This window comes from Arvicanthis niloticus, chromosome 9 (assembly GCF_011762505.2).
Source record: "Arvicanthis niloticus isolate mArvNil1 chromosome 9, mArvNil1.pat.X, whole genome shotgun sequence".
NCBI lineage: Eukaryota > Metazoa > Chordata > Mammalia > Rodentia > Muridae > Arvicanthis > Arvicanthis niloticus.
Window position 1 is genome coordinate 67,979,481 of NC_047666.1, and position 72,089 is coordinate 68,051,569.

Here is a 72,089-nt window from a genome sequence, read left to right on the forward strand (position 1 = left end):
TAGCTAACAAGTGAAACCATAACATGAAAAAAATGATTCATAATAGAATGATGATTCAGATTTTCTCAAAGAGTCTAAGGCTGCCAAAGTCAGTGTCATTTGAGTCACATAAAACACAATTTTAATAATTCACCATAATTTAACAGTTCAATCAATTAGCCCTGGAATAAGTAAGATCTAAAATTCTGGCTTTAAAACTCACACGACCCTTAAGAAGTGAGTAATAGCCCAGCGCATTTATCTAAAATGTGAAAAAAAATCATGTAAGGCAATTAATACTCACCTCTGGCATGCAGAGCTCTCAATAAATATTATCTATTTAAATTAATATTTTAGTCTCAATTTCCACTATTGTTCTTTACCACTCAGTGAGAGAATCCTTTTAAAGAATCTGTGTCCTGTGGGTTAAATTGAAATGTTTTTAACCAAAGAGCCACAGAGTACAGATTGCAATATGTAAAATTCACACTTCATCTTTAGGTTGTCTGTAGCTTCAGGTTTAATTATATTGGTAAAGAAACAAAAACACAAGAGGATAGCTAACTCTCCATAGACAACGAGGACAGAACTTTGAGATGGTCCCCAGTGTGTTCCATGCACTTGGATTTATCTGAGCTGTTTAAAGACATCCATGTTCAGTTTGTTTCCCTGCATCTGAACTGTGCCTCAGTTGCTCCACATGTAGCATTTGCAGTGTCCTCCTCAACTGACTGGGTGTGTGGAGAGATGGAAGCAGTGACAAGCTCCCTGTGTTGTCAGAAAGTCAGGCTTCCTGCAGTGAGGTGTGGTGGTTACAGGGGTTCTGTGGGAGGCAAGCACCAAACAGTGAGACTGTGGGAAGGAATCTAGGGCAGCAGTGTCTGTGAACTTTGCAGGTTGCCCCATGAGCCTCAGAGTGAGTCAAGAGTGGAGAAAGAGATTTCTCACTCATGGTTCACTGAAGGTTGAACAGGAAATTCTCATACTCTGAGAAGTTGGTTTTGCAATCAGTTTTCTCTTTACACACCTTTACAGCATAGAATTCTTTGGGCTCCTGTGGAACGGACAGAGTCTCTATGTGTGGTGTGCAGTGTGGTCTTTTCCCCATGGATCACTAACTAAGCAAATACCTTACAAGCTTTCCTACAGTCAGATTTTATGGAAATGATCTCTCAATTGAGCCTCTCTCCTTCTGATGACCTTAGCTTCTGTTAAGTTGACATAAAACTAACCAGCATGTATGGGCTGCCACACCCTGTTCCTGGTGCTTGGGGCTGAATCTCAGGTATCCTATGTTCTAGGCAAGGTCTCTAGCAACTGAGTTATATACCCAGTTCCTGCTGCTACATTTTCCCCTTTACTCTTAGAAGGCATTGCTATGTCTTATAGATAATTTTAATTTTATGTTTGCACATTAGAAATTACCATGAGTCCCTTCTTCATGCATATCAAATAAAGCATGTACGAACTTATCCTAATCTTAAAGAAAAATTATTTAAACATTAAATGCAGAAAACAAATGCACACATAGCATGAAACATGTAATTGATGATGTTTGGCATTAAAAAAAAACCATAGAGTACTTACTCAGTGGTGTTTTTCTCTCTTCTCTATGATGCTGTGATGTTATCAGGGAAGTTCTGGACACACCATGATGTCTAAATAGCTCAGCTACTGTAATTTGGAGTGCAATTTGTTATGTTACCATAACAAAATACCATAACAGTGCATAATGGGTAATTATGCACTGTTATGGTATTTTGTTATGGTAACATAAAATAAAATATTTCTTTTGACATATGAGGTTCCAAGGAGGAAGAAAAATATAACAAAATAAAAGCTGTATCTAAAGCCAAACTACTCTTTAAGTGATACTTCTAGGTCTCCTCATGGCATTACTTTAGAATTAAACAAAAACAACAAAAGATCTGTATCCAAGCAAAGTATTTAACAATTCTAGATTTCTAATGTGATAATTTTGGGGTATTGGGAAGATTATCTAGGGTTTTGTTCGTGGCACACACATGTGTTACCATCTCCAGCCCAGTTGTTGATTCACTTATAACATTATTTAGGCATAACTCTATTTAGCTCTAGCAACCTCTTTAACTAGGAAATCAGTTCAGATTACAAATAGCCACAGTTGTAATCAATGATATTCAAGAAATAGATCCAGAAAATGACCCAGTTCCTCTCTGTGTGTGCAGACCTAAGTACTTTGGAGATATTGTGAGGGCAAAGAGCTCTGTAACTCAGGGTATGTTCAGTTCTGACTTTTTTTTTTTTGCCATATACTGTGCTATGCACTGTAGTTATATTAGCTAGTAAAATACATGAATATATCTCATTCTCACAGTGAAGGTGGTAGAAGATGGTAAACAAGCCAAGCCAGGTGAGTTAAGGAGGTAATGCAGTGCCTAAATCAACAACCATAAATATATAGGCTATCGTGCAGCTCCTTACTTACAGCAGAATGATGGAGAACAGGTTTGTGATTCCACTTTTTAAACAGGAAAAGTAAGGGGAATAATATTTTACTATGACTTGACCTATGTGACCCATGCTCTATCTGAGCTTATGAAATGGAACAGAATCTAGAAGAAAACAAAACATCTAGTGTGAAATGCTGGTGTCAGAAGAACGTGGAGGTTTGAATGAGAATGACTCCCACAAACTCCATGAACTCGGATGTTTGAATCCTTGGTCCCTGTTTAGTGGAGCTGTTTAGGAAGGATTAGGAGGTGTGGCCTTGTTAGATGAGGTCTGTCATTAGGAGTTGGCTTTGCAATATCTAAAGGCTAGGTCTTTTCTAGTTAGCTTTCTGCCTAACCTTGTGGATCAGGAGCCTAAGCTCTCAGCTCCTGCTCCAGCACCATGCCTGCCTGCCTGCTGCCATCGTCCCTGCCAAGATGATCATGGATTCTAACCTCTTAGAAACATGAGCCCCAAATAAAATTCTTCCCTTATAAGTTCCCTTGGTTATGGTGTTTTGTCCCAATAAAGAAAGCTAGACAAGGAGTTAGCATGCTTGAAAGAACAGCCAAAAAATACTTTAGTCAAGTGAGTGATGCAGGTGGCAATGCAAAACCAGACCAGACCAGAGAGGAGACTGAGAGACACTGATTGCTTGTTTATTAATAAATCACTGGAGGATATTTAACAGGAGCATTAAAGTAGCTTCTTGTTTTAAGAAGTTGACATAAGAATGTTTAGGTGTGGGGACATTGGGAGTATTTTAGGGAGGAGAGGGAGTTCACTCAGGAGTTTCTTAAAGTCATCCAAGGAATATACAATCATGGTTTCATCAGGATTCAATACATTGGTGCTGGTGACATGTAGCTAGAATCTGGACATAATTTGATAACATGAAAGAGAAGTTAGACAGTTATTATTTTTATCCAGGTACTGTAAAGATGTCATTACTATTGTCTCTGGTCAAGAATATCAAACCTTTCATCTCAGATATGAAGTTGATGAGCTTATTGTGATTTATAGTTATTACATAGGCAACTGGATAAATAATTAGGAACTTCTGATCAGGTGATGCAAATTTAACATGCAGCATTGCTTTAGTGATATTGATTATACAATCAGGTAATAATACTATGAATGGTGTGACCATTGAGTTATGTTAGGTTTGACTTTTTGGACACCCAAGTAAGATATTGTAGTGGTAGCATAACCTCAAATGATTTCTTAGAAAGATAAAGAGATAGGAGATAATCACAAGAATGTAGTATACAGTGATAAAAAAAACATCAAATTTCAAAGGAGCAAAATAACAAGGCAAAGTGTGGAAACCTAGCAATAGTAACCTGTCAGTTGATTTTCATAATTATATCCATTAGCTTACGTACACTGGGAAGTGAATTAGAATTTTGGAACTCTTCCTTCTGTTTATCTATGATTTATTATATGTTATATGTTATATACTTGGTATATCATGCAATATTTGGTTTCTTTAATTTTACTGCTCACTCTCACAAAACATTAACTCTGTATTTCCTATGTAAGATGATAGATTCAGAGGGAAAAATAATTCATAATAGCAACACCAGTAGTCTTCTATGTTGAAAGTAAGACTAACAGTACTGCCTTATGCCCTTGGCATATTGGTCTGAGTCATAAGAAATTGGAGATATTGTTATGTCTTGGTACAGTGTGTTATACCATAGACTGGGTACATTTAGTCATTTTTTCCCAGAAACTTTATATTAAAAGTACTTTTGTTTAAGTTTTCTTAAATCACATGTTAATGGCATATGTCAGTTCTTTTCTAAAAGTCATCACACTCTGAACTACACCTCAAAAAATCTTTGAATGCACAAATACAAACTCTGTTTCACCAAGCAATATAAATGTTGGTTACAAGGCATTGTGAAATCAAGTACAATTTATGTAAGTTTAAAGTAAAATGGTATAGGCTAAACAAGTCCAAGGAAATAAATAGAAGAAAAATAAGAAAGGAACAGACTAAAATAAGATCAGAACTCAGTGGGGAAAACATTATGTCCCATATTTCCACATTCAACATCTGGTCTTTGGCCCTATGATGTGGAACTCACCTGATTCGGCAGCCCCATCCGTTGATGGGCCATACACTGTTGGGTGGGCTTTACTTGCTACCTATAATTTCTTCAGCAAATGTTTCACATCCTTGGCATTTCTAACTTCTTGGAGTCTCCACTGTATGCTCAACTTCACCCTCAGATCTTCATTCTTCAATCACTTATGAGATATCTGTATAAATCTTGACATTGTGTTACCTTGTATGACTGTACTATGAAACCTAGTTGAAAGCCTCCATGACCCTGTAACTGTTTCATTCTGTATGACAAGCTGCAGTGACAGTTAAAACAGTAGACTGTCCCACTAGGACTACAGGTACACCAATGTCTAAGTATAAGGATTACTTTACATAGACAAGGATTTTGCTAAAGAGTCCATCCAAAGGTAGACAAGCTAGAACTTTCCTCAAAGGGGTCCTTCAAATGAGCCATAAACTTTATAGCTTTGAGCCTATGATGGATAGGATCCAGCTAATTACCCAGATACACTCAAGGATATTTTCTATTGTTTATATGCAAAGTTCTTATTTCTAATGGCATTACACCATCTAGAAACCATGCCTTACTCACTCCCTGCTTTGCTTAGACTTTTGTGAATATTTTTATTTAAAAATATTCTTCTTTCAAATATTAAATCCGGACAGCAGTTTCACCTTCTTTTTATCTCCCCAGTCCCTCCCTTTCCATGCCTTTCCTCTCCACCGGAACCACTCTTTCCTCCCCCAAGAGAAGAAAAGGCCTCCTAGGGACATTAATCAAACATGGCATAAAAACATACAATAAGGCCAGGCACATAGCATCACATCAAGGCTGGACAATGCAACCCAGTGGAGGATTGTGACAGGGTTCTACACACAGGGCAAAGAGTAAGCTCCTGCTCTCACTGTTGTGAGAACACAACCTGCTCACCCATAACATATATACAGAGGACCTAAGTCAAACCCTTACAGGCTCCCTGATCTGTTGAAGTCCCTATGAGTCCTGGTCAGTTGACTCTGTGGGCTGTGTTCTGGTATGACCTCTGGTTCTTCCCATCATTCCTCCCCTCCTCTGCAGAACTTCCTGAACTACACCCAATGTTTGGCTGTGGGACTCTGAATCTGTTCCCATGAGTTACTGGATGAAGTCTTTCTTTTCTATTTGATGATGATTCTGCTTAAGGATCTGGTCCCAGCACATTCTGTAGGCAAGACAATATATTAGGTAGAAGGCCCTGTGGCTTGGTTGGTGTCCCAATCCCTTTACCTGAGACCCTGCCCAGCCAGAGAAGATGGCCAGCATAGACCTTGCATCCCCTACCACAATGAGTCCCCACCAGGGCTGCTCTCACAGACTCCATTGCACTGTGTTTCTACCTTGCCCCCCAAATGGTCCTTAATTCCAGTAATTTCCCCTGGTATTTTCTCCCTCCCTTCCTCCTCCTCCATGTGATCTCTACTATTCCCAACCCCACTCTGTACAGTTCCTTTGAGAAATCTATTTCCCCTTCTCCAGAAGATCCTCATGTTCCAATTCCCCTGACTCCAAGTTCTCTTTGTTACTTAGCCTTGCTGGATCTGCGGATTGTAACATGATTATCTTTTATCATATCTATTATCCATATATAATTGAGTAATGCCATGTTGGTTCTTCTAGATCTGGATTACCTCACTCAGGATGATTTCTTTTTAGTTCCATGTGTGGATGTGTAAATGTCCATTTGCCTAAAATTTCATAATGTTGATATTTTAAATTTATTTATTTATTTATTTATTTATTTATTTATGTTTCTATTCTTGACCCTCTCTCAGTTTCCCCCTCCTACAGGTGCTATCCTACACAGGCCTCTTCCTTCCCTGAGGTCTTAAGTCCTTTAAGAATTAAGCACATCTTCACCCACTAAGGCCTGACCAGGAAGACCTATATTATATTTGTGCTAGGGGCTTCAGACTGGCCCTTGTATGTACCTGGTTAGTGGCTCATTCTCTGGGAGCTCCCTGGGGTCTGGGTAAGTTTAGACTGCTGGTCTTCCTATGCATATTATTGTTTTTAATATCTGAGTAATACTTCATTGTATAAATGTTCTGCATTTTCGTTATCTATTCTTCCGTTGAGGGACATCTAGGTTATTTCCAGTTTCTGGCTTGTATTAGAGTTGTACTGCTGTGAACAGACACCATGACCAAGACAAATCTTATAAAAGACAACATTTAATTGGACTGGATTACAAGTTCAGAAATTCAGTCCATAATCATCAAGGTGGGAACAGGGCAACATCTAGGCAGGCACAGTGCAGGCAGAGCTGAGAGTCCTACATCTTCATCTGAAGGTTCTTAAGTGGAAGACTGACTTTCAGGCAGCTAGAATGAGGTCTTATAGCCCACATTCACAATGACAAGCTACTCCAACAAGGCCACACCTTCTAGTAGTGCCACTCTCTGGACCAAGCATATACAAACCATCACATAGCTACTATGAATAAAGCTGCTATGAACATAGTTAAGCAAGTGTCCTTGTGATTGGATGGAGCCTCCTTTGGGTATAATTCCAGGAGTGCTATAGATTTGTCTTGAGGTTAATCCATTCCAAATTTTCTGAGAAATTAGCATATTGATTTCCAAAGTGGATGAACAAGTTTGCACTCCAACCAGAAGTGGAGGAGTGTTTCCCTTGGTCCACATCCTAGCCAGCAAGAGCCATGAGCTGTCACTTGTGTTTTTGATCTTAGCCATTCTGACAGGTGTGAGCAAAGTCTTGAAGCTGTTTTGATTTGTTTTTCTTTGATGGCTAAAGATGTTGAACATTTCTTTAAGTGTTTCATGGTCACTTGAGATTTCTCTGTTGAGAATTCTCTGCTTAGGTCTGTACCCCACTTTTTAAAAATTGGATTATTTAAGCTTGTTGATGTCTAGTTTCTTGAGTTGTTTATATATTTTGGATATTAGCTCTTTCTCAGAAACTTAAAATGAGAGAAGCTATGTCTGATCAACAGAGACTTAGAAAATAGGGAAGCTATGTTTGATCAGTAGAGACTTAAAAATGATTCTGGAAAAGATGGTATCAGGAATTGATAGGTACCTATGAGGAAAAGTTACTTGCTATTTTGAACATGTCTCTGTTTGCAATTTAAAAAGTATTATGACAGAGGAGTGCTATCTGATGACTGGATTTATACCTACAAGTGTTTAATCTGTCTCTTACCTTGGATAACTATGTAACTATATTTGCTACCAGCTAGGTATGAGCTCATGTCTATAGGTCATCCCTGGTTAAACATTTATATTTGGATTGTTGAAATTGTGCTTTGTAGTGAAAAATAAGGTTGGGGTAATTGGCTCAGCAAGATGAGGAAGAAAGAAGAAAAACTATTGGGAGCTTTTTGTAATGATGGAGCTTTTATAATTCTGATGTTATAATTTATTTTAATAAAATAACCAAAGATGTCATGCTCAGTTGAGCAGGATTGTGATTGTATAAATAAAGACAAGCTATTTGGGGCTACTGGTTTGAAAGTCAATAGGTGGTCAGTGTCTTCACTTTGGGCCAATGCAACTTGCCCATCTCAGGACCTGAAACTTATAGTTTGAGCTGGTCTCCAGCAGTTAAATATGTTTTCTGGGTTCGTGATCTGGGATTCTTCTCCTTCTATTCCTATTATTCTTAGGTTAGTCTTTTCTTTTTTCTTTTTGTATTGTTTAATCCTTTCCTACAGTCCAGTCTTCATCCCTCTTCCCAGTCTGCTCCCAACCGTTTCCCATCCCATACCCCCCCCCAGGTCTCTAAGTGGATGTCCTAACCCTCACACCCCTACCACATCAGACCTCTCCACTCTCTGGGGCCTCAAGTCTCTCGAGGCTTAGGTGTATCTTCTATCAGGCCAGATCAGGCAGTCCTTTGTTGTATATGTGTCAGGGGCTTTATATCAGCTCCTGCATGCTGCCTGGCTAGTGGTTCAGTGTCTGAGAAATCTCAGGGGTCTAGGTCGGTGGAGATGAATGGTTTTCCCATGGGGCCACACTCCTCCTCAGCTCCTTCTAGCCTTTACCGAATTTAACCACAGGAGTCTTGGCTTCCATATATTGGTTGGGTGCTAGTATCTGCATCTGACTTTCTCAGCTGCTTGTTGAGTCTCTTGGAGCCATGCTAGGCTATCTGCAAGCACACCACAGCATCAGTAATAGTGTCAGACCTCAGGACTACCCCTTGATCTGAAACCCAATCTGGGCCTGTACATTAGACCTCCTTTCCCTCATGCTCTTTTCTATTTTTGTCCATGTTGTTTCTTCAGGCAGGAACGATTCTGGGCTAGAGCTTTTGAGTGTGGGATGGCAACCCCATCCCTTCACTTGATGTCCTGTCCCTCCATTGGAAGTGGGCCCTACAAATTCCCTATTTTCATTGTATAACACTTCATCCAAAGTCTCTCCCTTTGAGTCCTAAGAGTCTCTCACCTCCCAGGCCTCCAGTACATTCTAGAGGGTCCCCCCACCTCCTTTCTCCCTCCTGAGATTGCCAGTTTCCATTTTTTCTGCTGGCCCTGAGGGCTTCATTTCTGTTCATTCTCCAATACCTAATTATGTTCCCCCTTCCCCTCCTCTCTGTTCCCTCTCTCACCCAGATCCCTTTCTCCCTCTGCCTCCTCCCCCCTTGATAGCTGTCTTCTTTCTCCCAAGTGGGATCGAGGCATCATCACTTGGGCCTTCTTAAATTCTGTAGATTGCATCCTGGATATTTTGTACATTTTTGGCTAATATTTACTTATTAATGAGTATATAACATGCATATCCTTTTGGGTCTGAGTTACGTCACTCAGGGTGATATTTTCTAGTTCCATACATTTGCCTGCTAAGCTCATGATATCCTTGTTCTTAATAGCAAAGTAGTATTCCATTGTGTAAATGAACATTTTCTGTATCTGTTCTTCTGTTGTGGGACATCTGGGTTGTTTCCAGCTTCTGGATATCACAAATAAGGCTGCTATAAACATAGTGGAACATGTGCCCCTGTGACATTGGGTATCTTTTGAATATATGCCCAAGAGTGTTATAGTTGTGTCTTCAGGAAGATCTATTTTCAATTTTCTGAGGAACCTCTGGATTGATTTCCAGAGTAGTTGTACCAGTTTGCATTCCTACCAGCAATGGAGGAGTGTTTCTCTTTCTCCACATCCTTGCCAGCATGTGCTGTCACCTTAGTTTTTGATCTTAGCCATTCTGATTGGTGTAATGTGCAATCTTAGGGTCATTTTGATTTGCATTTCCCTGATCACTAAGAATTTTGAACATTTCTTTAAGTGCTTCTCAGCCATTCACGATTCCTCTGTTGTGAATTCTGTTTAGTACTATGCCCCATTTTTTTGATTGTGTCATTTGTTTTTTTGGTGGTCAATGAAATACAAAGTTGTCCCATGTTCATGGATTGGTAGAATTAACATAGTAAAATTGGCCATCCTACCAAAAACAATCTACACATTCAACAAAATTCCAATCGAAATCCCAACATAATTCTTCAAAGATGTGGAAAGAGCAATTCTCAAATTCATCTGGAAAAAACAAAATATCCCAGAGTAGGGAAAACAATTCTTAACAATAATCTGGGAGAAATCACCATCCCTGACCTCAAGATACACTGCAGAGCAATAGTGATGAAAACTGCATGACATTGGTACAGAGACAGACAGGTTGATCAATGGAATAGAATTGAAGACCCAGAAATTAAACCACACACTTACAAACACTTGACCTTTGACAAAGAAGCCAAAAATATACAATGGAAAAAGAAAGAATATTCAATGGTGGTGGTCTAACTAGCAATCTGTCTGTAGAAAAATGAAAATTGATACATATTTGTCACCTTTCAGTAAGCCTAAGTATAAGTGGACCGATGACCTCAACATAAAACCAGATACACTGAATCTAATAGAAGAGAAAGTGGGAAGAATGCTCATTTCATTGGCACAGTGGGGAAATTTCCTAAACAAAACTCCAGTGGCTCTGGCACTAAGATCAAGAATTGATAAATGGGACCTCATGAAACTGAAACACTTCTGAAAGGCAAAAGACATAGTCAACAGGAAAAACTGGCAACCTACAGATTAGGAAAAGTTCTTCACTAACCTCACATCTGATAGAGGGCTAATATCCAAAATATATAAAGAACTCAAGAAGGTTAGTCTTTTCAGAGTGTCCCATATATCTTGAAAGCTTTGTGTTAGAAAAATTTTTAGAGTCAGCTTTTTTTTTTTTGACAAATGAATCTATTTCTTCTATTGTGTCTTCAATCCCTGAGATGCTTTCTTCTGTCTCTTGTATTCTGTTGGTAATGTTTACATTTGTAGTTCCTGTTTGATTACCTAGAATTTCCATTTCTAGATTTCTCTCAGTTAGTGCTTTCTTTATTGCTTCTATTTCCATTTTTGGATTCAGACAGTTTTCTTCACCTGTTTGCTTTGTTTTGTTTGTTTGTTTGTTTTTCTTGGCTTTCTTGGCATTTTTTCCATGATTTCTTCAAGGGATTTTTTTTTCATTTCTTCTGTAAGGACCTCTATCATCTTCATAAACTTAGTTTTAAGGTCATTTTTTTGTGCTTCAGCAGCACTGAAATATTCATTCCTTGCTGTCACAGGTTAGCTGCTCTCTGGTGGTACCATATTGCCACAGCTGTTGTTGATTGTGCTCTTACACTGGTATTTAATTATGTGGGTTTGAGATGACTATAGTGATTATAATTCTAGGTACTGATTTCTGAAACTGTTTTTGTTGGACATTTTGTTTCTTGGTTTGTGTTTCCTTTTTGGTATTCTTGGCTTTGTTAAAGGCCTCGATTCTTGTTGCCTGCTTGATCTCTGTTATACTATGTAGTCTCTGACCAGGTTTGGGGCTTGACTTCTGATAGCTAGGTTGGCCTCTGGTGCAATGGGGGTCTTTGTTCTTTTGAGTGGTATGCCTTTCACCTGAGCAGCTGAGGTCTGCAGCATTTGGAGGCAGGGGTCCTCTAACAGGGCAGCTGGTAGGGTAAGAGGTAGGAGGCCTTAGAATGGGATTTGGGGAACCTAGTCTCAGGAGTGCAGGGGCTCATTCACCTGTCCTTTAGAATGGTTTGTTCTGCACCTAAGCAGATAGAATTTGCCTGACTTTTGTGAATTTTTTAAAAATATTTTTCTTTCAAGAAGCTAACCACCAAAATAATCATACAACTGAATCAATAAAAATGGGATATAGAACTAAACCGAAAATTCTTAACAGAGGAATCTCGAATGGCTGAAAAGAAATGTTCAAAGTCCTTAGTGATCAGAAAAATACAAATCAAAATGACACTGAGATTCCACCTTATACCAATAAGAATGGCTAAAATCAGAACCTCAAGTGACAACACATGTTGGCGAGGATGTGGAGAAAGGGGAACACTCCTCCATTGCTGGTGGGAGTGCAAACTGGCAGACCACTCTGGAAATCAATCTGGAGGTTCCTCAGAGAATTGGAAATAGATCTACCTGAAGACCCAGCAATACCACTCTTGGGTATATACCCAAAAGATGTCCCACCATGCCACAGGGCCATGTTCATAGTGGCCTTGTTTGTGATAGCCAGAAGTTGGAAACAACCTAGATGTCCCACAAGGGAAGAATGGATTCAGAAAATGTGGTTCATTTACACAATGGAATACTACTTAGCTACTAAGAATGAGGACATCCTGAGTTTTTCAGGCAAATGTATGGAACTAGAAAATATCATTCTAAGTAAGGTAACCCAAAAGTACATGCATGGTATGTACTCATTAGTAGGTGGATATTAGCCAAAAAAGAGTACAGAATACCCAAGATATAGTCCACAGAACTAAAAAAGCTCAAAAAGCTGAAGGGTCCAAGTGAGGACAACTCAGTTCCACTGGGGAGGAAGAAGAAAGCAATCACAAGTGGGGAAGGAGGGAGTGTCTTGGGAAAGAAAGTGAACAGGGTCAGGGGAAGAGGGGAACTTGATCAGGTATTGGGTGTGGGAAAAGGACTGAAGCCCTGACGGCCAGCAGAAAGAATAGAAATAGACTATCTAGGGACATAGGAGGCAGGGGGACCCTCCAGAATGTAACAGAGGCCTGGGAGGTGAGAGACTGTCAGGACTCAAAGGGAGAGACCTTAGATGAAATGCCCAACAGTAGGGAGAGGGAACTTATAGAGCCCACCTCCAGCAGGAAGACAGAGCAACAAATGGGGGAGGGGGTTACCATCTCACAGTCAAAACTCTGACCCATATTCAATCCTGTCTGAAAGAACTGCAGGGATGGAAATGGAGAGGAGCCTGAGGAAAAGAAGGTCCAGGGACAGGCCCAAAGTGGGGTCCAGCTCAAGAGAAAGTCCCAAGGCCTGACACTATTTCTGAGACTATGGAGCACTCACAAAAAGGGACCCACCATGACTGCCCTCCAGAAGACCAACAAGCAGCTGAAAGAGTCAAATGCAGATATTTGTACCCAACCAATGGACAGAAGCTGCTGACCCTTGTGGTTGAATTAGGGAAAGGTTGAAAGAAGCTGAGGAGGAGGGCAACCCTGTAGGAGGACCAGCAGACTCAATTAATCTTGACCTCCAATATCTCTCAAACACTGGACGACCAAAAAGGCAGCATACACCAGCTGGTATGAGACCCCAACACATAAACAGCAAAGGACTGCTAGGTCTGTGTTCAATCAGAGATGATGCACTTAACACTCAAGAGACTGGAGGCCCCGGGGGAGTTTAGAGGTCATGTGGGGTGGGGGATGGGAGGTAGGAACAGCCTCATGGAGAGAGGTGGGTGAGTTGGAGGTATGGGATGTGGAATAGTCCGATGGTGAAAGGGGGAGATAGAATCTGGAGTATAAAAATAATTAATTTTAAAAAAGAATACTGAAAACAAACAAAAAATGAATAAAAATTTTTTAAAAATGAAAAAAAAATGATCAGTTGACGAACAAATGAACTTTTGGATTTGTAGGTCGGGGAACACATCCAATCTATAATAATCACAACTTATGTTTTCATTCATTTGTTATTGTTATGATGCTAAGAGGGAAATGATTATGTAATTCTTATCTTTAAAAGTTTCTCCACATGTTCATCAAACCTTCTCAAACTGTTATTATTGGAATCATTCTAAATAAAGCAAATTTAAACATTTAAAATATAGTTTCTATTCTTTTCTAAATGAAGAATGAGAGAGACGTGGGGTCATGGGAATTCCCACCTAAATTTTCAAAAGGCTTTTGAGGCCAGTCACTATGAGTTAATAGGATGTCTTTGGAGACATCCTATTCAGAAACAATACCCAGGGCATAATTCAGTTCATAGTGTAATGTCTATCTGTGGTGGGTTAAGAAGTTATAACTTATTTATTGTTTTCTGAACTTAATTGTGTTAGAGGTTGGTTTTCTTTTTGTGTTTATTTTGTCTACTTTTGGTACAAAGAGAATATCTTATGCCTGTATGTATGTCACCTGTCAATAAAAAAAAAATGATGGCCTATAGCTTAGGCATGAAATAGGAGGTGGGACATCAGAGAGGTAGAAAGGATTCTTGAATAGTTCTAGGTGGGTAATTTGCCTGGGAAGATGTGATGAGGTGGATACATGATACCTGAGCAAAGGTGACAGAATGTAGATTAGGATAAATGGGTTATTCTAAGTTTTGTGCTAACCAGAGAAGAACCTAGCTATATGATCAAGGTATTTGTAAATATATTCTCAGTCAGAATCTTATTTCTGGGAGCAAAGCTTGGGAGGAAGAACCAGGTCAACCTTCTACTATTGGGGTCCAATGTAAAGAGAGAACTTACTTAGAACCTAAGTTTAGATTATGAGACCTGGGTAAAACATCAGAAAAAGTTAGGCCAGCCAGACAAGAGGCCTGGTGTCTTGAAGAAGACAAAATAGGGAGGTTGGATTCGGGGATTACTTTTTGTCTTTTGTTTTCTTTTCTTTCCTTTTCTTTTCTCTATTCTTTGTTTCCTAGGTAAGGAGAAGGGGATTAATAAGAAAGAGAGGGAATATAAGATTATTATATGTATAATAAGAAAAAAGGGGTGGATTATTGAGTCTACTCTTAAACAAAAATATTTTATTGCCATAATCTTACATTGGTATAAATGTTTGTATTTTGATGCAAAATCAGGGTTATATTTTTGATATATTGCTACACAATTTTCTATATTGATACAGAAATAAGATTATTTGTGATACATTGGTATAGGTTATTATATATTGATACATATTTAAGGTTAATTTTGATACATATAATGTATATATGTTTTCAATTTTTATGAGAGATTGTGCCTACATAATTCTTGAAGATATGATGTAAAGTTCTAGTCTTTTAAAAACGACTATTACAAACACCTATTTTAATAAGCTGTTTTCAAGATTATTCAGGTGGTAGTAAATACCTAAGAATAAACAATGTTTGACAATTCAGATATACAATAGATAGATAATTGGTCTTTGAAAAACCTCAGAAATTCAGAGAATATGGCATTTAAAATTGTTTCATTATTAAAGTATCTTTTTGACCATAGATCTGATTCTGGCAGTACCCCAATTTACTTCAAAGAAGATGATAGACATCAAAAAAAAAAAAAAAAAAAAAAAAAAAAAAAAAAAAAACTCTTGTTGCTGTAGGTAATTAATCTTGTTCAAATTGCGCTTCAGGCAGTGCATTACTTGCCTAATGTTCTGGGTTCCTGAATGAAAGATACATACACGCAGCCTTATATTTAATATGCCTTAATCAGCTCAATGTCTGGGCCACTTCTAAACCCCTGTGTGGCTAGTACACTCTCCCCTCTGATATTCCTTACTAAAACCTATATTTCATCCTGGCTGCTCTGGGCCCAGGCCTGCAGCTCTCCTGAGCCTTGATTCCTGACTCTTACATATTGGCTGTCTCTCTGTCCTGCATCTCAGGCCTGATACTTCTCCTTTCCTGGCCTCCTTCTGCTCTTGGTCCTTTTACCCACAAATCTTAAAGTTCTACTTCTGTCTCTCTGCTCAGTCATTGGCTGCCAGCAACTTTATTTACTAATCAGAATCAACTGAGGGCAGACACCCTCAGCATCTTATTTTGGGAACTCAATTACCATGATATAAGTGTTAGGTCAAATCCACAATAAACTCCATTTGAAGATGGCTTCAAAAGGTGTTAAGCTGCCACCAGGCAAAAATGCCCCAGCTTCAAACTGCAGACAAAATATTCAGAATGGGTAAACTTAAAGACAGGCAAAATTGAGTGCTGAGCTCCACCAAGACAGGGTAAGTAAATCCTTCATAATTCTTGTTTCACAAATATATCAGTTAGATATACTGAGCCAGAAGACTGAAGATAGGTGCCCCAGCTTTATATAAACTACTGGGTAGCTGTCCAGGCATCCAGCTGTCTTTCAATTCTTAGTCTTAGAAGCTATTTGCTGCACTTCTTAATCAAGTAATGTTTATTCCTTCTCAGGTCTCTATTGGGGTCTGAAGACTAGATAGTTGTAGTCTCACAATCAAGCTTAAGTTGTTTAGGATTTAATAAGATATTTTAGATCTAAGATGTTTTCAGATTGGTAATGCAAGTTAGGGTAGAAAATGATTTAGATACAAAACTCTAACGCACTAAGATAGAACAGAATACAGAATATTGTCTACAAGTTGCCAAATACTGTAAACTAAACAATATAATGTAAGCCATATCTGATAGTCTTCATAATAATTATTATTGTGTATAAAGAAAAAGAGTCTTTTATTGGGCTAGAAAGGAGAATTACAGAGAGAATATCTTATGTCTGTATGGATATGGCACCTGACAATACAAAACAAATCTGATGCCCTATAGCTTAGCAAGAAATAGGAGGTAGAAAATCCAAGAAGCAGAAAGGATTCTGGTATAGTTCCAGGCAGAAGATTTATCCAGGAAGATGTGACAAGACAGATGCAAGGTACCTGAGCACAAAATGTATGGAAGAATGTAGATTAGAATAAATTATAATTTTAATTATAATATGGTCATAGAGGAGCCTAGCTATAAGTCAAGTTATTTGCAAATATATTTTGAGTCTGAGTCTTTTTTTGTGGAAGCATGAGACTGAGAGGAAGAACCAGGTCCAACTTCTGCATTTGGAGTTTTGATTTCCATAAAGAGTTTCTAAATATATCTGGAGATGTGCAGGAGCTCTGGCATGTATAGGTGTTATGTAAATCTCTAACTAGGGAGATATGAATAAGTATAGGCTCAATCCAGATAGTAAGGTGATAAAAGACCAAAAGTACAGGTATCACCAAACTTCAATTTGGTGAACCAATGAGTTTATTGGGGTTACTTGCTGCAGTAGATTACTCAATTACTCAAATTACTCAAAGCTAGATCACCAAAGATTTCCTCAGCATGGGTGACAGATCACATGAACCAGAAACCTGAAGCACACTGCAGAGTCAGCAAGCAGTGCAACAGCCTGAATAGTGTTTTTTCAGAGTGACTCATTTGGTCAGATAATGATACTCAGCAATCCTTACTGCATATATACTGTTGCAGGGAAAATAGAATGTGTGTTAGTGAATCTGGTCAGTTTTAGAAACTTCCTGAAGTTATTTTGATTTGTTTCCTTCCTGTATTAATGAGCTTCCCTCCAGAGTGGATGTTTCAATCTTAGGAGACATTGTTACACAATAACAGGAAAGGTGTAAAGATGGATTGAAATAGATATGATAGATATAGGTGAAAAGAGAAGAAATGAAGGAAAGAATAAAGAAAAGAGAAGAGTAGAGAGAAGAAGATAAAGAAAGTGAAAAGAGGGAGATAGTGAATATTAAGGTGGAATGCTTTCCATTCTAGAAGAACCATGAAATTTCTTTCCCAGATTTCAGTGCATAACCTGTGAACATAAGGCAGCCATTGAGACTAAGCACCACTCTTGAACTTTTACTCTCATTCTTGTTGGTATCAGCTATGTATCAAGCTTCAGTTATTGTTTGTTTTATCATTGCAGTCTGCTTCATGTAATAGAGCACTGTAATCTGGATGATTTGTAAAATGAATAAAAAAATTATTTAATTCTTATGGTTTAAAATGCTATGTAACCCTAAAAGCAGGTGGCAACTCTGGTTGGCTCTGGTTTGCTCTGGTGAGAGACTTAGACCTGTCATCACGAATCATCACAAATGGGAAAGGCATTCATGAGGCCTCATTTCTCACTGAAGGACTATGGATAATTAATGTGTGCTAGGGTATGATATATCGTTTTCTTCAGTGGTGTGGCTATGGGAAAGTAGCCCATATTCCATTAAATAACCCCATGCTTGCTTATGTAAGCAGGAAAAATCAAACTCATTGTATCTCATATATATACAAACACATTAAACCAAGAGTGAGCCTTGATAACCACAGCTTCAGTGAGTTCATAATTTCCATAGCTATCTACAGATGAGACTGTTTAAGAACAGTTCTTCATTCTAGCCATGAGCTCTAGTGTTTCTTTGCCATATACCTTTGCTTCAAAGCATCCAATGTTTTTGAATCAAATAAAAAGTCTGAAGAGGTTTTTAAACTTATTAATTTCTGATAAAATATCTATATTATTATTCTATTGACTAAGACAGTTATCTTTGGATGTATTCCATATAGAGTCATCATCTTTATTATTACTATTTTTGCCATATACAGTCATCACCAGCATCGTCATTGTTATTTTATGGGTCTGGGCCTTTGGCTGTGTCTGTACCATGTGTGTGCCCTCTAAGAACATAGAGAGTATTGGATTCACTGGAACTGAATTTACAAATGATTGTAAGCCACACTGTGTATACTGGAGATTGAATCTGAGTCCTCTAGATGAGGATCCAGTGCTGTCAACCATTGAGCCATCACTAAAACCCCACAGTCATTATCTCTAAATGTCAGCAGTAGGAAAATGGTGCTCATAGCTGTAGTTTTCCTCTCTGAAATTCCTCTTCATGGTATTCCATCTTATTGTATTTTAATCCAAACAATAATTTTTAGAAATTCATTTGGAGAACTGTTTGCCATTGTTTCTTTAAAGAATTGAAATATGAGAATTTTAAATGTTCAGTTATAGTCCTTTTAACACAAGAATTATGTTTTCCCATCATGGCTTTTGTTCCTCTCTTGGCTCTCTCATCTGTTCTCTCATCATCACTGGGCCACTTTTCAAATGACTGAAAGTATAGTATTATCTGCTCTCTAGAAAAGTGACTGGGCTGAGATCCTTTTATAAAAATTGATTTACTTAATATTTTATACTACAATAATTCATACAAGAAATATACAGAAAACCTTTCTTAATAAGCCAAGGAAAAGTATATGGGTCTTTTATTAGCTGGTAACCAAGAGCAGGTTCATGTCTCAACATCTCATGATACTAAAACTCAGGGGCACAATAATTTTAAATGCAAAAATCACAAAGACCATAATTTATATCAATGTTAGACAAGGGTCAAAATAACTTTGAAACATTAATTTCTGGCAGAACATACTAATAATCTTAGACACAGCATGACAATTTTTGAATCATACCTTCTTCAATTATTTAGCTTCTGTTAAATAGGTAGAAATATTAATTATTCTTGTTAATACATCTGGACCTTGGAAATTCAATTGTGTTTCTAGGGTAAATGGTGTAGGTGGATAGAAAGGTAAGCAAGCACAAAATGAAGTCAGGAGAAGATGACATGATGGTAGTCACTGCAATGTATCTGTGAGTACATGTGCATGCAGGAGCCCAGGAAGATGAGAAGAGCATGTCAGATCTACTGGAACTAGAGTTACAGGCTGCTTTGAGACGGTGTGTCGATGCTGAGAATTGAACCTGTACCTCTGCAGGAGCGGTATGCACGCTTAACCTCAGAGCCATCACTGGGGCTCAGCTAAGCTTCTTAACTATTTCAATCAAAGTTGTATTTGTTATTTATTGTTTTTCTATTAAACCTGTTTTTGCCATTTCAAGCAGAACCATCAATATGTCTTTTGAACAATCTCCAAAGATATCTAACCCTTAAGGGTATTACACTGGGTCAGTTAGGCTGCATCTCTGGTCTACCTACTAGGTCTGCTGAGTCTCAAACTAGTTTGAGCCCTGGGAATATAGATCAGGGTTGGGCAACAACATAGGATAAGCATACTCCAAAAACAAAAATCAGGCTAGTAACATGGCTCAGTGGCCACCAAAATTTATGCAAGCCTGGGGACCTCTGGAGTCCACATAAAAGTGGAGGGAGAAAATCACTTCCACCAACTTGTCCTGTGACCTCCACATGCTCTGTGGAGTCCGTATTCCTTATACATGAAAAATGCACAAATAACTTTTTAAAAACCCACTATATTGATATGGGATCCTTTGATCACTTTAAGTCTATTGCTAAGTTACCAAATATAAATGGTTTTAGATATGTAATTTATTAATAACAGAAATCTTGATAGAATTGTGATCACCATTAAGAAGAATATTACTCTCACTTAATACAATATAGATGGTAAAAAATGTAATTACCCTCTCAGCTCAGTAAAACATCTTCAAAATTAAAAACCATCATCATTGGCCTTTTGACAAAGATCAAGTATAAAAATTATAAACTCAACAAAAAACAGACATTTTATGTCCATCATTAAATAAAATTATATTAGCAAAATAGATGTCACCTTGTATTAAATTCACAGGTGTATGGTTTCCTAGCTGAGCAGTCATCAGTAATGAATTGGTTTCCACGCAGATAATGACAGCTATTATTCTTCTTTTCTGAATCATAAATTCTGTAGAAAAACAATTTTAAAAAAATCAGAAATCATAAGGTAGTCATTAGAGGTCACAGTTTTTAATTTTAGAGTTTGAATTAGCTAAAACTAGTACAGGCCAAAGAGATGAAAACATATTGTTACAGAAAGAAAACAATGAGCCACAAGTGGATGGTGACCTTTCACTGAAAAACAGTAAGCTTAATGGAAAACATCAGACACAAGCTAATCCTCCACTGTCTGAGAAAGTAGGATTGGGATTCAAATCAATAGGAAATGGTACAAAGTTTCATAACAGTTCTCCATCTACCTAATGCTGGGAACCTCTAGGATAGTTCCTAAGGATGTGGTGACCACCAATCATAAAATTATTTTGTGGCTATTTAATAAAACTGTAAATTCACTACTGTTATGAATTGTAATGTAAATATCTGATTTGTAGTATATCTTCTATGGGACCTCTGTGAAAGTGTCATTCAGCCCTTAATGGGTTCACAACCTACAGATAGGGAATCATTGCTTCCTAAAATTATGTATAAATGTCTCCAGGGAGTCAGAGAGTAAATGTTTTAAATGTGAGATTCTACTACGCTAACATGGTTTCTCTGTTATGACCTACAGACTGCTGCTTCCACATCAGAGTGCTTTTCTTTCTTCTCAATGCTTCCTCTGTGCCACACAGAGACAGGACACACATGTACAATAATCCTACTACCCTCAGCAAAGCCCATTTTATCCAAAGATTTTACTTACAAGGTGTGTTGTGTTTTAGTGTCATTTTCCCATAACCAGGAACTGTTGGTTCCATTCTTTGTGAGACGAATCCACCCATGTATTTCAAACAATAACAAATTTTCCTGTTGAACACATAAAATCACAACCCATAAGTGAGTGTACAATCCCAATTTTTTTCTTTTCTTTTTGTTTCCTAAAATTTTTTTTGAATTTGTATATATCTTTAAGATTTGAGACAGAATTTCACCCCACAGCCCAAGCTGACTTGGAGACTCACTATGTAACCCAAACTGGCCTCAAGCTCATGGTGATCCTCTTGTCTCAGCCTCTCAAGTGCTAGGGTTACAGGAAGGAGTAACCATGCTGGGTGAAATGTCCCTTCCTTACTAAATAGCAGCTTTGGGTCTTGTTGCATAGAAAATGCTAGCTGGAGGTCATTTCCTGCTTTGTTTTTCTTGTAGCATTAAGCCTTGGAATGCTGAAGAGCCCTCCCTATGTTCTCACTAAGGATAATAGTAAATCTCCATGAGCAGGTGTCACATGACTTCCAGAACATTCAGTCTGGTCTTCATGGCCAGTGTTTTCAGTGCCATCAGTTACAAAGAGAAGAAAAACAAGAATGTGTGACTTACCAGTTCTTCTTTGGAGTCTATGATCACAAGATGAGAATTCAGTTTCTCACAAGCAGACTGACTCTCTGCCCAGGTTTTCATTCCACGAAAAACTTGATAGAAATTGTTTCCAAAGGCAATCCAGTCACATGAACAAAGATCATCGGAGGAGCCTAGGAAATGCACATGTGTGAAATGAGACAGAATTTCACCCCACAGCCCAAGCTGACTTGGAGACTCACTATGTAACCCAAACTGGCCTCAAGCTCATGGTGGTCCTCCTGTCTCAGCCTTTCATTTGTGTAACATTTATAACCATCCGAAGTTAAGTTAGTTACATTTGTTCTCATAAAAATGAGGGCACTTACTTGTCTGTCTCTCATTTCACAGATTATTGTGATAACAGCATGTATGCGTTTATAAAGTATAGATTATGTTTCTTAATTTTGTTAGTTTATTGAAATATTCTTACCATTCAAAATATTTTACAGCTAATATATGCCTAGAAAGGTGTATAAAGACTAATAAAGGTACTGCTTTCTAAGATAGCACAGATAAATCATAAATCTCTCATTTTAAATTTATGTCTGCTATAAAGATACACATTGCCCATTTTAATGAGTACTATATCTGTGAAAATCACTGCAAGTATATTTTGAAGTATAAAAAGGTACATTTTAATATTATCATGGGTTAAGTGTGTGCATCTCAGTTAGAACAAGAGCTCTTTTTTTCCTTATTTGTTTCGATTTAAAAGTTCTCCTACTTTAGACACAGTGTGAGTTTTCCAGGTTTGAAATGATATATCATTAAAAAAAAAATTCATGTGTATTTGCTAGGGGGCTTAAACACTGTAGGTAACACAGTTATTATTGCAAAGGGAAAAAGAGATAAGTTTTTCTACTCCAGGTTCAGTGACATTTGCTCAGAAACATGGATTCAGGTGGTACCAAGTACTACATGTTAGTGCAGATGCAGTTTTGGGAAATATTAATACCCTCTAAAGGTTCACAAGGTAGCTGAATAGATTTTAAATCAGAGATATGGGCAATGAAGAGTATAAAATCAACTAAAGAGAGCCCTACATAATTTTGTTCTGGATCTGTAACATTCTAACTCTGCTGAACCATAATGCTTTCAACATTTTATTCCACCTTTTAGAATGTTTCACATACATATTTTTTTTCTGGGAACCTTAGTTTACCAGATGTTTCCATGTAAATTTGTAGTTTGACTTCCTCTTTTATAGCTGATTTATTTGTATCCTGTATTTTCATTTCACACAGTTTTTCCACAATTTTCTTCCTTTTAACCCTGAACTACTCACATGCATTCATTTCCCATGTAGCCTTTAAGAATTCTCAATATTTGCTCCCCTTTGTGAGTAACCAGCACATTTTTACTTCTGTGTCCCACTAGCCTTATTCTGCCTATCATTACTGTGATAATCTCCATGATCAAAACCAACTTGGGTAAGAAAAGGTTTATTTGGCTCTCAGGTTAAAGGCCATTGTCAAGAAACCAGAGCAGGAGCTCAAGACAGGAACCTGGAGGCAGGAACTGAAGCAGAGACCATAGAGGAAAGTTGCTTACTGGCCTGCTTCTAGACACAAGGACAGTTATCTTTCTTATGCCACCAAGCCATCTACTTAAGAGGAGCTACACTACATTATAGGAGCCAGAAACACTTAAACCATTTAGCAATTAAGATGCCTCACAGACAGGCCAACAGACCAATCTAATGGAGGCTGATTCTCAGTTATGATTCCCTCTTTACTGGTATGTCTAGGTTTGTTTCAACATCACTGACTTGGATGCTAGTCTCTCTAAACTGAAGTTTTTCATAGTTTTCATTGCCTCCAGTTCAATTACTTCCAGGAGTGAGTCAAAGATCAGGTTTACATTTTGTCAGTTTCAAAATATCTGAGACAAAGGGAAGCTGAGTTTCATTTTCAAATGCAGAGTTGTCTGACTTGGGACTGGTCAGCATCAGGTCTGGCTCCCAGGTCCTCCCAGCAGCCTTGGTTCTCCTAGGCTAGGTCAGTCTGGCTTGTGTCCATTGATGTCAAGGTTTTCTACACAACTATCATTGTAAAGGAATACAAAGTAAAAGGAAAAACAAAAGGAAGAGAATAAAAGAAGAGGATTGCAGAAATACTAGTGAGGAAAGTGGCAAGACACATTTCTAAAAAACATTTAAATAAACTTGAGGCCAGCTCAGTAAAAGAGAATTTATGCCCATAGGCGAACCAATTATCTGTGGCTAGAGAGCTCATGAACTTTAGAGCAGAATCTACTACTGCCATGTTCCTAACACTGTATAATTTCAAGCTGTGTTCTAAAGGCTTATCCTTATACCCACATTCTTGCAGCAGATAGAGTTCCACAACTGATCAAATTGCAGAGTACAAGTAATTGATTGTGTGGTGTCCCACAAAATCTGATGTATCTATGATGTAACCCCTATACCTAAGGCTAAGGGAAATTTGCAGAAGAGAGGTCATAAAGATTGAAACAGGCAGAGGACCAGGACATCTGGTGTAACACCCTGTCTTCTAGTTATAGCGAACAAGCTGTAACCATAAAATCTCAACAACTTGGTTACCTAAACAAGGCCCACACAAGGACAACACCAATCAACATGTACATAGATGTAGCATGAAACAGCAATAACAGTTAAAGAAAAGTTGTGAACTTTGGGGGATCCGGAAACACTGAGAAGTTGAAAGAGGGAAATGGAGGAATGAAAATGATGTAAACACTGTATAAAATTCTCAAAAAAATGTAGTGAAAAAGACATTCATCTAAAAATTTATGCAAAGAGGTAGAATCTGATAAATGAGATTATTTAGTGTTTGAAAACATTACTACCTGATGGCTCTAATGCCAATGAAGGAATGGACTTGCCACTGAGAGTACAAACAAGCATAGAAAGAGCAAACATTCCATTTTTTCATGTCCATGATGCAGGCTACCATCAGAAGTCATGGCCAGATTGAAGGTGGATAATCCCACCTCAAAATATTTGTAATAAAGTTATGTCCTCCTACTTCAAATGATTTAATTAAGAAATAAAACCTCAGAGGTATAACTAGCTGCTTGGGTTTTAGTTAACTTTGGATGAAGTCAAATTGACATAGCCACATTTGTCAATCATCATCTCAGTGACAGCTGTTATTAAATGTTTAGAAATATCTGCATACAGCCATTTGTGTCCATGGCTTTTTTTTTCTCTTGTTCACATGTGCAGTGTAGAATTCCTGAGAATATATACCAGGACTGCTTCCTATATACAGGTCATCCTGCTCTGTACTGGGAATATGCACACATAAGTATATACTTCCTAGGATTACTTTTTATTTCACTTACCTTTATTTTCAAACAGCAGTAAATGGGCAATTCATATTTACTAGTCTACATATTTGAATCACATTTTATTCTAATCAACACAAAACAATACAGATAAACACACATAGTTGTAATCTCTGGGGATTTTACTTTTCAGATTCTCTTTTCTTAGTTTTAAGCCATGTGAGTTCTTTTCTCATAAGGATCTAAATGAACAACACTGTTTCTGGCTATCATGATTGATTGAAGTTTGTGGAAATAGGAAGTAATGAAAAGTCTTGGAATTGAACTCTATAAAAAATCACCAACATTCTCAGAGTTAACACTCACTTCATCCTGAGTTTAACACTCACCAACATCCTCAGAGTTAACATGCACAGACATCCTGAGAGTTAACACAAACATCGTTAGGGTTAGTACTCACCATCTTCCTTAGGACACAGAAAAGGATGAAGTGAGGTTTGTCTGCGTTGCTCTTCTTGTCTTGAAAATACTAGGGCATAATTCATGACAGGAATTAGTAGTGTTTGAGCTATGGTCATGTAGATGCTATGAAATCAGTCAAGCTATAATCACATTACTGAAAGCACAACTGCTACAAAGTGAAGTAGTTGCTTAAATGCTTACATTTTGGAAGTAAGATCCCCATGGTTGTCATCAGCACCACACACAAGGCTCCAAGCATGCTGGTTACCACCCTCCATACTGTCAATTTGGGGCCTGAAAAGAGAAAGAAACAGTAGCAATGACTGAGTTTCTAACTTCCAGGAAGGACCAGAGTGTCTCCAACTTAGGTTTAAAAGCCATCCTAGAGTAAAGAAATACTAGATTCATTCCTATTTACCATTAAACCTCTGTTTCCTAAGGACTTTGCTCTGCCTCACCTGTAATTTAATTGTAAATTTTTCAGTACTGCCTGTTCCAGGAATGAAAATTCTGTCTTTATTTCAAAAAATTGTTTATACCCATCTTGCAATCCTAACATTGTTTCAAAAGGTGATTTGGCCACTGATGGCTACCTTGTTATGACTCCCTGTTGTTATGATTTCCTTGTTATGTCCAGCTTGTAACCATGCCTTTATTTCAGGAGACCTTTAGGACTAATGTGTATGCTTATCTTATGCTCTTGTAACCCCAATTATTTTCCTTGCCAAATCCCCCATCTGGAGGCCCTCTACCCCTAAGGTATAAAAACCTTATTTTTCTCACATCTAAGGTTGATCTCCCAAACCCTTTCTTAGGGTGAGGCAGCCTGCTTACATGTATACATAAGCTTGCTTTAATTGCTTGCTTTAATTAATTTGTCCAAGACAATTTGCGTTGGTGGTCGTCTTCCTCTGAATTAACATTAGAATTAACATCAGCAGTTCCTCAGATCATGACTCCAATCCTAATTCAGAAGCCAGATCCTTCCCTCTTGCTCTCCAGGACTGAAGAATTTCTCCAAAAGGTATTCACCTTGGAGATAGTCCAAGACCCAGAAGCACATCTTCAGTTCCTCAGACTTCCTGAGCAAATGACTTCACCAAAGGAGAGAAAAACAAACACCTTTCATATCTTTTTATTATGGAGACCTCCTTTGGTAAATCATGGAAGCTTTTATTTGTTTTTTTAAAAATGTTTTATTTGTTTACATTTCAGTCACTGCCTTTCTCCTCAAGCTTTTGAATTTTCCTGTGACATTTGGTTTCTGGTCCTGTTCTGGTTCCATGAAATTCCAATCTTGGGTCATAGAGGGTCTCATGAGGCTCAAAATTCTTCCAGCCGGGACAAAGGGAGATGTCCAAATGTCCACTGGTTATTTCTGATTAATTGGGAATTCAGACAGAGCCACCAGCTCCTTTTCTGACTGAATTTGTGACCCTAACAGCTCTCTAGTGATACTGGGTTCCCAGAAAATTTGAGTTGCCAGGCACCTGAGTGTCCATTGGTACAGTTTCAATGCCTAGGCTGTACAACAAGGCCAAGGAAACATAAGGACATCCCATAACACTGGGGCTTAGCCCATGGTTTGGAGAGGTCCAACCCAGGAGGATGCCAGGCATACCTGGAGCAGAGATGGACTTCACTAATGCCCAGCCTAACTGAATAAGTGAAACCTGTCACTTAGCCACCAGTGGGTACCTGACATGTGAGTTGTAGAGAGAGGCAACTGAAATATTCTTTCTATTTGTTAAGAAAATTACTGTAGTCAAACCAGTTAACCTCTTAATGGACCTGATTGTTGTCATTGTCTCTGTTATTATGTTGCTGTGTTTTGTTTTGCGTTTTGCTTGGCTGTATGCATTCTACCTGGGGCAAGTTCTTTTTTTTCCCCTTTTCTTTTTTCCCTTTTTTTCCTTTTTAAATGTTTTTTATTGAATATTTTATTTACATTTCAGATGCCATCCCCTTTCCCCATTTCCCCTCCCTAGAAAACCCCTATCCCACGCCCCCTTCTCCTTTTTGCATTTTATAAAATTTTTTAAAATGTTAATCGAAGGCCTTATAAGTTTGGTAATGCTCAATCAGAAGTGTAACCCAATACCCAACCTAGTATATCAACTATCTTTGACTGGTGGAGATGCGTGAACATCTGCCTCCCTGTCCCCCCCTCTCTTTCTCTCTCTTTCTCTCTCTCATCACCTAGCTTCTCCTCTCCTTCTTCTCCTCCACTCCTTACTCCTTCTCTTCCTCTCAGTACTCCTTCCCACCTTAGCTCCTCCTACATATCACCCTTCCTGTTAAAATAAAACTTTTCTCTCAAAATACAATTAGAGCATAATTATGCCAATTTGTACCAGTGAGGTACAAGATAGTCTTAATATCCAGTCCATCATTTTGTTGGCTAACCAGAACCTCTGTCATCTCTCCTAACTAAAAAACTTAGTTCTGAACCTGGCTTTTTCCTTGGCTTTAGAATGAATGTCAGCTGAAAACCAACCACTCAAATCTCTTCTCTCAAGGTAAATAGCCAGGATTGGCTATGAGACTATAAGTTTTCAACTCTGTCAGAAATCCAGAATGGCCGAGTTAACTAATATTATGGGAAGCACAAAGCATAGCTTCTAAAACTTAGCCAATTTATAGACACCGCTGAACACCTGGACACTCCCTATACTATAAAATGTTGGAGCATCTGATCTTCAGCCTTCTGGCCCATGATCATCTGACAGACCTTAGTGCTGCAGAATTATTAAGGGCTGATTACTCTGTCTAGGCAGATATAGTCAGTTGACTATTCTGCAAGTGTGTCCTTTTCTAGACAGTAATTTGTCTGTAGGTGGAAAGAGGCAATTCTTGCCTAGTGGCTGTCACTGCACAACTGGAGTAACTCCAAAGATGCTCAATTTCTTCTTAGAATCCAATACAGGACGTTGTTAGGAGCAGACAGGTCTCTAATCAAAATGAACATTACTACAGAAATATTTGTAACGTCAATTCTGTGGACTTCTGACATTTTGAAAACCAACTATCCATGTAAGGTAATTTGGACGGTTGTCTGTTAACTCCACACAGCTATTTCTAGATAAAGCATAGAAAACACCCTAATGATAAACTCCAAGCCATCCTGGGGCAAGTTCTATGTATTGGTTTTATTTTCACTCTCTACATTTCGTGTGTGTGTGTGTGTGTGTGTGTGTGTGTGTGTGTGTGTGCGTGTGTGCGTGTTTCTGTGCCAGGTACAGGTGGAAATGGGAGGCAGAATAAGCTCTAACTTCATCTACTCCCGTGCTGTCCAGCTGGGACAATGTGGACATACCCAGCATGCTATGCTGTGTGCACACTTTGTGTACTTGCTGGTCCCAGACCCAAATCCACCACTTTCTTGCCATTGCTTCCTTGACAGCCAACACTCAGAATTCATTTCTGAGCTTTCTGGTCACTGGATTCAGAAAGAATTAAAAAATCTTTTGGGTATGGGTAACATTGAAATATTGTTTTATGCTATTTTGCCATATTGAGAAGCTGGCACTGGAGTTGAAAAGTGTCTGTCATATGTCAGGAGACTTTTGGCACTTTGTGGCAGAAAAAAAAAGAGCAAGGCAGAACAGTTAATGGATTTAGAACATTGGTGTCATTTCACTATATAAAACTTATGCTAAGATATAAATGTTTCTCAAGATTTATAAGGCTATTAAATAAACATTCTGTACCTCAGGATTTATGAGGTTATTGGATATGCTTAAAAATCTATAGCATTTATAGGAAAACTTGACTTGAAACTTATAACACAGGGTTAATAATCAAAGGGTACACAAGCAATCTTAAAACATAGACCTAATCCATTGATACGATATGTATAGTTCTGTGCAAATATTCAAAAGTTTTAAACTTGCTTTTTTAACTACCATAGTTCTGCTTCTGACTATTCTGTTACTTGAAATTTGTCAACCCAAAACATGGCTTTTATGCTTAAAGGCTCACCCTGAGAAAGGCTCAAGTCTACATTGAAATCTCAAACACGAAGCATAGTCACTGGCCAACTAAGTTAGGGCCACAATTACTAAGCACCAGCAACTGGAATATTCCTATTTTTTGATGCAGCAAGTCAATGACCTAAGCAGTTTGACAAAGAGCCTATAGAATGTCTCTCCTTAACTAAGATCTATTCAGGCTAACAGAGGCTGGTTTAAGAATGTATGTCTAGCCTACTTGTCTTTGCTAATTTTGTTAAGTTTTCATTATTTTGGTAAGCTGAGTCACACAGGAAACTATGCTAGTACTACAGAGAAATAGTAATACAAACTATATGGTATTTATACAGAAAAAGACTGTTGATCAATGGAATGGAATCAAAGACCCAGAAATAAACCAACATATCTATGGACACTTGTTTTTTGATAAGGAAGTCAAAACCATACAGTGAAAAAAAAAAAAAAGAAAGCATCTCCAACAAATGGTGCTGGATTAACTGAATGTCTATGTGCAGAAGAATGAAAATAGTCGCATATTTAAATTTTAAGTTCAAATGAATCAAGGACCTCAACATAAAACTGGGTACATTAAATCTTATAGATCAGAAAGTAAAATATAGCCTTGAACACATTGGTATGGGAGACAATTTCCTGAACAAAACACAAATGGCTCAGGCTAAGATCAACAATTGATAAGTGAGACCTGATGAAACTGCAAAGCTTCTGTAAGGCAAAGGACACTCTCAATAAGACACAATGACAGCTTACAGATTGGGAAAGGTTCTTTATTAACTCTATATCTAACAGAGGGCTAATATTTAAAATCTATAAAGAACTCGATAAGTTAAGCACCAACAACCCATGCAATCTAGTTAAAAATCAGTCACAGAGCTAACCAGAAAATTCTCAACAGAGGAATCTGGAATGCCTGAGAAGCACTTAAATAAATGTTCAAAGTCCTTAGTCATGAGGAAAATGCAAATCAAAACAACTCTGAGGTTCCTTCTTACATCTTTCAGAATTTCTAAGATAAAAAACTTGAGTGATAGCATGTGCTAGAGAGAATTTGCAGCAAAGGGAACCCTCCTCCACTGCTGGTGGGAATGAAACTTTTACAACCACTTTGGATATCAATTTGGCAAATTTTCACAGAAAACTGGGAATAGTTCTACCTCAAGACCCAACTATACCACTTCAGGGCATTTACCCAAAAGATGCTCAACCATCCCACAAAGACATTTGCTCAACTATGTTCATAGTAGCTGTGTTTGTTATAGTCAGAAACTGGAAATGACCTAGATGTCCTTCAGCTGAAGAATGGATAAAAATGTGGTTCATCTACACAATGGAATACTATTCAGCTATTATAAACAAAGATATAATGAGTTTTGCAGGCAAATGAATATAACTTGAGAGTATCATCCTGAGTGAGGTAACTGAGTCCCAAAATGACATGCACCATGCACAGTGTGTATTCACTTATAAATGGATATTAGCCATAAAATAGAGGATTCTCATGTTACAGTCCACAGACCTAAGGAGGTTGGACAGGAAGGAGTCTCACTTGGAAGGGAAAATGAAATGGTCATGTAAGTCAGATGGAGGGACCTGGGTGGGAGAAGGGTTTGGGATGGGAGTGCCTGGTTCAGGTTGGCTTTGGGGAGGGGCAGTGTGGAAGACTGGATGGCCATGTGAATGAATGGCAATCTGAAACCAATAATGGGGGAAAGGTAGGAGGCAGCTCCAGAAAGAGACAGAGATCTGAGATAAGAGAAGCACCCAAGAATCAATGAGGTGACCTTTGCTGTGACCCACAGCCCTGGACCTATGGAACCTAGAATGGGTAGGTAGGAACCCTGGAGGGAGTAATAGAGATACCAAACCACCCACAAAACTTTTGACCCCTAATTTTTCCTATCTACAAGAAATGCAGGGACATGGGATGGAGCAAAAACTGAGTGAACAACCAGTAAATAACCAGCCCAACTTAAGACCCATCCCATGGAAAAGCACCAATCCCTGACACTATTAATGATACTGTGTTATGCTTGCAGACAAGAAAATAGTAGCATGACTGTCGTCTGAGAATCTCCACTTACCAGCTGACCCAGACAGATTCAGATACCCACAGCCAAACAGTGGGTAAAGCTTGGGGACTCTTGTAGAAGAACAGAAGGAAGAATCACAGCCCCTAAGGGGATAGGAATTCCATAGGAAGACCAACAGAAACAACTAACCTTGGAGCCCTTGGAACTCTCAAAGATTAAACCACAAACCAAAGAATGTGCACAGGCTGGACCTAGGTCACCCCACACATATATAGCAGCTTGCTCTTCACATGGGTCCTGAACAACAGGAGTGGAGGCTATCCCCAAAGCTGTTGCCTGTATGTGGGATATGTTGTTCTAGCTGGCCTGACTTGTCTGGCCTCAATGGGAGAGGAAGTGCCTAGCCTTGTAGAAACTTGAAGTGCCTTTGGTGGGGAGATATCCAGGGTGCTAAGAGGAGAAGGGGAGGGGTAATGGGGAAAGTATTGTGGGAGGGGCTGACCAGGGGTGGGGGACAGTGAGCAGAATATAAAGTGAATAAGTAAAAAAAATAAAAAATAAAATACAAAACAACAAACAAATGAACAAACAAACAATGATATTCTCTAATAGTGGACTATGAAAGTCTAGGAAAGCAAAGTTGTTGGTTTCCATATGGACTGTGTTTATAATTTAGTTTTATTTTGATTCCAAAAAGTCTTCAATCCTTGATCTATATTTTTTAAAGCAAAATCTAATAAGAAGAAAACTATAGAATATTAATCTTGTAAAAGCTACTAAGTTGTAAACTGTTAAAGATAATGAAGGCATACAGATGAATAGTCTTCTTATAAGTTATCATATTCCTTGCCAATGTAATTTCTTTACAAGGAGTAGCTTACATAACCTCCTGTATGTTTCAAGAACCTAGAACAAGTAACAAAAAGCCAGGGATTTTTATTTGACATCAAGTATACTTAATAGACAGCACTCAAAACATTTCTGAGATCTGTTAAATATGGCAACTAAAATGTTTAATGGAACAAGCTTACTATGACATACGATCACCACTCTTAGAGTCAACTGTAAGATTTTCAAGCAGACAGATGGGATTTAATGACTCCACCAAGATTGTAATATTCCTAACTACTGGGCTAAACTGCTCATGCCTTGCCTGCTGTCAGGGCCATTCATGAACAGTGGACACTGTTGGGTTGACTCTTTTCTTCTGCTCCATGATAATAAGGTCAGAAGCTTTATCAGTTTAGCATCAGCTGTTGATTCCATGTGTTTCACATATAAAGCCCAGGCCTTATTTTCTAGAGAAATTAGGTTACCTGATGAAAAAGAGTAAACTCACAGACAAGTTGACCTTACTTACAGGCTTCATTAAAGGACAAGAAACTTGCTTTGTAAAGAGTGTTCTTAGTAATCAACCCCTTACGTATATCCAATGATAAGAAACAGAATAAAAATGGTTAAATTTTATGCAATTTACAAAGGTCTATAATTAATTTAAATTATAAACATCTGAACAAATAAAAAGTTGAAGTAATTTCTGAGAATATAAGAAAATGACCCAGGTCTAAAAAACCGAATTAGTCTATGCTACTGCTATTATAAGATTTCAAAACTCAAAGTTTTAACACTGATCAATGAAGTTCAGATAAGCTGGTAATTCATCAACTATTATTATTAGTCACAAGTTCAAGATTTTAAATTTCCTCTGCTTGTCTTCTAAATACAAACTTAAAGATGCTTCTGAGCATGCTAAAAATATCTCTGTCCTATCTATATGTCCAGCCATCTGGACAAAGAAATTTTTTTTTCATACGTTTGAACCCAATTCTATAGCTTTTGCTATGACTCAAAGACACGAGTATATCCCAGCTGTTTTATAGACACCCAGAGGGTAGCTTTTTCTGCAATATAGATTAAAAAACAATGGTAAAGTAACCTTCAGAGAGTCAAAGATACCATCATACTTGGATCAACCTCTCACAGATCAAATGGGCTCCATATTAGTACTCCTTTGGATCAAAAGACTAAGCTTCCTTGCCTACTGCCTATTTTGAAAGGGGAAGTTCCAAATATAAACGTTTCATTTAAGTTCTTTAACTTCTGTGGTGGTTACCAAGCCTCTTCTGGGAAAGGTGCATAAGTGTAACGTAGTCTGCTTTCCTTATGTCAAGGCCTGAGGATTTGGATCCCCACATGGCAAGGACCTGTGGGGATATTCATGCAGAATCCCCTGGCCTTTCTTGAGAAACTGCTTGGTTCACTTTTGACTTGCATTTGCATTCTTGGCTTTGCTCTTGAAAGTTTTTACCTTCACTTTGTCCATAGCAGATACTTCCCCAGAATCAGAAAAGGAAAGCTCAGACTATGATCCATTATTGTTTGTCTCTGAGCATCATGGGAACAGAATAGATCACTACTCCTCTGTTTGTTAATAATGGTGATGTGGTTGAGCCAACACAAGGCCCTGGCCTGGGTGAATCAGCTAACATCTGATGTTCTCTTCCTATGGCAACTAAGTTATAACAATGATTTGTCCACCAAGCTGGTCCAAATAGCAGTTAGTTGGTTATCAAAAAGTTAGAAAGGTTTTGCTGGATCATTGGGTCCAAGATTTAGTTCAATATTCAGAGGTGATCCAAGAAAGGATGAGACACTGACTCAGGTTACTAATTTGCTGAGAGGTCTGGGCATTAAAGGAATTACATCTCCTGATTAAAAAAAACACTTCTTAGGTTAGCAGAAAACCACAGGGATGGAGCAGAAGAAGGAAGGGAAAAGAGTACAGTGGGCAAATTATTATTAAATGTCGGAAGTTCTTCAAAGAGATTGTAAATGAGAAAATGTATGTAAAACCATTTCAGCTGTAAAAAAAAAAAAAAAAAGATGTATAAATAAAAGTGGCCTGATTTGTCTCAGTGCCAGAGTGTGCCACTTTGGTCAAAGTCTTTGCCTCTTCCACACATCCTTCTTCAGGTTCTGAACCCTGCCCAGGCTGGACTCCAGTGCTTCTGACCCTAGTCTGTATCTGTCTTGGCAGAATTCCACTCAGCTGGTAGACACTATCCAGAAATCAGTTACAGACTGCAAAGTATCCCAAAGGTGATCTACACTGTACCAGCCCCAGTCATCCTACAAAACTGGAAATCCTTGGACTTAAAGGTGATGTAAACTGGTCCAGTTGATGTCACTGCTCCCTGTCTCTTCAGCTGGGTTAGCAACCAACTGCTTCTTACAAACACCCCATTACTGTAATCTCCTCCTGGCCTTTGGGTAATATTCAAGTCTTTCTGTGTCCTCACAAAGGAATCCTAATTTGAGCAGGAAGTACTTTCAGAGGAAAATATGTTACCCCTTGTCCTCAACAAAGGGCTGGAATATTAGGTCCATGAAAACACTATTGGGGATACCTATTGGCATTCCAAGATTATACTGACTTAAAAAATATTTGTTCTATGTATCCTAGCCAACTAGACATAATTTATAAATGAGCAATATACTTTTGCATTGTAAAATTTACTTTTCCCCAGATAAAAATTGCTAAGACCTTATCACAGATTTCACAGAGACACATAAGACAAGGGGGGAGTGGAGAACCAGCCTGCCTCCATCTTAGTCTTAAAAACCATTTTATAGTAAAGACAAACTACTTTTATTCCTGTCTATGATTAAACCCCTGTTTCTCAAGAATTGCACTATGCCTCTCCTGTAACCTTAACCACAGATGGTTCTGTACTGCCTCTTCCTGGAATGGCAATTCTATACCTGTTTTAAAGATTTGTTTATAAACAACTTGTAGTCCTAGATATCTTTTTATCAAAAGATAATATGACCAAATATGATGACTTTGTTTTGAGTACCTGTTGTTATGATTAGCTTGTTACGTTCACCTTGCATTCATGTTTTACTTTCAGGAGTACACTAGGACTAACTTGTAGACTTAGGTTCTGCTCTTGTAACTCTGCCTACTTTGAATGCCAAATCCTTGATTTGAACCCCACCCCCAACTCTGAGTTATAAAAACCTTGTTTTCTTCACATCCAATGCTGACATCTCTAACACCACCTTAGGGTGACACAGCCTGTGTAATTTAGCAAAAAAAAATGCTTTAATTAATTTGGCCATGATTATTTGTGTTGGTGTTCTTTATCCTCTCAGTTTTGAAATCATCAGTTTCTTAACTCCAGTTTCTTTGAGGACAACTTCTCCTTTTCTACTACTAAAAGACATTCAAATATTATGTGTCATCTGGCTTTTATTGGGTAAATCATGTGTGATGAATATATTTCTAAAGGTCAGAGCAGTTAATAATAACTAATCCCTTGGGAGAACATTGAAATATTTTGTAATGGACCCTGGGGGATCACCTTAAGTGCAAGCCTGGTAACCTGAGTTCTATCCTCAGCACCCAAGGGTAAAGCCTGTGGTATGCATATGCATTGATACCTGCATTAATACCTCTTATCCCAGTGGTGTTCATTATGTGCCTGTACCTGTTAACCCAGCAAATGGACACAGACTTGGCAACTGGACGCTCACAGGCCAGCTAGCTGTGGGAAGGCTGCAGAAACTAAGAAGAACCTACTTCAAAACGAGGTGTAAGTGAACAGATTAAGCTGTGCGCATATGTTCTTCCCCCTCTTCTTCTCCCCTCTCTCTTTCTACCCTCACATGTCTATAAAACAGAAAAAAAGAAATAAAAAAAAATTTTTAAATTACATTTAACTTTTTAATTTTAGTCTGTTGTCTGGTAAAATATGACGAAACTGCTACCTCCAAAATATTATGAAAATTATTTTTCTACAATCTGTCATTGCCATGAGACTAAAGTATGATATTTCTTTAAACACAGTGGATATTTCTCCTTATTTGGTCCACTGCATGTTCAGGGTAGTTCTAGTGTGACTGAAATAGATTGAACTGAATAAAGTTGGCATCAATTGTTATTTTCAAGATAGCAAGGAATGAACTCATCCATGGTGGTTCACACCTGTAATTCAACCATTTTGGAAGGCTGAAGCAAGAAGCTAAAGAAAGCTTTGCAATCAAGGCCTATCTGGGCTATATTATAAAACAGTGTTTATAGACATGGGAACAAAGGGGAAAAGGAAATAAAATGGAAATTTTAATAACAGCATTCAAATGTGTATATAATTCTTAAACAATAAAATTCTGTTAGATACTGCTTCTGTGATATTTGAGAGAAATGTATTAAAAGATAATTTATTCTACTACAGTGTTGTAGACTAGCTAAAGGAGGGAGGGTGTATTAAAAAGACATATAATTACCATATTGTGAACAATTTAGGAGAATTATGTTTCCTTTCCTTTAATTCTGTTTCTGTTGCTGTGATAAAATACCCTGAAAAGACACCTTAGGTCTCAAAGGGGCCTGTTCAACTTACAACTCCCATTGGCAGTCCATCAGAGCAGCAACAGCATCAAGAGCCAGAAGCAGCTGGTCACGTGTAGTCAAGAACAGAGAGGAATGAACACCCTCATGCTTAGTGGTCAACTAGCTTCTACTGTTCTTACAAAGTCCAGAGCATGAAGATACCCACTAAAGACATGCTCACAGGCCAAATTGATTTAGATAGTCCCTTAGACTCTTCCAAGGGGATTCTGTTTTGTGTCATATTGACAACTAAAATAGTTGTGACAGGTATTGAGAGCCATAATCTAAACCCTAGTGTCAAGATCGATCAGTTGCAGAAAGGACACAACACTGTACCTTGTCTTTTTCTTCTGACAGTTTGTTTCCTGAGCCGGGCCTGAGGTGTTCTGTGGAATGTCAGCTCTGCATATTTTACCTGCTCTTCATTCAGCACTGCAAGGCTCTGCCTGGCTGTAGGTGTTCTGTGCTTCCGTGAAGACTTACAGGTCTTTATGTCTGTGTATGTAACATCCTGCTTGTTTGCTGTATATTCACGACGTTTACTGTGAGGCATTTCTTTCTGGTTCATGTCAGTCTTGGTAGCTTGCTGCTCTTGTTCTGGAGTATTTCTGCCACAAAGAATCACATGTCCATTGCATTGCTGAGCCATCTCTGAGCCTTGGCCCTCATGTAGAAATATTTGATTATGAAATCAGTGGGGAAAGTGGAGGAAATGAAAGGACAAATCCCTCTCTGAATGTGATACTTCTACTGATTCAGAAGTATGATTCCGTCATCCCTGAAAAAGCTCAAACCCACTTTTCCTCCTTGAGTCCATTTTAAAAGTTTTGGACCTGGGATTTCATACTAGATTTCTTCTCAGCATTCTATGTATAATGCTTAGTACATAATAATTAAAATAGCTAAAATGTCACTCTATTAAAGAACAATTCAAAATTTAAACTGAAGCCAGTTTAAAATCAGGTGTCTATAAAATGTATTAATGAAATAAAGTATTATTTGGTGGAGTAAAATATTCAGAGTGCAAAAGTGGATTTAGCTCAGAAATTTAACAAATTCTGCATTAGGATAGAAGCATGCAAGTCTCCTTATATAAGATTAATTTCTATCTAAGCAGGTCACAATTATTTCAATTATTTATATACACATACACATGCAAACACACATGAGAGAGACAGAAAGACAGACAGACAAATACGTGCGCACACACACACACACACACACACACAGAGAGAGAGAGAGAGAGAGAGAGAGAGAGAGAGAGAGAGAGAGGTATCTAAACATATGGGTCATCAAATTATCAAATTAATGAAACGGGACCTATGAAGCACAAACAAGGAAGGGAAATAAACAGGCATCCACAAAACCCAATAGAAACCCAAAATCACAAATTAGAAATAAATTCATGCAAATTAAAGGAAGAGTGGCCACCCTTGAGAACAAGAAATATTTTACTCAAATATTATTTTCTTTTTTAGATAGAATCTCTCTGCTTAGCCCTGGCTATCCTGGTTCTTATTGTGTGAACCAGCAGATGGGGTCTCGGCATTTAGCCTTGGCTATCTATCCTAGTACTTACCTTATAAACGAGTGGACAGGGGCTCTTTATTTAGCCATGGCTGTCTATTCTAGTTCCTTCTATATAAACCAGCAGACAGAGTCTATCAATCTAGCCCTGGCTGACTATCCTGGTACTTATTTTGTGAACCAGCAGGTGACCTTCCCACACTTAGGTTTGACTGTGTATCCTAGCATTTACTATGTAGACTGCTTCACTTAGTCCTGTCTATTGCAGTAGTCACTAAGCAAACCAGGCTGGACTCTTAACTCACAACGACCACCCTACCTCTGCTCAAATGCTGGAATTAAAACAGTGTGCCACTACACCCAGCTCAGTTGATGATTTTTAAACTAGTAAGTGATAAAAAAATGTATAAAGTTGCTGATCCATATATTACTTAAACGAACTGCCAACTGTTGAATTTCAATGTGAATGTTTTAGCCTACATAAATGTTAAACATGTGTTTAAATTATGTAAACAAGATTTTGTCATCATTGTTTTTACCTAATAAATATAGAGGGAAGCTGAATGAGAATATAGTGATTGAAGAAAAAAAAAGACATTGAGAGCTTGTTTAGAGTTTCTAGCAGGGGAGCACAGCTAGTCATATACGTGAACCTTGAGGGCTCTCAGAGACTGTGCCACCAACCAACAAACATACATGGGTTGGACTTATGTGGCAGATGCACTGCTCAGGCTTCATATGGATCCTCCAACAACTGGAGCGGGGGCTGTACCTAAGGCTGTTGCCTGTCTGTGGAATTACCCTACCTGGACTGCCTTATTTGGCCTCAGTGGGAAGAGGATGTACCTATCCCTGAAGACACTTAATGTGTCGGGATACCTAGGGGGGGCCCCATCCTCTCAGAGGAGAAGGGGAGGGAGGAAGGGAGGTGGAATAGTGCATTGGGAGGGGGCTGGTAGGAGGAGCAGCAATCAGGATGTACAATGCATAAAGAAACAAACAAATAAATAAACAAAAGATCCTGAGTAAGAAGATGAGCAAGTTACAGTATCTGAGACACTAGAGCTCCAGGTGGACCACTAATGCTAACAGATGTTCTTGACAAGCACAAAAAATCATGGAGTTGCAGTACTGTGTGTGCACGTTTACGGTGTGTGTGCAGATTTACTGTGTATGTGTTCAGGTTTCTGTGGGAATTCTGGAAGGTTTATACCTCACTTGAAATTAAAGCACATCTTTAAAAGCTGCTTAAAGATGGAATCTGAATATTTTAGAACAGTGGAAAATGTCTTGATATGTACATTTTTTGATATTGATGATTTTTTTCTAGCAATAATTTTATGAAAAGACAAACTGAAGTAAACATTTATAAGATAAATTTTAAGTTTTCAGTTTTTTTTCTAAAAATTGGTTGTGTTTATGTATCCATCAACACATGTAACAGTCATGTTAGAGACCTGGTAAAGTATTAAGAATGCCGTTTCACAGTCAAACTAAGTGCACAGGTCCACTAGGTACATCAACAAAACACTCCCATAGCTAAGACTCAGGGAACAGTGTGAAGAAGCCTGTTTGTTTTTTTCTGAGAAACAGACAGGGAGTGGATCTAGATGGAGGCGGAGGTGGTTAGGAGTGGGGGAACTGTAATTTGGATGTATTATGTTAGAAAAAAATCTTACTTTCAATAAAAGGAAAAAAAAAGAAAATTATCACTCAGATCAGATGATTGAATGTCTGAGAACTGTATATGTAACTCAGTAAATGATTACAATAAGAAAAGTAAAAACACTAAACTAATTCCAGCAAAAAAAAAATGATGATTTTAAACACACACATAAGGAAAACATTAGATAAGTAGATGGAGCCATAACTACCTAGACTCACATGGAAAGACTTTCACCATTAGTCACAGATATACAAACAAACGGTTAATTACATGTAGTTTTCCCTTATCAAACTAGCAAATACTTACAAACTAGATACAAAGGTACAAATCACACAAAAGGGCAAAGACTAATACATACATACATATACAAAACACATGCTGTATTTTGATTCTGAGCTAATAATATTTCAGTAGTTTTGTTGAACTATAAATTACCATCCAAGAGTGACACATGCTCAGAACTTGGAAGAAATGCATGAGTTAAGGCAATGTACTCACCCAGAGCAATGCATCCTAGAAGAGTCTGTCTGACAGCTTTATCAAAAAATCCAGGAACTAAACAATGCCCCGCTGTGTCACTAGATGAATAAAATTGGAAAACCGACGATGTGGTCCCAAATGTCCAGGAGAATACTAAGTTGCAACACCTTCTAAATGCTCAATATTTGTGAATTAGCCTGTGGGAAGGAAGAAAGGAAGTGTTCTTTCACTGCTGATTTATTATTATAGCACTGCCCCCACCAGATACCTTCCAGGAAGAGAATACGTGAGTTTAGCATGCTACTGAGTTTACTTTGAAAAATGTTTCATGTATTGTAGTTCACTTCTTTTTAGAATGTCTCAGGAAATGTTACATATAAATGATCTTGTAGGAATACATCAAGGAAAAATTATAAGCTGGGATTACATGGACATTGAGTTCCACAGAATAAATAATTGGTAGTTATTACAGTGAATATTACTTTTTTATTCTTTTAAATAAGTAATAATGCCTACTTTTCAGTGGAAAAATTATAAAGTGACTCTTGTGCTTTATATTACAATGTGGTGATAGCACGATCTGATATAATATTTTTATAATTTAAAATAATGTAAAGAATTTGAGTAAATAAATATGTGAATAAATCCAAACTCAGTGTCACAACCCTTGAAAACTCACATATTTTGGAAGCTATGTTCCCATGGATTGCAAGTTCAAAACTGTCCTGGGTTACCAAGTGAACCCAAGACCAGACTGAGCAACTCAGTGAGACCATCTCAAAGTTTTTAAAAAGTAAAGAAAGCTGTGGATGTAGCTCTGCTGTGTGTGTGTCAAGAGTGTTTGTCTTCCACGAGCTAGGCCCTTACTTCCAGATCATCCTAGCTAAAGTATAACGTGTTCTCATTCTTTAAGGATAGACACATACAATTGCCCACCTCTTCTCCCTCTGCTTCTTCACTCATGTTGTGACACAGACTCAGAGACTCTTGCTGAATGTGATGGTTGTATTTTTCAGCCATCAAATGGTGAATGACATGTTTCACTTCTTTAAACACTGCCTATCATCAGAATAGATTGCAGCACATTAATAAATGAGGGTAGACTTATGGAGACTTCTACTGCCTGGTGACTTTGTGAACTTTTACTTGGTGTAGTTGAAGACCTTATTAGATCCACCTGTCAAAGCAATATGCTGTAACTTCAACTCTCTAATGTTGTTGTTAATATTCTCCTGTATGGTTTTCAATGGGTTTACCCAATTTTATTAATTTAAAAGGAAATACTCTTGGGTATTAATACCCAATTTAATTTAATTTTCTTTTAAATTAATAGACCAGTATAGATTCACTGAATGATATTCAGGAATTTGTCTAGAAAATGACCCTTTCCACAGTCTCTAGATAGGAGCATATAATGTATTATCCTGAAACACTCTCATGGTACAGGTCAATAGGTCACTGCTTTTTCAGTGCTAAGTATGTTTCCATCATTCAGCTGTTTATCTATTCATCTGCCTGTTGGTGGTGGTGAGGTTATTTTTAGTTTGGATTAGTAAAAAGAAAACAACTAGTCCACTGTGAATATAATGCATTGCAGATACATTCTTTTGGGGAAGTGAACACCTAAGCAAGGATAGAAGAATCCTATGGGAGATGAATTTGATGCTCTATGAAGCCACAACACTTTTGTAAACAAGTATCATTTATATTTCTGCAGACATTTACAAAGTCCACCACATCTACCATGTGTCAATCATTTTCAAGATTGACTGTTCACACTTTAGACTTCGTGTAATACTAACTCATTGTCATTCAATCCTGCATTTTTATTTTCAATTATATTTTATTTTTGTACATGTACACCATACATGTATGATGCCTATGTGTGGCCACATATGCCAGATTGCACATGTGGAGGTTGGAGGACAACACTGTGGAGACATTTGTTTCCTTTAATATTCTAGGTAGATAGGCTGGAGATTGAACCCAGGTTATCAGGCTTGCCCGCCAAATGCTTTTATCAGCTGAGCCGCATCACTGGTTCCTAGAATATATTTTTCTAATTTATAATTTTTGTGCTTCTTTCTTGGGCAACCATAAATATTTTTTGTGAGTTTCTGTTAAAGTCTTCAATAAGTTTTAAACTTCACTAGTAGATTTTTTCTTACCGAGATTACCTTTAGTGGTTTAGGGTAGAAATCTTTCTGTCTGGATTCAGTTAGAAATATGAGTCAGTTCTGTGTATCCAAGGAGAGCTATTATGTTGCATTGAAAATAGATTCTGCTCTCTTACAATTCATCCCAATCACAATTTCCCCAGCATCCACTTCTCCTAGTTTCTATCACCTCCCCTCTCCTTAAGATCCATTCCTTTTCCATTTCTTCTTCAGAAAAGCTTGCCTCCAAGAGACCACAACAAAACAGGACATAATAAGATAAAATAAGACAAGGTAGTAAGTCCTTATATTCAGTTTGTCATGACAATCCAATGTTGTCGCCTGTAGCAACAGCTGAATGGGGTTCACCTGAAAGAGAAGCTGAGAATAGGGGAACGGAGGGAAGATATGAGGCCAAGACAAAGTTCTCTGATCAAGGCCCAAAATTTAATAATTGGCTTTTACATATAAAGGGGAAGCCCCACCCTCCAGTTCTTCTCGGTTCAGCCCAGGGGCTGGTCAAGGAGATACCAGTCCGGAAGATGTCAAGGCTAGCTCAGTAGGCAGTCCATTCTTCTTAGCTCAGGTAGCAGGCTCCAAGGTGCCAAGGCTGGTAATGTAATGCCTCTCCTAGGTCCTACTGTTGTTTGATTGCTAGTGGTAAACAGCAACCTGGACAGGTTGGCAGCGTGGGGGAAGGGCACAATTCCCTCGTTTTGTTTAAATTAAAAAGAAAAGAGAGAGGTGAAGCAGGAATAGGGTCGTCGTGATATCTGGCTACTTCCTGCTGACATTGGGGGCGACGTGTCTCTAGGGGGAACCTAGAAGAACGTATGGGAGATGTTTGTCCAGTATTAGGAGAGTTGGCTGTGTCCTGTTGTCCAGGGTTTATAGAGCCTATCTGAGGATAGGTCAGGAGGAACAGGTCCAGTAGAAACAGCTGTGTGGGGCACACGATTTCATCTCATCTGGGGTACCGAGTAGCTGGGCTTGCTGAGAGAGATCTTTGTGTGAAGGCAACCTATCTGCTTGAGACACAAGGTTCAAAAGTTAATAGCAACATGATTATCCAAGCCAAGTAGGAAATAAGGTTGAAAGTGGAAATGTTTTAGTAAATAATCCAACTGCTAATTAGCAGGGATCAGACACAAAGTCTATGACTACTCAGGCTGGTAGATTTTAACAAAAGCTGTCTGTTTACAATAGTTTCTAGCCCTCTGTTTCAGTGTTTTTCCATGGAGACCTGAGGCTTTGAGCAGGCAAGTAACTCAGGCCTATTGTTGATATTAGGACCCCAGTGTACAGGCAGGGCTGTCTCTTCTCTAGGTATAGAAGGACCGTGGCGATTCTAATCTTGTCAAGGCAGGGATAGAGGCCTGACCTCCAGTAATTAAAGGGGACCTTGTAATGGCTCCAGTCTTCCTGTCGTTGTCTAGTGAGGCATAAGGGCCATACCCGTCTCGATGTCTTTTTCCTGGAGAGGGGATATTTTTGACATCAACCCCTAGGTAGTCAGGCTTGTCCTTCAGGGAACCCAGAAACATATTTTTAACTTTTATTTATATTCCCTTGCAGTGCTTCGCCTGCAGCCTACACAAGAATTCAGATCGCCAGACAGAGGGGGTTCTGGGTGGCCCCTCACTGTTTGGTCTAGGGGCAGAAATCCCCTCTTTTAGGTTGGGTGGAGATGAGACTTGGGAACACCCTGGATAGAGTAACAACCTTATCTAGAGTTTCGGGTCCTCCATGGCTAACACACTCTGACTAGATAGATTTTGTTATCAGATTCTTCATTATCAGAATCATAATTATTAGGCTCAAGATCTGTGTCCACTTGATGGACCAATCTTTTAGGCAGCCATCAGGCTCCATTCTCTTTGTCTGAAGAATGTAGACCGACCCATGACCCCAAATTAAAACAGGATCGGGACCACACCAAGTACTGTTAAGGGGTCTCTCCACAAAACCCTGGCAAATGAGCTAGAAGTAACTGGATGCCAATAGCAATCCACTGTAGACTGACCTTTAACATCAGTTTGCAGAAAATTTAAAATAAGACAAAAGCAAGGTGTGCTTTTGGTAACCTTGTAGGGTATAATTCCCCCTTTCTAGTTTAAAAAAGCCTATTTTTTAGAATTATCTGTAAAACCGGGGAAGAAGCACCATTAGCTGCTTTTTCCACACTCAGAGAGTTATGAAGATATTATTTTAAAGTTTCATAATCTCTTTCACAATTTCTTGACTTTGAGGATAATGAGGAAATATCAGTAATATTAAATTGTCAACAAACATCTCAAATGTTTGACTGTAGCCAAATAACTGTAATAGTCAGTTCCATTATCTATCTTAGTCTGATATGGAACACCAGAAAAATAATATAGGCAATAACTAATTATATTTTTAGTTGTTTTTCTTGTTAAAGTAGTTATAACTAAAAGGTCTAAAAGGTGTCAACTCACATGTACATATTTTAATTTTTTAATCAAAAATGAGTAACATCTATTTGTCAAAATTGATTATATATATAATCCTCAAGGCTTAAAACCATTATGAAAAAATTGAAGATATTGAGAACAAGTTTTTGTAATTTAACTTGTACACTTTTTAGAAATGTCAAATTGTTTTCTTAAGCTATTACTCTTTTGATGCTGTAAAGAATAAGACTGTATGGCCAATTATCTTTGAAAGGCCTAGAATATGTCTAGTATATAAATCTGCTCTGGCATTGTCCTGTGGTGCAGACAATCCAATGAGCTTTTAAATGTCTTATAAAGTTAAGAAACAGTACATGTTTCATAAATTAAGCTGTATTTTTATAAATAAAATTTGAGAATTAGCTATATCTAAAAAAGAAACAATTTTAAGCAATTATAAATCATGAGCCATATACTGGCTATGAGTATATCAATTGAAAGCTTGATTCTTTAACATTTTAAACAGTGGCTACAACACCTAATTTAATTGTGTTGAAGCAGAGTAAACTCAAGAAAATACACATATGATTTAATTACATATACTGTCTTCTCAACAGATGAGGCATCTGTAAATACAGTAAATATCTTTTTTATGGGCTGTATGCATAGTAAATTTTAGGAGATATAAAAGCATGCATAGAGAAAAATGGTAACAAATGATTATCAAATTTGTCTAAAATGTTTGCCATGTAATAGGCCAAATATCATTGTTTTTCAATAGCCAATTTAATTGCTATTTGGAATAAAGGAATAAACCTTTTATCTAACATGCTTTTAGAATTTTATCATATAATCTTGTATATTTGTAGATATAGAAAAATAAATCCACATTAATGGTTTCTTTTATCAAAGGGCTGCTGTGGACATATGAGTAGTAACAACACAAACAGCCAACAATTTATCATAGTCTATATAATTTATCTGTTGATAACTAACAGCTCACTATTTTCATCAAAGTTATCTCTCCTTTGTAGTTAATTGTCAAGGGGAATTAGGACTTGTATCCCTTTGAAAATATCAAACAGAGGTTTAAATCCTCCTATAGTAAGCTTAAGATGATGTTTTAGCCAATTAATATCTCTTAACAACTTTTAAAAATCATTAAATGCAAAACAAGATTAAAAGTAAACCATTTCTTTTTGCATGTACACTTATAAGCCAGAAGATGGCGCTAGATCCCCACCACAAATGGTTGTGAGCCAGTACATGGTTGCTGGGAATTCAACCTTTATATTTTATAAGTCTAGCCTTTAACAGCTGAGCCATCTCTCTAGCCCCAACTTGTCTCAAATATTGAAAAGACACTGCCTTTGAATCCTTTCTGGACCAACAAGTACTCCAAAATTTTTAAAGCTCGTTATGTTGGAGTAATGGCTTGTAGAAAAACTTCTTTAGAGAAATTCGCTAATAAAGTATCACCCAATGAATAATATACACTAAAAGATTTAACCTCTTAATTTCTAGCATCAAAGTAACAATTAACCATTCTTTGAAGCAATCATTTTTAACAATATCGCTTCATGGACTCTTAAAAATTATGAATACATTTACTGGATGTAAACCTCCCACCTTTACCAGAAATGTAAAGGAATGGTATAAAAAATATCTTTTATATCTATAATAACTCTATAAGCATTTACTGAAATGGCAGCTGGAGTAGGCAAGTCAGGCTGTATAAATCTTAAATTTGAACTTTATTTTGGATCAATTTAATAACCAATCTTTTTTAGTTGAGTGAGAATATCAGATAAAAGCCAACTTTATTCTCTAATAATTGTTACATATATTAGAGGAATCTAAAGCATCTCATTTTTAACAACTTTGGATATAAAGGAATCAAAATAAATTTGAACAATATTTTATCAGCAGGTAGAGTTATAACTCATGGAGGGAAGTAGGCATAATTCTAATGTCTCCAGCATAATCATAACTTTTGGCCCACAGACTGTTGTAAAGTCTTTGGGTCTTAGATTTATCCCTCTTCTCACAACAAACAATGAAGACAAAAGACAAATTCTGGTAAACACCTTTTTAGGACTTGGTCCTGAAGACCCAGGACAAAAGGAACTCTTGGTATCTGAGTTGCAGAGCTCGGTCTGCATTGTCTTAATTCAAATGTAAATGCTCTTAATCTCCCGCCTGTTCTCTGAGGCCTGGCTAGGCCAGAACTGTGCTTTTTTTTTTTTTTTTTTTTTTTTTTTTTTTTTTTTTTTTTTTTTTAACTTTAAATTTGAACTATAAACTTTAAAAGACACGTGTTGTATCTTTTCTCTATAAACATGGGTAAATCAAAAAATCTCAAACTCTCGATTTAACTACCAACTGTAGCCAATGGAATATTGGCAGTTTAACTATGTTTTTAAACCTCTTTTGTAAGATTAGAATATAACCATATTTTTGAGAAACAAAACCAATCTTTAACGATGTAAGCAATCTATTTTCTCTAAAATCAACACCAAGTAGATTACCTTTAAGCTATAAAGTTTTGTTGCCAATTCTTATATATGAATGTATGATAGTGCAGCTTTTAATATCTCACCAAAGAGACACTGTTCCCAAATCTCATCTTTATACATCTGGTTTCTGAATGACTCTAACCCTGAGTTACCAATCTTAAGCCAACCTTTGTTACCAAGGTTGTAAACCTTTTTTATCATATCCAATAACTTATAGCCAATAATATATAACCAAGACATGTGGAAGATATTTATATTTTAAAACCAATTGTAAACAAAAATGAAATGACAACACATCTTACATATTTAAACCAAACAAAATTTCTCGCTTTCTCTAGCTGTAATTTCAAGAGAAATGCACCTTGTCATAGAAATTTTTCTACAACAAAAAAACTCTTAACTTCTTTATTTAATCTAAAAAACCTTCCTGTCCCTTTAAAAACGGCTTTTCAAGCTGAGCTCAACTCTTAGCTACAGGTGTTAAGCAAACTTATCAGCCGCTGCTCTGCATATTAAAACTGTCTTTGAAAACCAAGTTAAACTAGACCAAGTGTTGAACCAAGCAATTTTAACGATCTTTTGAACATTAAACAGAGAACATAAAACATAGACGACCAATCATTCATACAATGAGACACGTGGGCAGAAAACACAATGAGACATGTGGACATTGGCACGCCAAAGGACAAAGAAAGTAAAATTATGGATACTGCTCAGTGCTCTGCCTTTTTTTTTTTGTTTTTTAAATTCTTTAAAACCCAGTTCCTCTCCTCTAAGGCTGCCTCTCTTGGGCCTGCCAAATACTTTCCTTTCTCCAACTCACTGTCACTCCCTATTAGGTTATGAATAGCATCTTTTATAAGGTCCCAAAGGCAAAGGGTGTTAGTATTTGCCTTAGTAGTTCCTGAAACCTGTCCAACTGTTTCCCAGGTCTTTTATTCAAGGTTCCTTCCTGTGGGAACCATGGGCAGTATGAATTTACCTCTGCCAAAAATTTTTCTAACATCCAATTTGAAACCCCCGATCTTCCCGCATGGAGAAATCCTTGTAAGCCTTGGGCAAATGCCATTTTGAATTCTCCCGTCCCATAGTACGTTGTCACCCCTAGGTAAATACGACACCGGGCCAGTGTCTATCTCCTAGAACCTATTCCTCAAAACACACTTCCTGCAAACACAGCCATCAACAATTAACTATAACTAGCTCTAGCATCAAAATCGTTTGCTACTTACTAAGTGTGTGGGATAAAATTTCTTCTTCCATTTTTCCGTAGAGCTCTACTCAAGACAATGAACATCAGCTGTCCTCTCTTGTCCTCAGGTCCGTCCCTGTTCGGGCACCATTCTGTTGTCGCCTGTAGCAACAGCTGAATGGGTTCACCTGAAAGAAAAGCTGAGAATAGGGGAACAGAGGGAAGATATGAGGCCAAGACAAAGTTCTCTGATCAAGGCCGGAAATTTAATAATTGGCTTTCACATATAAAGGGGAAGCCCCACCCTCCAGTCTCTTCTGGGTTCAGCCCAGGGGCTGGTCAAGGAGATAGCAGTACGGAAGGTGTCAAGGCTAGCTCAGCAGGCAGTCCATTCTTCTTAGCTCAGGTAGCAGGCTCCAAGGCGCCAAGGCTGGTAATGTAATGCCTCTCCTAGGTCCTACTGTTGCTTGATTGCTAGTGGTAAACAGCAACCTGGACAGGTTGGCAGCGTGGGGGAAGGGCACAATCCAATAGGAGAGAAAGAGTCTCAATAACAAGCAAAAGAATCAGAGATGGCCTAGTGTCATGTCAGGCTGCTCTGGCATGGAAAAGTGCCCAGTGGGTGGGCTGTAAACACAGAGACCTGTCTGCTTGCACAGGAGGAGAAATACCTAGAGACTCACCTGGTGCAGACAGGCAATGGACACACAGACCAACCTGCTGCCATACTACAAGGGGGATGATGTCCAGAGACCTGCCTACCACCATGCCACATGGTTGGGTTGCAGATACCCAGAGGCCTATTTGGTGCCACTCCATGCAGTGCAGGTAGAGGAAGTCACTCACAGGCCCTCCAGCAGTGTGCCGGCTCTCCTTGCAGCATGAACCACTACAATGTGCAAGTATATGGTTAAAAGATGGGAGAGAAAGAAGTGCAGGAGTTTGGGCACTATAAAGACAGATAGAGCTAGAGATTTGAGGATGGAGAGGAAGAACCTGTATGAGTAGCCAGGCCAGCCACCGAGGCCATGATGAAATCCCAGCCAGTGATGGTGCTGACGGTCATGTCTTGGTCCATGGCCATAGAGTGACAGGGTTTTTGTTTGTTTGTTTGCTTGCTTGCTTTTTTCTTTATGTCTGTGGCCCCTATTACCATTTGAGACTGTGGGGATGTCCCTAGTCTGACCAGCTGCCTGAGACCATGTTGATGTCCAAGGGCTGTGCAGAACTGGCCACACACCTCACTAGGTGTGGTACTCTGGAGATCTGGCCCCACCTTCTCACCTATAGCAGCACTCAGGAGAGTAGGCCCTGTACCTTGCCTGGGCAGCACAGTGAAGCTTGCCCTGGTCGTGGGGATACAGGTGAGCTGACCTCAAGAGTGTGAGTGTGCAAGATTTGACCCTACCACTCCTAGCAAAAGAGGAGTCTGGTGAGAAAGTGATATCCTCCCCTGAACCTTACTGCTTGACACCTCAGGCAGTCAAGAGAGCTGGCCCCAGGGTCATGAGTGATGATACCAGCTGCATCACTCTGGAGAGCAGGCTCTGCACCTCACCAGAACAGTAAGTACAGTAGAGCTAGCCCTGGTTACTGGTGATAAGGGCACAGGTGGGCTAGCCTTGAGGGTATGACCAAGGAAGCGCTGACCTTGCCACTCATTTGCGAGGAAGTGGCATGGGTTCAGGGGTGATACCCTCCCTCCTTCGGCCCTTACTATGTGTAGTAATAAGGAGAAATGGTCCTGAGATAATGAGAGATGGAGAGATGCCCCTCACAGTCTGTAGCATTCAGAACAGGCTCTGTACCTTGATGGGGCAACACAGCAGAGTTGGCCCTGGTGGAGGTAAGATGGGAATGGGTGAGCCTTGCCACTCCTCTGTCATGAGGTGGCGTGGGTACAGGGTGATGCCTTTTCCATCTTTGTCCCTTGCTACTTCCAGAAGTTGAGAGAGCTGGGATTGGGGTCATGAGAGCTAGTGAACTCTCCCTGCCCCTCATCTGCATCACTTGGGAGAGAGGGTTCTACAGCTGGCCTGGGCAGCACAGCAAAACTAGCCCTGGTGGCAGGGCCTTTGGTGAGCCAGCCCCAGGGGAGTAAAATTGTGAGACCTGGACCCTCCTCTTGCAGTCTGCTCCAGCCTACTGGCAGCTCCCAGTAAAGAGCAAAACTTGTTACCACAGGCACGAAAGCCACTTCAATGATGGGTCTTAGATCAGTCTTGACAAAAATATTGCGACTTACCTTTCTTCCTTCCTCTCTTGGTTTGTTCCTTCCTTCATTTAATCCTTTTTTTTCCATATTGTTATGTATATATGAATTGCTTCATGATGTTATGTACACCACATATATTCCTAGAGTTTTCAGAGGTCAGGAGAGGGTGTGGAATCCTCTGGAATCTGTATTATTAGATTTGCCTACCAGGCAATGGTGGCACATGTCTTTAATCCCAGCACTTGGGAGGCAGAGACAGGTGGATCTGTGAGTTCGAGGCCAGCCTGGTCTACAGAGTGAGTTCCAGGACAGCCAGGGCTATACAGAGAAACCCTGTCTTGAAAAACCAACCAAACAAAAACCAAACCAAACCAAACAAACCCAACCCAACCCAGTCCAACCCAACCCAACCCAACCCAACCCAACCCAACCCAACCCAACCAAACCAAACCAAACCAAACCAAACAAAACCAAACAAAACCAAAGTAAACAAAGCCACCCCCCCCCCCCAAAAAAAAAAGAGTTGTGGGTCTTGGGAACTGAACCTGGATCCTCTACATGAATAGAAAGTGTACGTAAGTGGAAAGCCATCTCTCCAGCCTGTGACCTTGTTTCTTAAAATCTAATGATACAGAAACTTTTCTTCTTTTTATAGTCTTTGGACTTACTAAGTTGCTTAGTCTTTACTTATATGGCATTGCTAATATTGTTCAATTACTGTCAGTATGAATTGTTACAGGGACAATGAATTTATAAGTAGCCATTCATTGACACTATTCATTAATTTTACATTGTGTGTGTTTGTGTGTACATGTGTGCATGTGTGTGTCTCCATATGCTCATGCGAGTGGGTGCATGGAAGGGGTGAATGTGTCATGAAAGATCAGAGGACAACTTACAGGGTCAGTTCTCTCTTCCTACTTTCAGGTCTGAGAGATCAAACTCAGGTCATCAGGCTCAGTGGCAAACACCTTTTGCCCACTGAACCACCTTGGCATCTCCATATTTATTTGTTCTCTAAAAAAGTATTTAATACAGCTCAGACTGAACTCAAATTCACTATTTAGCCTCAGCCTTTCAAGTGTGAGATTATAGCTGTGTGCCTCATGCCCCACTTCCAATACAAAAGTAAAATTTTAAGGAAAAAACAATTATTCAATGAAAAATACTTAAAAGTATCTTTAGATTACAAAATCAACAAATAGTTGAGGTAGATTAAAATTATTTAATTTATACAATTTATTAAAGACATATGTTACCAAAATAAGTATTGTTATATATTAACTTCACAAGTATATACTTTTCCTAGAGAAATAGTCTGCAAGTTATAGTCTGAGAATGTGAAAAAGAAGTCAAACAGTTCTAACTATTTTTATCCAGCTGCTGTAAAGATGTCATTACCAGGGACTATGGATGGGAATAGCAAACCTTCAGTCTCAAATATGAGCTTGAGGAGTTCATTGTATGTTTTGATATCTATGGGTCATGACATAAGCAATTTGATATATGATTAAGAAGTTCTGATGAGGTGATTCAAATTTGGCATGCCCCAGTGCTTTAGTGGTATTAATTGCTACTATCAGGTAATAATACTATAAAGGGTGTGACCATTGGGTTATCTTAGGTTTGACCTTTTGGATATCCAAGTGTGTATGATATTGCGGTAGTAAGCATAACTTCAAATGATGTTAGAGAAAGGTAGAGATGGGAGACAAACCACAAGAGTGTAATTTACAGTGATATGATGCATCAAATTGAACACTCAAAGGGTTAAAATAATCTAAAGGATGGTATAACTTTAGCAGTAATCATTTTTGTTAGCTGATTTTCTTAATTATATCCACTTCTTTCTGTACATTGAAGCAAATTGGAATTCTGGAACATTTCCTTCTGTCTGTTAGCATGATTTATTATGTTATATATTATATACTTGGTCTATCATGCAACATACGTTTTCTCTATTTTTACTGTTTAATTTCACAAAACATCAACTCTGTGTTTCATATGTAAGATGTTAGATTCAGAGGCAAAAAGTAATCCACACTAGTAACATCAGTAGCCTTCTATATTGGAAATGAAAATAGCCACGTGCCTGCTCTATGCATGTTGTTTTGAGTCATAGGAAATTGGAGATATTGTTACATCATGATACAGTGTATCTTACCATGATATGGTGATTTAAATATGGTTGGCCCATGGGAAGTGTAGCCTTGTTGGAGTAGGTGTGGTCTTGTTAGAGGAAAGGCAACATTGTGGGGGTGGGCTTTGAGATCCTATGCTTAAGCTACATCTAGTAGAGGAAAGAGTCCCTCCACCCCTGACCCCAGCTGCCTTCACAACAGGATGCAGAGCTCTCTGCTCCTCCAGTGTCTGTATGCTGGCATGCTTCCTGTTGTGATGTTAATGTTCTTTGTGGTCATGGTGGCTCTTCATAGCAATAAAACCCAAATTAAGACACATCAAAGTGATCAACTGCAATGATTATTTTGTTTACTTATTTCCCCCCTCAGCTTCCTGGGATGATTTAATTAAAAACGAGTTAACAAGTAGATATGCACCATAAGGATTTTAAGCAAAAGTTACTGATTTTATTTTATGTAAAAGATTAGATTTGTGATTCTTTTATTTGTAAGATTATTTTTTAAGACAACAAGATGACTGATCTCTTCTTCATAACTGCAAATTGCAGCCTTCCAGTAAGAGAAACTGGTTGAGAAAAAAAATCTTGCTTGCCTACACTTTGATAATCTAGAACAACTTGCTTAGATACAATTGAATTTGGACTCTTGGGAATAATTTATTTTTTACCTGTATTATATAAAATGTTTAATCATGTAAAGATATTAAGGAAAGTACTGGTATATTTTACTCATTGTAATTATTCATTTAAAGAAAAATCTAATGTAATTTTTGTACTGTTTGAGAGTGTTTGCTGGGGGATATAAGCTATGGGAGAAAAGTAAAGTTGGTTGGAGGTATTGGAGCCTTGCTTCCTCTACCAAGTGTCCTGTGCCTGTGCGTGTGTGCGTGTGTGTGTGTGTGTGTGTGTGTGTGTGTGTGTGTGTGACATGTGTATGTGTTTCTCCCCTTTATCTCTGGCCCAGAGATTTAAGTTGTACACCCTTGGAGAAAAGTCTGCTAAGGGAATAATCTTGACTCCTCAGCTGTCTTTATTTACCATTTTTTCCTTTCATGATTGTCTAAGAAAGGCTTTTTTTCTTTTTCATCTTTGAAGGATAATTTAGTTGAATTGAAAATTTTCTGTCAGATTGATATTTGTCCTTTCAACACTTTAAGCGATTACCCCACCCATCTTTCATTTCACTTTTCATGGAACCACATTTTCCTGGAACATGAAGGCAGCAGTCTCTCCATGTGAATGGAGGCTAGGGGCCCAGATGCAGGAGGCTTGGATTTTGTAGAGAAGAAAAAAAAAAAAACCTCTCAGTGTGGATGATTCCATACTTGCATTCGTTTAAAAGAGAGCTGTGTCCACTATTGGGTTGATAAGATGGCTCAGTGGATAAGAGCACTTGCTGCTTCTCTTATAGAGGACCTGGGTTCAGTCCCCAACACCCACTTGATAATTCACAACTATTAGTAACTTCAGTTCCAAAAAAGATCAGACAACATGTTCTATCTTCTCTAAATACGAGGCACTGATGAAGTATGCAGACAAAGACTCATAGACACACAGACACAGAGACATACAGACACACACACACAGAGTAGAGGAAAACTTACAATACACATAAAATAAAAATAAACATATTTTTTAAAACAGACAAGATAGCATGTCCCTCTATAATTAAGGGTCTTTAGTAAGTGTTCCTCTGTTGTCTTTAAGATTTTGGAGATTTTAGATAGTACACCAAAGTGCTTGAAAGAGCACCTTCAAGATGTCCAGATCATATGCAGTATCTACAAGTTGTTAACCCAGACTTCATTTCTCTGTATCTGCACATGTGGTCATTCAGAACAGTGCCTGCCTATTGATTGAGATGGTAGCAGCCTTTGGATTTATACATATGATGCTAGTTTTTCAGGCCTGCAGGAATGAAAGAACTGTGGGGTCATGGGAATTTCCACCTAAGTTTGAAAAGAAAGCTTTTGAGGCCAGTCACTGTGGGTTAAGGCAAGATCCCTGCAGACAGCCAATTCAAAAACGGCACCTACAAAATACAGTTCACAGTGATGTAAGGCATAATACAACCCATAGTGATGTAAGACTTGTAGTGTAATGACTTTCTATGTGCATGTTGAGAAGTTATGGCATGTTTATTGTTTTCTGGAGTTGAATGTATGAAGGATTGTTTTTTTCTTTTATGTGTTTATTTTGACTAGTTGGGGTTTTGATATCCATAAAGAGTTACTAAATATATCTGGAGATGTACAGGAGCCCTGGCATCTGCAGATGTTGGGTAACACTATAACCAACAAACATATGGTCACTCCAGATAGTAAGGTGATAAAAAACCAAAGTACAGATATCACCAAATTCCAATTTGATAAACCAATGAGTTTATTGTGGTTACTTGTTAGAGCAGAAATTACTCAAAACTGGATCATCAAAGGTTTCCTCAGCATGAATGACAGCTCACATAAGCCAGTAACAGGAAGCACACTGCAGGGTCTGTAGGCAGTTTAACATCCTGGAAAGTGTTCTTTCCACTTGACTCATTTGGTCTAAGAATGATTTTCAGCACTCTTTACTGCTTATATACTCTTGCAGGGAAGATACATTGTGTTAGTGAATCTGCTCAGCTTCAGGGACTTTCTGAAGCTATTTTGATTTGTTTTCTTCCTGTATTGAAGCTTTCTTACAGAATGGATGTTTCAGTCTTAGAAAACATTGTTACACAAGAACAGGAAAGATGCTAGAGAAGGATAGATGTAGATATGGTAGGTGTAGGAGAAAAAAGAGAAGAAATGAAGGAAAGAATGAAGAAAAAGGAGAAGAGAGAAGAAGATAAAAATGAAAAGCAGATGATGGAGGGAGGAGAGAATGTCAAGGTGACAAGCCTTCTACTCTAGTACAACTATGGAATTTCTTTTCCAGAGTTTGCTGCAGAACCTGTGAACCTGAGGCAGCCATTGAGACTAGGCATCACTCAGGTTTCACTCTCATTCTTGTTGGTATCCGCTGTGAGTCAAGATTCAGTTATTGTTAGTTTTATCACTGCAGTATTTTAGTTTGCTTGGTGGAATAGAGCACCGTAAGCTGAATGATTTGTAAAGATGAATGAAAAATTATTTTATTTTCATGATCTAAAAATGCTATAGAACCCTAAGAGCAGGTGGCAGCACTGGTTGGCTTCGGTGAGAGACTTCTTTAGACTTGTCATCATGAATGGGGAGGGCACTGATGAGATCACACTGAAGGACTATGAGCACTTAATGTGTCTTGGGATAAGACTCATCATCATCTTCAGTGGTGCAGCCATGGAGAAGTTACCGATATTCTAGTAAATAACCTCACTCAGGTTTATGCAAGCAACCCAAATCAAACTCAGTGTGTCACACATATATAAAAGCAGCTGGAAAGAGGGCAGCTTGTTAACCATATCTTCAGTGGGACTATGACTTCAACAGCTAAGCAATGTCCAGAAGATGCTGTTATATAACAATTCACCCCAGCCATGGGCTCTTGTGGTCTTCTGCCATGGTCTTTTGATTCAAAGCATTCAATGTCTTGTACCACACAAGTCAAGTTTCAAGAGGATTTTAAATTTACTAGGGTCTGATAAAAATATTTATCTCTATCTACACCTATATCTAAATTTATATCTATATTATTATTATTAATCCATATAGTCATCATCATTGTCATTACTATAATTTTATAGGAATTGGCCTTTTGGATGTATCTGTACCATGTGTGTGCCTGATGCCCTTTTAAACTATGGAGAGTGTTGGCCCCACTGTAACTGGAGCTGCAAACGGTTTTGAGCCACTTCGTGAGTGCTGAGAGTTGAAAGCCAGTGCTCTGGAAGAGCAGCCAGTGCTTTTGACCACTAACTCACCTCTCCAGCTCCACAGTCATTGTCTCTAAATGTCAGCGGTAGGAAAATGATGCTTACAGCTATAGTTTTCCTCTCTGACATTCCTCTTCAGGGTTTGCTTGTTCATTGTATTTTAATCAAAACAATAATTCTTAGAACTCCATTTGGAGAAATGTTTGCTGTTGTTTCTTTTGGAGATTTGATATAAAAATGCAAATGTCCAGTTATAGTCTTTTTAGCATAAGAATTATGTTTTCCTGTCATGGTTTCATTGCTCTCTTGGCTCTCTCATCTGTCCTGTCATCATCACCAGGTCACCTTTCAAATGACTGAAAGTGTAGTATTAGCTCCTCTTTAGAGAAGGTAATGCCTTATAACTGCAGCCAGACTGAGTTCATTTTTTAAAAATTGATTTATTTAAATTTTATATTGTAATAATTCATATAAGAAAAATACAGAAAAACCATGCTGAATAAGCCAAGTAAACATATGTATGAGTGCTTTATTAGCTGGGGACCAGGATCAAGAAGTTTATACCTTAACATCTCTTGATGGTGAAGCTTAGGGACACAGTATTTTTAAAGACTAAAATCACAAAGACCACAATTTACATCAATGTTACATGAGGATCAGAGTAACCTTGAAACATCAGCTGCTGGCAGAACAAACTAATAATTTTAGACACCGCATGACAATTACTTTTGTATTATTTCTTCTTTAGTTATTTATTTAGCTTACATTAAGTTTGTATAAACATTAATTATTTCAGTTAATAACCTGGACCATGGGAATTCAATTGTTTCTATGGTAGATGGCGTAGGTGGGTAAAACTAAGAACTGTATAAGCAGAAAACAGTCAGGACAAGATGGCATGATGGTAGTAACTTCAATAATTCTTTGAGCACATATGTGAGTTTTTATGTACATCTTGGTTGGTTGGAAATAGAGTTACAGGCTTCTATAAGAAGCACAGTGGATTCTGAGAATTGAGCCTGTAGCCTCTGCAAGAGCAGTGAGCACTCTTGACATCAGAGCCCTACTGGGGCTGAGCCCCAGACTCTAAGCTTCTTAAGTATTTCAACTAAAGTTGCATTTGTTATTTATTATTTTTCCATTAAATCTGTTCTTGCTGTTTCAAAAAGAATCATTAATATGTCTTTTGAACAATCTTCAAAGGTATCTGCCCATTAGGAGTATTACACTGGGTGAGGTGGGCTGCATCTCTGGTCTACCTACTAGGTCTGCTGAGAATCAAAACCAGTTTGAGCTCTGGGAATACAGACCAGGCTGAACAACATAGTGTAAGCATATGTTAAACCAAAACTCAGGCCAGTAACATGGCTCTGTGGGTAGCAAACTTCATGCAAGCCTGGGGATCTGAGGTTTATCCCTGGAATCCACATAAAAGTGGAAAGAGAGAACCAATTCCACCAATTTGCCCTGTGACCTCCACATGCTCTGTGGAGTCCCTGTTTCTTATACATGAAAAATACACAAATAACTTTTTAAAAACCTTACTCAATTGATATGGGATCCTTTATTACTTTAAGACTTTTTATAAAGTTACTGAATATAAATGGTATTAAAATTTTAATTTATCAATAACAATGTAATTTATGATAAGAATGATGATCGCTGGTAAGAATATTAATCACTCTCAATACAATATAGAAAGTAAAAAAAAAAGAACAGCAACTTCTCAGTTCAGTAAAAAATATCTTAAAAATGTCATTATTGGCCTTTTGAATAAGATCAAGTATGAAAATTATACACTCAACAAAAAACAGACATTTTTATGTCCATCATTAAATAAAATTATATTAGCACAATAGGTGTCACCTTGTATTAAATTCACAGGTGTATGGTTTCCTAGCTGAGCAGTCATCAGGAATGAATTGGTTTCCACGCAGATAATGACAGCTATTATTCTTCTTTTCTGAATCATAAATTCTGTAGAAAAACAATTTTAAAAAATCAGAAATCATAAGGTAGTCATCAGAGATCACAATTTTAATTTTAGAGTTAGAATCAGCTAAAACTAGCACAGGCCAAAAAGGTAAGAACATATTGTTACAGGAAGAAAACAAAGAGCCATGCACGAGTGGGTGGTGACCTTTCACTGCAAATCAATATTCTTAATGAACAACATCAGACACAAGCTAATTCCTATACTGTCTGAGAAAGTAGGATTAAGATTCAAATAAATAGAAAATGGTATACGTCTTTAGCAGTGGTTCTCCATCTACCTAATCCTGGACATCTTTAGTACAGTTCTGCATGATGTGGTGAACCCCATAAGGTTATTTTGTTGATACTTCATAACTGTAAATTTGCTACTGTAGTGAATTATAATGTAAATATCTGATATGCAACATATCTGATTTCACAGGGACCCCTGTGAAAGTGTCATTCAGCCCTTAATGGGTCACAACCCACAGATAGAGAATCATTGCTTTAGCGTTACAAACTTCCTAAAATGATGCATAAATGTGTCTTGGGAGTCCAGTAGAGTAAATGTTTTAAATGTGAGATTCTAGCAGGCTAACATGTTTTCTCTGTTATGACCTACAGACTGCTCCTTCCATATCAGAGTGCTTTCCTTTCTTCTCAATGCTTCCTCTGTGCCACACAGTGGCAGGGCACACATGTACAGCAATTCCAGTATCCTCACCAAAGCCCATTTTATCCAAACATTTTACTTACAAGATGTACTGTGTTTTAGTGTCATTTCCCCATAACCAGTACCTGTTGGTTCCATTCAGTTTGAGAAGAATCCACCCATGTATTTCAAACAATAACAAAATTTCCTGTTGAATACATAAAATCACAACCCATAAGTGAGTGTACAATCCTAATTCTTTTTTTCTTTTTGTTTCCTAAAAAAAATAATTCTTTTTGAATTTGTATATATCTTTAAGATTTGAGACAGAATTTCACCCCACAGCCCAAGCTGACCTGGAGACTCACTTTGTAACCCAAACTGGCCTCAAGCTCATGGTGGTCCTCCTGTCTCAGCCTCTCAAGTGCTAGGGTTACAGGAAGGAGTAACCATGCCTGGTGAAATGTCCCTTCCTTACTAAATAGCAGCTTTGGGTCTTGTTGCATAGAAAATGCTAGCTGGAGGTCATTTCCTGCTTTGGTTTTCTTGTAGCATTAAGCCTTGGAATGCTGAAGAGCCCTCCCTATGTTCTCATTAAGGATAATAGTAAATCTCCATGAGCAGGTGTCACATGACTTCCAGAACATTCAGTCTGGTCTTCATGGCCAGTGTTTTCAATGCCATCAGTTACAAAGAGAAGAAAAACAAGAATGTGTGACTTACCAGTTCTTCTTTGGAGTCTATGATCACAAGATGAGAATTCAATTCCTCACAGGCAGACTGACTCTCTGCCCAGGTTTTCATCCCACGAAAAACTTGATAGAAATTGTTTCCAAGAGCAATCCAGTCACGTGAACAAAGATCACAGAAACAATCTAGAAAATGCACCTGTGTTAAATGGGTGCTCAGCTCCAGAATGATTCTTTATTAATATGACTCATGTTATTATATAAGACATCACATAATGAATATATTTCATGAGCTGTGCAAGTGGGTTATATCAACTACCAAAGACCCCATCATGTTTCATATAAACCACAAAACAAAAACAATATAACTAGAGGTTGGGATGATAAGCAATAATCCAACCAATCAGATAAACAGCTAGTAAAATTACAGGAAGTAGGAATATTTGAAAACATTTCTACAGCTCTTTGTATATGTTTGTGTGTGCATGTGCACATGTTTATGTTTACACCAGAAGACAGCCTCAAGTAGCATTTGGTAGCTGCCCCTACCTTGGTTTTTGTGTGTACTTTTGTTTGTTTATACATTTTCATTGTGGATTTTGGGTTTCTTTGATTGTTTACTTTTGAGACAAGATCTTTCGCTGATCTATAACTCACTAAGAAGTGAACTCCAGAGATCCCCCTGTTTCAACCATCATAGGATAAGGATTATAAAAGGGACCTTGCCTGGCTTCTTGACATGGGTTCTGGGAATCAAACTCAGGTATTTGTACTTAAAAAGCAAGCACTCTACTGACTCAGCTATCTCTAAGGGTATTTGTTTTTCATTTATCTTAATGTCTAAGAGTAGAATTGCTTGGCTGTAGGCAAACTCATCTTGCGTAGCATCCTGGCCATATTTTGACATGCCAATTTTTTCATGTTAAGCAACACTCATAGTATGAAGTCCTAACCCTTGGGAAGTTGATTTACATTTGGCTCTGGTTAATTCCAACTTATTTGATATTGTTGTCAAGCTATGTAAACAAAGAAAAAACAATGTGAGTGGTTCATATTTGTATTCACTATACTTATATATATATACTTATAGCTAACGTATTTTTGAATAAAAACACTTATATTTATAATACTTTAGTTTTTACATTCTACTATGTTATTTTCTTTCTTTTCCCAAGGAAAAGAATTGAACATAGGACAGTGCATTTGCTCATTGTTCTCAGTAAAGTCTGTGGATCTAAGGAAGAGACTTTGCCCCAGTAATCAAAAGTGCTGGAAGTAAATTGTACAAAGTTAATACTTACCATCATTGTTACAACATAAAGGATCAAGAAAAGAGATCTCTCTGCTTTGATTTTCTCCTCTAGAATATACTGCAACAAAAATTGCATCAGTAATAAGTAGTATTTAGCATACATTTGCTAGGGCAATATCACTTTCACTCTTTATAGTGAGTTATTATAAAAATAGCATTCTGATTATAAGAAGAAGCTCTTTGTATAGTTACTTACAACTTGGAATCAATAATCCCACTTTTGTAACTAAAATAATGCATGAGGCTCCTAGGATGACAGTTATCATTTGCCATGTTGCCAACCAGGGATCTAGACACAACAGAAAGAAAACAGGAAAACGTTTCTCACTTCTTATGTTTGAAGACTATTGCTTCTCAGTCTCCAAGTCTACATAACACTGTCTAAGTTTTCAGAGGTCAGTCCTGAAGTTAACAGTTTCCTGGTGGCCTTCACAGCCCAGTTCTTTGCATTGCAATGTACTTCATGTCGACTCCCAGTTGTTTCTCTTCTCCATATTGAAGTGCAGGTTGGTTGTCAGATTTGTGTGACCCCTCTTCATATTTTAATATACTTTATTTATACCTCTTCCTCATTGTAAATTTATGTCTCCTTGTCCTGAACCTTTCCCTGATGAAATCTTGCAAGTTGCTTCTCGCTGATAAATGTTTTCTCCCGGTAGTTTCTACGTGCAACCCTGCCTTCTCCCATCAGTTCTTCCTGCCCACCCCTGGCTCCACATTGGAGATCAGCAGCTTACATAAAATGTCTCTATAAATATTTTCCTCTTAGTTACTGAGAGACATTTGTAAATCTTCTGATTTTCACTGTGTAAACCAATAGTGAGAAACTCTCTTCTCATGGATGATAAAGTTACTAAACTACACAATCATTTAAACTAAGAATCTTGTTACCCTGTGTGTTAACACCATTTGACCTCTAAATTTTAATGACATTATCTCATTAAGTATGAAATCCCATAAGTTTTACTTCCAAAATATTTTTTATATTTTTTTCTATAATGTGCCATGTGTTTATAGGGCTGAATTAGGCTGAAGAGTTTTTTTTAAATCAAGAGTTACTTTAAAAATAACATGGGGATTAATAGAAAGTATACATCTTCCATAGTATTCTGTGTAGAGTTCCAACAAGTAATACAATTCTATTGAGACCTGACTCAGTGGTACTGTAGGGGTAGTAAACAGAGACTCCTAAAGCACTGATCTGCTTCACGGTAGTATCTTGAAAAAGTTAAGATGCTAAAAAGACAGACATTTAAGATAGTGGCATAATTCAATGGTTTTTAGGAGATAAACACCCACATGCAAAAGTTGAGATTTAGCCTTGACAAAATAGATACAAAATATACTATCATACCTGTTCCTTTGCCCGCATCGAACCCTGTCCTGAGCTGAGGGTGCAACGCTCTGTGAACTTTCAGTTCCTGTTTTTTCTGTTCTTCTCTCCACACAGTAGATCTCTGGTTTGTCTTCAAGGGTCTCTGCTTCTCTTGAAATGTGAAAGATTGTGTTCCTATGTTAATAATCTCCTGTTTGTTTGTTCCACGCTCGTTTTGTTTTTTCTTATGCATTTTTGTTGTTGTTGTTGTTGTGAAAAGACTGGAATAGCTTCCTCTCCGTCTTGGTAACTTGTCTCTACTGTTCTACAACCTCCTCCAAGCAACAAAAACGTAAAGAAGAATATAGTTCTTACTTCCTATTGTACCAGTGAGAGATGCCTTAGTTCTGACGTCATCTTTGCAGAGTGAACAATGGCAGTGCATCTGCGATGACAAAAATAAATACACACTAACAATAAAAAGCTTGCCACAGGCATAATATGTTATTCTATGTATTTATCACACACACACACACACATATATTAGTTTATTTCAAGGAGTGGTGGAATCATAAAAAATATTGCTGATCAAATATTTGTACGTAATAGTTATACAAGTTTTATAGAAGAGGAATGAAAATACCCATTACTCTAAGAATAAATGACAAAATAATCATAGTGATAAAACCAGAAGAGAAGCTAGTTACAATTCAGTCTCACATAGAGTTGCATTACTAATTTCATATAGTATCCACCCACATACTTTAAATAAACTAAAATGGTGAATATAAACAAAGATGTAATAAAAGACTAAAAAGAATAGACAAATTATTTAAGCTTTAGCTATATACAGATGAGGAAATGTATTAAAATATATTTTGTTAATAATAAAATTTTATACAAAAGAAAAAATGAAGACATTCTATCATTAATCAAAAGGAAGAAGAAATGCAAATGAAAAGGGCTATGATATGACTTTCTTATCTGGAAAATCATCTGTAATTGTGAATTCTGGAGAACATGTAAGAAAGCAAAATAGGTATTCTCAGCACTTGCAACTAAATAAGATACTAACTGTATTATCTACCTTTCTCTGAAGGAATTTATCAGAAAGTGCAGAAAACTAAATAATATGTGTGCCTTACTGATTGAACCACTATAAACACTGAGAAAATGTCAGTCTACTTGTATATTGTTTAGTAATTGAGAAGATTGATAGTTATGGAAAATGACAAGTTAGAAGGGCTGAGGGCAAAAGAAGTGAGCAAACTCCAATATAATGGGACTCATCACTCTACTGCTTATAGAGTGTTCACATTCCCTGACTTCATAAAGACTTTTCCCCCTCACGCTATCCCTTCAGATGATCTGAATGAGATGTGAAGAACATCCAAAATGACAGCTATCTGAAACACAAAAGTAGCAATAACCACCCACTGGAAGAGTCAAGCCAGATATGAGACCTTAGGTCAGATCAAGACTTGTGTCAGACTAAGAAATTATGCTTCTCTTCAATTTAAGAATATTCAAACAAGGTCAGGGGAGATGACTCGGACTTTAAAGGTTAAGCTCACAGCCAAAAATATTGAAGCAAGATTGTAGGTTATACAGAACTAAACATGATTCTGATCTCTAGTCCTGCCTCATATGGGCTGTTCCCAATACTCTGTTGTCAGCCTCCACTCGTTATCTTCTTCCTATACAGCTAGGGTGATTCTGTGACTCTCTCTATGGAGCTAGGATGATTCTAGAACTCTATTCGAAAACCTCTGCCAACTCTCTACACTGCTCTGAACCTGTTTGGTTCTTACTTGCTTTGTAAAATTGTAATTCTTTATGAAGTTATATCTTGTCTGAGAAGCCAAGTGCTTGTAGAATAGACAGGATTTATATGATAAGAATTCAAGGTCACCAACCTGAAAAAAATTGTTTTGACTCAGATAAGAATCTTGTTGTAAAATTTCTGTCTATTACACTCTCACAAATCTGAAGTTCATTTTATTGCCTGTCCTCCATTGTTGTCAAATCTCTGTTTGTTTATTTCATTCTTAATGGATGAGTCATATCAGACGGAAGTAAGGGTCTGTGGGGTATTGGATGAACATACTCTTAGCCTCTCCCTGCATGCTTCTGTCAAGCCTTGCTTCTTTCCTCTCGATAATCTCTGCACTTTCTCTCTGAAAATATCAGTCTCGTCTCATCTGAATCCATCACACCTGCCTAGCAGAAGTCACAATTAGTTTCTCCACTAACCTTCTTTTAGAATCTCAGCCTTAGTTGTTGTCATAGGCACTGTTCAAGTGCTGAGAAGAGACACCACGCTCAAGGCAACTCTTAGAAGACAAAGCATTTAAGTGAGTGTTCGCTTAGAATTTCAGAGGTTCAGTCCATTATAATTATGGCAGAGAACATGGCAGCAGGAGAAGTAGCTGGGAGCTGCATCCTGATCCACAGGCAGTAAGGGGGTGGGAGCAGAGGGGGCAGACAGAGAGAGGCAGAAAGAGAGACAGAGAAAGAGAGAGAATGACAGTGACAGAGAGAGAATGAGAGACAGAGACAGGCAGAGAGTGCCCCGGGCCTGGTGTTGGCTTTTGAAACTTTAATTCTCAAACCCACCTCAACCCACTGACACACTTTCTCCAACAAGGCTGCACCTACTTCAGTAAGGGCATGTCTCCGAATCCTTCTAATCATTCTCAAACATAATCACTCCCTGGTGCCTAAGCACTCAAATATTATGAGCCTATGGGGGCTGTTCTTACTCAAGCCATTATGGTTGTGTTGTCCATCTTCTTAAGATGCCACATGACTTCCAATATCTCCTGATGTAAAAGCTCCACATTTTCCACTCTCCTCTTTCTCTCATTGTCCTAAACAGAAAGCCATCTGGCTTCTGTTGCACACTCAACTGGTTGCAGAACAGCTCCTCTCCTGTCAACACCTATGAAACAACAATAGAGAATAACAGTACAGGCCTTTGCATCTATCTTTGTGAGTGCCCAAATTACTTATTTCATAAGACTCAGGTCAAACTTAAAATTGTTACTGGAGTTGTTTTGACCTAGTAACATTAGCTACATAGAAATATGAGGTTTAGTTATATTTATTTTATTTATGTGGATGAATTTTTGTATATATACATATGTGTATATAGATATACATATATATATGTATATAGATATACATATATATGTATATGCATATATCTATCTATCTATCTATCTATCTATCTATCTATCTATCTATCTATGCCTGTATACCATGCACATGCCTGATGCTCTTGAAAGCCAGAAGAGGGTGTTGTATTCCCTGAAAATGGAATTACAGATGGCAGTGAACAGCATTGTGAGTGCAGAGAATTGCACTCAGGTCTTCTGCAAGAAAAACAAATTCTTTTAACCACTGAATATATGTTCACTAACTGTTTTTTTGCATTGTAATTATTCTTAATCTTCATTCTTCTTAATTTCATATTAGGATAAATGCAAATTACACATTACATTTACAGTAACAAATATGCTGTATTTTTCCTATTTACTTTTGTCTTGACATTTAGGCTCTCATATGTTTTTGTGTTATGTAGAATCATCTCATTTCAACCCAAACGTCTCTTGCTAAGCAAGTATAGTTGTAACAAGTTTCCCAGTTTTTGTTTACCAGAACATTTACATTTTGCTAATTTTTGAATAGTATACTTGGAGAACAGTAAACATGCATACCTTGTATCTTGATCATATTTATCTTACAACTCCTCCCACTAATTCCTCCAAGAACCACCCTTTTGCCTCATCCTACAAACTTTGTGTCTTCTTTATTTGTTTTCATTTTTTATAACCTACTGATTCCAGTTTATACTATTTACATATTCATGGCTATGGGGCTTTCCACTGATTTTTGGTCAATCTACTAGTTCCACACCCTTATTTTCTAGGGATATTATACTGAGTTGTTTCTATATTTTTAATCCCAGCAGTCTGGCAGTAGAGGATAGGGGATCTCTGTGAGTTCAAGGCCAGCCTGATCTACTAGAGTAAATTCTGGGAAGATTGGAACTTCTGATAGACTAGGCTTGCCTAAAATATCTACCAGCCTCTGTCACTGTATTTCATAGAAAAATCCCAGTATTGAGAAAATCTTAGCAGCCATGCATTCAGGAATTTAATTTTGTGTTCCCTCATTCCTTTCTCACTCCATCTCTAATTAATTTTGTGTGGTGGACATACAAAAGACCCTCCCATAATCTGCATAGTTGAATTTTGTCAAATCTACTCACCAAGAATTAGAAACAAAGAACAGAGCAAAAACATTAAACACAGCATTTAAAAAACAACCTGCAAATGACATTTTGAATTAATTCCCTTTAAATCTTACCTATTTATATAAGTTTTTCTTTAACTAACTGAAATATTAATTCACAAATTACTTTAGAATTATTTCAATCAACCTCTGGCAATGGGTAAAAAGATACTTTGTTATTGGTGGTATTCTTTTATCAGTTAGGGAGAGAGTAGATGGCAGTCCTTTGTTCATCCTAGCTTGATGCCTGGCTTGGTGACTAGAACTTTTTTTAATTTTTTTCTTTTTTTCTTTTGTCTAAGACTCAGAAAAATCAAATCAAATCAAGTCAAGTCAAATCAAATCAAATCTAGGCAACACAATGTGGAAGGAGGAATACGGAGGCCGACAGAGCACCATGCCACCCACAGACTGGCCCTCCAATGTACAGCATAGGTGGGCCATAGACACCTTCTTGGAGACATGTAGCATAGATGCAGAAAGTTACTCAGGGGCCTGACAGCCATATGGACAGCCTGCAGCTGGAGCCAGAACAGTGTGTGAGCATATGGTGGTCAGATGGGGGAAAAAAAAACAAAAACAAATGGAGCATCTTGAGCGTATGAAGAAAGATGGAACTGAAGCCTCAAGACTGAAGAAGAATAGACTGTTGTGAGTAGCCAGCCCTGCCACCAGGGGCCATGGTGAGTTTCCCAGCCTGAGCTACCACTGAATCTGTGGCTCTGCAGTGACATGGGTTGGGTTGGTTGGGTTACTATGACTCGTGTTACCACTGGACAGCATGGAGATGTTCCTAGTCAGGACAGCCACTGTGGATCATCTGGATGTTCAAAGGCTTTGGAGAACTAGCCAAACCCCTCACTGAATGGGGCATTCTGAAGAGCTGGTTGCTCTTTCACCCCAGGCAACACTGGGAAGAGGAGGCTCTGTGCCTTGCCCTGGCAGGACAGTAAAGCTGTCCCTTATAGCAGGTGTGTGGGTGAGTTGGGCCGCAGCGGCATGAGTGTAGAAGAGTTGACCCAGCCAATAGTCTGCTATGGTGTGGCAAGGGCTAGGGAGAGCTATCCTTGACCCTCACCAGCTGAAGCACTCTGGAGAGTAGGTCTTGAACCTAGCCTGGACAGCAGAGCAGCCTGTTGGGGGGCGGAGTGGGGGCACAGGGGAGCCAGCACTGAAGGCATGAGAGCTAGAGAGCTAAATCTGACTCTTGCTGATGGCATCACTGGGTGTCCTAGACAGAGCTGGAGAGCTCACCCTAGTGGTGAGGATAAAGGAGAGTCATTGGGCTGATTGGCTGTGCTACCACCCAGGCTCAGATCCAGGACTCTGAGATGGCCCACCCCAAAATCTATATCATCTTCCAATGGTTGTGACATGGTCAAGGGCCAGTCTTACTGTTCCAAAACTGCAGAGTTTGTATGACACAGGGAAACAACAAGATAACTGGGAGGAGTCCTGATGAGGATCCAATAGTGATGGTGTCACAGAAGCCAGAGACCTTGAACCAGACCAATGACTTATTTCAATAAATACCTGAAAGTGAAGACGTGTGGACATAGGGATATACTGTGGGACACACCGTGACATATTACAGCTTCAGTGATGCTTTCTAGGTTTTGCTTTGTTGCTGTTGTCATCATTGTTGTTGTGTGTCATTGTGGGGGAAAGTTGCAAAGGCAAAGACCGGATATGAGGGAACAAGGAGATGAGTGGGACTGGTTGCATGATATGAAACTCATAAAGAATCCATGTAAAGGTTTTTTTTTTTAAATGAAAAATTAAAAACTTATTTTAACTTGGAAAACAGAGACACAAACTTTTGTTTTCACTTTTGAAGTATTTTAGCATTATTTTCAAAACTCATGTGTATGACAACACAAATTTTATGGAGGGCCCATAATGTAAATATAATAGATCTCATATATTTAAACAAACAAGGAAACATCAGTTCTTAGGGTAATACAATATTAAATATTTGGAATAAAGGACTAGAGATGGCTTATTTGTTAAGAGTGATTGCTGCTTTTCCAGAGAATCTGACTTCAGTTCCCAGCAGTCAGGCTGTTCCCTTACCTATAACTCATGTGCCAGAAGATTCAAAGTCTTCTATTGGTCTCTGAGGGCAGCTTCCTCATACATACATATCGACACATAAGGACACACATAATTAATTTAATAATATGAAAAAAATTTGCAATAAATGTATGAAGTCACTTTGGGCCATTGACTCAAAATCATAAGTGAGAGTTCACACATAAATCAGTCCATATTTCAGCCAAATGGCAAACAGCACCTCTGACCATGCTGACATCACAGGCAGAGCTTCACACCCTTTGAAAGCCACAGATTCTGCCCACATCCCTAGCAACAGGGAGCACTTGCTGTGTTGCCAGATGTGAGCAGAAATGTCAAGAACATATATTACCTTTCTGTTGACATTTTGGTTCTACACATAGTACATTTGGTTTTTACACATTGCAATGGATTCTTTGTTTTTCACTTGTTTCCCAAGCAAAGTGTAGGCCTATACTTCCCTTTTCAATTCTTCATAGTCTCTAAGAGTGAAAAAATATCTAGTCAATTATTTGTTGCTTTTCTGGAGCCAATGGAAAATACTGAAATGGGAAACAATGTGTCTTTTAACTCAGTTTCTTGCCTGATACATTCATTTACCATTTCTTTTTTATTAAATAGTCCACAACTTGCTACCATTCTGGGTGAGGCCACTTTAAATACCCCCATACCCTACTCACATAAAAGGCCACACTCTTACCATGCTTTCACCCAATGTCCTCTGCTCTGTGTATCACAAGTTCCCTGGTGTAATGCACTTGTCTTTGTAACCCAAAGACTGCGCAATAACTGGCCATAAGAGAAAACTAATGAGAATTAAAGAAAATTTTCAACAAATCAAAATAAAACTTTACTTAATTTCATGAGTCACAGAAAACAACACAGTGCTTAAGAAAGAGATGTAACTGTAGTTCCAGAGGATCCAACACCCTCCTGATTGTGCAGCAGAAACTGCATGTATGTGGTGCTCTAACATATAAAAGCAAAACACCCATAAAATAAATGTTTAAAGTAAAATTTAAAAAATATTAAAAAATACCTAGCATTGACTTGTTATAACAAAAAAACCTAAAAGCACCAATAGTCTAAGTTTCTGAACTTGAAAACTAGAGGAATAGCCTATTTAAGAGTAATGCACAGGAAAAGAAATTTAACTTTGCTCAGAAATCACTGAAAGTGTAAATGCAAAGAAAAAAAAAACTCAATAAAACCAAAAGAGAATTCTTAAAAGTTCTCTATCTGGGATAAGGAAAAGATCAGAAAGATCAGGTGCTAATTACAAATATTAGAAATGAAGGAGGCTATCATTTCATATAAACAAAAACCGTAATAAAGGATATTATAAACAACTATATATTCTGAATAATGTTTTTCAACTTTTTATAGCTTCTTTGTGAATTTTAAATCATGTACCCCAACTCTATTCATCTCTTCATTTGTTTGTATTCACCCTCTTCTCTTGTAACCCAAAAGAAAATTAAAAAAAATAAAATAAAACAAAGTAAAACAGTGTGGAAGAGATAATGTTTCATGGTGGGTCCCACGGTATACACTTTTCTCCACATATCTTTACTTGCAAATGATTATGGCAACAAGTCATTGGTCTGGGTTGAGGCCCATGGCTTCTGCCACACCATCAGTACTGGATCCTCATAGGGACTTACTCTAGAATATTCTGTTGTTGCCCTGTGTCATAGAGATCCTGGAGCTTTGGACCTGCAGAACCACCCCTTTCATGTACTCCAGTAGTTCATAGATGAGGTAGACATTGGGGTGGGAAAACTTAAAGCCCTGAATCTGGGCCTGTGTGGTAAATAAGTTGATTAGCCTGCCAGCTCTTACACACTGGCATCACCAGCATAGTCTCTGCAGCCTTGCCCCAGCTAGCTCACTCAATGCTGCCATTAGCAAGGGGCAGAGTCATCTCTCTAGCTTTAATGTCCTCTGGGCTGGCTTACCTGTACCTGCTGCATCAAAGCTAGGTCTATTTTCCTGCCCATTTGTGGGGCTGAGCCCATTCTCCTAAGCGCTACAGATGGTGAGGGGCAGGGACAGCTCTCCCACTCTCATGTCCCCTGGGCCAATTTGTCCAGCTGCTGTAGGTGGTGAGGGGTAGGGAAAATGCATTAACTCCAATTACAACATCACCTCATGACAGATGAGTGATGAGTAGCGGGGCTAGATCTCTCACACTCACACTTTTGGGGCCTTTTCACCCACTCTCTCACCACCAAGGCAAGCTCTTCTGAACTTCAGAGGTGAGGTACAGAATGAGTGTTCTCCTGAGTACTGAAGATGGTGAAGAAAGAGTAGGGCAAGTTTGCACAGCCCATGGAAATCAATATGGTCTCAGGTGGCAACCCAGACCAGGGATATTGACATGCTCTCTAGTGGTAATGTGAACCATAAACATCAACATAGACTTCTGCTGCATGGGAATGAACTGAGACATGGTCTTTAGTGGCAGCATGGGCTGGAATTTCACCATGGCCTCACATGGTAGGAAAGGTTTTGTACAATTGACTATGCACAGTAATAGATCATCAGGGAAACCACTGCTTCTGCTTCTGTAAAAAAGCTTGTTTTGCAGAAGTCCTTCTGCTTACATGAGAGAGGAACTTAAGTTTTTGTTCTTTGCCTTTATAAACCTCTGACTGATGTGGCTTGGATCTACACTGAGCAATCACCAGTCCTGGATGTAGACCTGGTACCAGTATATGAATAAAAACCTCTTTGTTAACATTTATTAATGTTCAGACTTTTAACTCTCTGAATGAGTCTAGGCCCATTATAATTCAATATGCCAAAAAGCTAAAGTGAAGATGAAAATAA

General features: G+C 38.2%; 2 protein-coding genes across 3 annotated transcripts; both read right to left on the minus strand.

The window, feature by feature from the left end:
• Positions 1 to 20,177: 20,177 nt before the first annotated feature.
• On the minus strand, positions 20,178 to 37,400 carry LOC117715759 (killer cell lectin-like receptor subfamily I member 1). The gene is made up of 6 exons (XM_034512614.2): positions 37,142 to 37,400; positions 25,596 to 25,688; positions 25,393 to 25,461; positions 21,642 to 21,793; positions 21,028 to 21,131; positions 20,178 to 20,292 (listed from the first exon to the last, which is right to left on the minus strand). The coding sequence occupies exons 1-6, from the start codon at positions 37,371 to 37,373 to the stop codon at positions 20,178 to 20,180; spliced, it is 765 nt and encodes a 254-aa protein (XP_034368505.2). The 5' UTR covers positions 37,374 to 37,400.
• Positions 37,401 to 57,444: 20,044 nt separating this feature from the next.
• Positions 57,445 to 63,237, minus strand: LOC117715835 (killer cell lectin-like receptor subfamily I member 2). Of its 2 annotated transcripts, none has more exons than XM_076940660.1 (6): positions 62,928 to 63,237; positions 61,770 to 61,862; positions 61,563 to 61,631; positions 60,296 to 60,447; positions 59,719 to 59,780; positions 57,445 to 58,923 (listed from the first exon to the last, which is right to left on the minus strand). In XM_076940660.1, exons 1-6 carry the CDS (start codon positions 63,139 to 63,141, stop codon positions 58,809 to 58,811), a joined length of 705 nt encoding a protein of 234 aa, XP_076796775.1. In that variant the 5' UTR covers positions 63,142 to 63,237; the 3' UTR covers positions 57,445 to 58,808. The 2 variants fall into 2 exon arrangements, with proteins under 2 accessions (XP_076796775.1, XP_034368585.1); XM_034512694.2 differs by having other exon boundaries at positions 59,677 to 59,780.
• Positions 63,238 to 72,089: the final 8,852 nt, after the last annotated feature.

What these genes read in the sequence shown, in the direction of transcription:
- LOC117715759 (XM_034512614.2), bottom strand. Translation starts at nt 37,373, where the DNA reads ATGAACCAGAAAGAAATGCCTCACAGTAAACGTCGTGAATATACAGCA. An exon ending in TGTCAGAAGAAAAAGACAAG is followed by an intron (nt 25,689 to 37,141) that starts GTACAGTGTTGT and finishes TTCTCTTTTCAG; the next exon opens with GCCCCAAATTGACAGTATGG. An exon ending in GGGGATCTTACTTCCAAAAT is followed by an intron (nt 25,462 to 25,595) that starts GTAAGCATTTAA and finishes ATTATGCCCTAG; the next exon opens with TATTTTCAAGACAAGAAGAG.
- LOC117715835 (XM_034512694.2), bottom strand. Translation starts at nt 63,141, where the DNA reads ATGCATAAGAAAAAACAAAACGAGCGTGGAACAAACAAACAGGAGATT. An exon ending in TTTATGTTGTAACAATGATG is followed by an intron (nt 60,448 to 61,562) that starts GTAAGTATTAAC and finishes TGCATTTTCTAG; the next exon opens with ATTGTTTCTGTGATCTTTGT. An exon ending in ACTAAAACACAGTACATCTT is followed by an intron (nt 58,924 to 59,676) that starts GTAAGTAAAATG and finishes GTTTTTCTACAG; the next exon opens with AATTTATGATTCAGAAAAGA.